Source organism: Urocitellus parryii, chromosome Y (assembly GCF_045843805.1).
Source record: "Urocitellus parryii isolate mUroPar1 chromosome Y, mUroPar1.hap1, whole genome shotgun sequence".
NCBI lineage: Eukaryota > Metazoa > Chordata > Mammalia > Rodentia > Sciuridae > Urocitellus > Urocitellus parryii.
In genome coordinates this window covers 12,379,685-12,451,773 of record NC_135548.1, presented here as the reverse complement: position 1 = coordinate 12,451,773, position 72,089 = coordinate 12,379,685, and the positions used below count along the sequence as shown (strand labels likewise).

The 72,089-nt window shown below is 44.7% G+C and overlaps 2 pseudogenes; both read right to left on the bottom strand.

The window, feature by feature from the left end:
- Nucleotides 1-26,614: 26,614 nt before the first annotated feature.
- On the bottom strand, nucleotides 26,615-29,188 carry LOC144251190 (rho-related GTP-binding protein RhoC-like; annotated as a pseudogene).
- Nucleotides 29,189-35,054: 5,866 nt separating this feature from the next.
- LOC144251177 (protein phosphatase 1J-like) lies at nucleotides 35,055-41,771 on the bottom strand (annotated as a pseudogene).
- Between the last annotated feature and the right edge of the window lie 30,318 nt (nucleotides 41,772-72,089).

The window sequence follows — 72,089 nt, the reverse complement described above, 5'->3', positions numbered from 1 at the left end:
CATTCAACTATTGTCATGTATGTAAGAAATAAAAACAAAATTAAAAATAAAAATAGCATCACTTGTTTCCTGATGGCAAAAAACGATAGTATTTAAAGACACTTTTACTATCAAATGGCCTGCACTTGTCATAAATCTCTACTCACCTATGGGATTTACACTCAGTATCTTCTCATTTTCTAAATTCATTTTTATACTGTTTTTTCATTTCACTTGCACTGATTAAACAAATTACCAAATAGAAGACTTCCTTTAGTACCTATTTTTTAAAACACAAAATTTTAACATTTTCTAAACTGATAAAATAATGTAAATCCAACATATTTAAGAACATGGTAAAGATTACATAATTCTATTTTGGGGGCTCACTGATGATTGAATTCAGGGGCACTCAACCACTGAACCACATCCTCATCCATGTTTTGTATTTTTTTTTTTTTAGAGACAGGGCCTCACTGAGTTGCTTAATGCCTTTCTTTGCCTGAGGCTGGTTTTGAGCTTGTGATCCTCCTGCCTCAGCTTCCTGAGCCACTGGGATTACAGGCATACACCACTATGACAAGTTCAGTTCTATTTTTATGAGTTCAATTTATATTCCAAGAAACCACGAATAAATTAATTAACATTTGATTCAAATTTTCTCGACAAGTTTAACTATATGAAATACCACAAGATTTCAGTGTGTGGCAGTGCACCCTTTAAACTTGGAATTAAAACATACATTTTCTGTATGTATATATTTCAAGTTAAAGACATACACATATCCCAAATCTTTTAAGAATACCAAGCTCCAAAATCTGATGTTTTCATACACACACATACATAAATATGGGGAAGCTCTCTACCAATTACTTACAAGAACTACTCATTATTTTAAAGAAAGACTTTACAATTTTGTTTCTTGGGAATATATTTTAAAATATATTGCCAGATGTCAAATCTGAAGTAAGATTTCAAAATTTCTGGATATATTTTTTTAAAAAATAGTTTAAAGTACATAAGTGTTGTATACTGTTTAAGTCATAAATTCTGGATATAAGTTCTTCCAGTAATTTGCAGTGATTACAGTTGCAGTGTGCTTATCTTTCAAAATAAAATGCAACAATTAGTGAAAAACTAACTTCAGAATTTTTTTTCATATACAATGACTTACTGTTAGATGTCATTCTAGGATAAAATGATATATGATGCTTCTAGGAACACAAAGATGAGCTGACTTTTTAATTCCTCAATACTCCTTAAGTCCATAGCTCTTTTCTCAAAATAAGAGTCTATGAAATTGTGAAGCCAACACAAATACTGAGTATGCTAAAGTTATAAACATATGGTAAACCTTAGTGTAAGATGCTATCATATTATAGATTCAGAAATTAAGAAAACAGAAATATCATTATCTAAGTCTATTCGGAATAAACTGGCATATGTGATTCTATATAATCACTTTTCATTATAATTCCAAGCAACTCTGGATTTAGGGGAAAACTGAATCTTAAAATATGAATAAGAGGGCTGTGGTCATAGCTCAGAGAGCTTACCTAGCACAGGTGAGGCATTAGGTTCCATAATCAGCAACACAGAAAAATAAATAAAGGTATTGTGTCTGGCAACAACTAAAAATAATTTTTAAATGCATGTACACTGATTCAAACACATATGAACAAAAATAATCTGTAAACCAAAACATTTAGCCCTTTCCATGTCTAAGAATGCCACACACTGTTTAATTTCAGTATATTATAGGAAAGGGATAATGTGTTATATTTGTTATATGGTATATGTTGAGTTTTTTTAAACTAAAGTTATATTTTAAAGTGTTTCACTCTTGATGCAAATATAATCTATGAGATTTTTTCCTACAGAACCTTAGAAATAGAAATATAAAGCTCATAAAGAGAAATATAGAAATATAAAGCTCATAAAGCCTTTATATTTCAAAATCATTTTACATTCTTCATTTCATGCACCTCACAGGACAATTTTGAGGTAGTTTATTCTGCATTTCACACAATTAAATAGATTGAGAGAAGGTAGGTAATCAGTCCAAGGAGAGACAGCTGCTCAATGGAATAACCAAGGTTAAAATTCAGACCTAATAAATGAAGTAAAAGATTTTATAATATTCTTCATGAAAATTCTCTTTAGAGTTAATAGAGGGAAGCTTATTAAAGCATAGACTTCTATTGTTAAATCAAAATTTTAAGTACTGCTTATTGAACAACAAAATTATTTTAAAATATTATACAGAAGACATTGAGTTAGATAAATAAAATTATCAGGTTTTGCTTATTATCTATAACTTACTAAATTTGTTCTTATTAAGTAATTCTTTAGACAATGATAACCTTATGAAGAAATCAAGAATTCAGCCACACATTTGGTAGCAGCAAAGTAGTTGAAAGGATCAAGATTAAAACATTTTTAAATAAAAAAAGAAAAAAGAAAGGATAAAAAATCCCACATTCCCACTCTTCAAAGTAGATTTTTTTTATTTAACAATCTTAAAATATTCTCAACTTCAAATTAAGAAAATGTATAGGGAAAACCCCTAAACCCTAGTTCTTTCATACTAATCTATAAAAGTTAATTTTCAATGAGGAAACAAGAGGTGGAAAAACATTAAGTTGGAAAATATTAAGGCTGAAATTGAATATTTTTTTGTCTCCAATGTTCTTCCTGATATTTATCCGATAAATTACTCTGCCATTTTTGGAAGTCATTTTTTAAATAGAAAATTACATGTTTTTTAAAATGTAAAATGACATTTTTGCATTCCCTGGCTCCAATCGTCCTTATCAGCAACATAAAATCACCCGGAAACACTCTAGGAGTGTAACGCAAAAGTTTAGAAATTATCCAAGTAGCACTATAGAAATTATCCAATAGCACTTATTTTTGAATTCCTATTTTCCCTTGACCTTTACTACTACATGAAAACAAAGTATATCTTCACACCTACTGAGATACTTAGGAATTAAATTAACCATAATGAAACGTCATTAAAGGCATACATAACAATAGTTAAATTTAGAACATATCTGCTGTGGGCCCTTTTTTAAAATGTATAAGGCGGCTTCCCAAAGAGTATCCCTTTAATAAAAACACTAAAATTTCTGGAAAACAACAGTAACAATTTAAAGTTAAAAACAGGTGGCAACGTTTCATCCTGACCGTCCTGACGCACTGCATTGTTAATCACCTGTGGATCCTATGGATGCTGCTTATGCAGCCGGTTGGCACAAGGGCAAGAGGGAGATGGGAGACACCGACGACTGCAGAGCGGCTCTAAGCGCTTAAAAAATATCCTGCATCCTACAGCAAACTGATATATGCAGCAAAACAAGGACCCCTTCCGTCCTGTTTCTTTGAGATTATATTTAATTTACCCAGACCCTTTTCCAGTGGAGGGACACAGGACAATCAGAGCGGGGCTGGGCGGTGGGCACGTGTCTGACTCCCCATGAACGTGCTGCAATGCAGCCGCATGTTCTGGACTCCCAAGGCCCCCAGCCCCGAGACTCCTGGGAGGTGCCTGGGCTTCTCTGGGGGAAGGAAAAAGGTGGGGACCGTGTAGACCATCCTCCCAGAATTTCAGCCTCACGGAAACACACTTTGATCCTTCTCCAAAATTAAAACTCTTCTGCAAATATAAGTCTTGATTCAGATATAATCTGCATCCCTGACAAAGCGCCCACGCCCACAAGCGCCCCGTCGTTGGGGAGAGGTCTTGGGAGAGGGGAAGCGCCAACCCCCTGCAGCACAGGGCCATGGGACAGGCCAGCCCGCTGGCGGGTTTGGATCAGGTGGCGCGCCCTGCCTGCCAGGACCCTGCGCCAGGACCCCGCCACATCCTCCATGCCCCTTTCCCCTCCCCACAGCGTGGTGTCCTCCGAGGAGGCGCCAGGACGGGGTCAGAGGACATGGTCTTCCCGAACCTGCAAGCGGTGCCCAACATTACTGACCCCTAAGTCCCACCGCCACTAGCCCACGCGGGTGGGTTTGGAGGGGCCGAGAATCCCTGTCCACCGCCCAGGCCAGGACCCCGCCTCCTCCCCAGGTGCTGTGGCCTCTGAGGAGGGTCCGGAGCTCCGGGAGAGGGCAAGGTCTTCCTGGCCCTACAAGCCGTGCCCACTGTACTGACCCCTCAGTGTTGCCACCACTCCCCAGGTACCTGGTCGTCCGGCCTAGACCTGGCTCCTCAGCCTCGGCTGCCACCTTGGGCCACCAGGGCCCCTCTCACAGTTTTTGTATTCTTCTACCCAGTAAAGGCTGTGCACACAGTGGAGTTTATTGGCCAAGACACAGAGGTCCTCTGGTCAATCATAGCTGTGGAGCTAGAGTGCTGAAGGGAATTGGGGGGAGGGGCACAGCGGGGCACCTGCGCATTTGGCTCCTCACAGTGGAGGCACTGGGATTCCAGGAGCTCGGAATTGTTGGGACACTTGTCTGGATGAAACCTGGGCAGAACCTGGGATGGGAGCTAGGGCAAGGCTGCCTTGCCCCAGCTCACCCATTCTCTCCAGAAGGCGTTCAACAGACTCAGCTGAAGCCAGGGTTTTGGGCTTCCTGAGCGCCCAAATTTCGTTCTGAACTGCCAACTCTCCAGTTCCTTCTCTCAGTGTCCCATGCTCACTCCTTGGCTGTGTGAAGTTCCCGTGCTAAGAAGTTTCTCTTTGTGAATATCCACAACCGTTTGATATAGAAATAGTTCCCATTTCACAGATAAAGAGACTAAAACAAGCTTTGAAGTCCCTTGGCAAATTAGGCAGGTTGCTGGAATTCAAATGCACCCATACAGAATTTCAAGGCTGTGGTTCTCCACCATGCAGGCGGTTTTTGTATTGAAACAGTCTCCTGTGGCTGGTCTCTGTGACTTTTCCTCACAAGCTGTCTGATGGACAATGTTTGAGTGGTGTGTTGGTCTCTCCAAAACTAACTGCCTCCTCCCCTACCAGCTGGCTCTTTCTCCTGTCTTTAAACCTCACCATGCCTACATATCACCTCTAGTGCTACTATTTCTCTGCACAAAATAAAACACTCTTCACTAGTTTCTCATCAATTTCTGGAGTGTCAGAACCTCAGCTAAACTTTCAGGAACCGCAGTGAGGTTGAAGGCTTTCTGGCCATGTCTCTATGCTCTTTCCAGTACATACCCACCTTGACTCCAACCCACTTGCATCAAACACAGCTACATATGCTTCCCCATTTTCTTCATCATATCACCTTGAAATGGGTCTGCCCTACTCCATCTCTACCTGGTGCAATCCTATCCACGCCTCATGCTGCACCCACTTAGTCTTTATTCTGCCTCATAATTTTCATGATCTGTTTTCCTGTTCCCTGATTTCTCCCAGTACCACAGGCCCTGATCAAATTTTACCTAGTTTTATTTTATATGAGTCCCTGTCTGAACTCTTCTCCCTAACAAGAATGTAACCTTGATGAGGACAAGATTTGTCTCACTCATTATTATTGTGGTGCCTAAGAAATTGCCTCATCAACTTAATACACCCATGCAATGAATACATCTTGATACGAGTCCATAAAGGTTCTCAGCAGTTGGTAGTCTTCCCCATCATTTAGACAAGGGCGTCTGAATTAGCCTCATGGGTCATGTTTGCATGTTAAGATCACAGCTTCCCACTCAGTTTTATGATTTTTTTTAATCATCTGCAACCATCCTTTCTTCTCTCAGTCTCAATTCCATCGAGAGGCTATTTTTTCCCCAACCCTTTATTCTTTTCATGTTTTTTCCTTCTCACTTGATTTCATTTCTTGACCCTTTCCTTCTTCCTTCCTGTGATCAACCTCCTTTTAAAGCCCTTCGAGGAGCTTTCACTTCCATCCTCATTTAGCATAAATACTAAGTACCAGTGTCATAGCCATGCTGTGTTGGGCAGATATCCTAAGATTTATTATATAAGAATAGGATATAGATACCATTTTTAAAAGAACATACAAAAAACTCTGTTTTAGCAAATCAACCCAAGAAGAACACATAATGGAGTAAGAGGTTCATAGCACTACCCATGATGCCTGGCATCCTAGGACCCATCTTAGGGTACAGATGACCATTTAGGCCAAATAGTCAAATAGGAGATGGGGTTCTAGTTTCAACTTCCCCTCTAACAATATCTAAGAACTTCAGCCCCTCTCAGGTGTCTGTTTCTCCATAAGTAAAATTCAGAATTGGGGTTAGGTCAATAGTCCCCAAGGTATTTTCCAAAGAACACAAATTTTGCAGAAATTTAACAGATGTCATGCAAAAATGGGGTAGGGATTGTTCCATGTCCAAAATCTTGGGAAAACCTCTTTCAACAAACTTAAAAACTTTCTTTTCTCCTAACTCTTCACAATACTTTTATTAAACTATGCACCTTAAGACTCTTGGCGGACAAGGTAGGAAACAATGTGTTGACTGGTAATTCTCCTTTTAATTATAGAAATTATTTCCAGAAGCCATTTCTGTGCATATTGGAGACAATAAAGATGGATATATCAGAAGATTTTGAACAAGGAATAATCTACAAATTTATTTCCCCTTTCTAAAGCCTTATTGAAACTAACAATTTAGAAAATTTTAATGCATCAAAGATAAGGGAGGAACAAAGGAAGAAAAAACTTTCTAAAACTGAGTAAACCAGTTTGAGAAACATATTTTTGAGTAGAAGAATTTTGCAGGTGACACTGAATTTTAAGTAGGAATCTTGGAGAATAAGGTTATTCTCAAATATAGAAGAATTAACAAAAAATAAGAGGAAAATATATAAAAATACACTTAGAAATGTCATGTTTTCTAAAGAAATCTTAGTCAAATGGATATATAATAGGAGAGATTAATTTAATTGACTTTAAACTTAATTATATGGGCTAATTTAAAATGCAATATCAGTCCATATTTTGATGTGTTAAACTGATTTCTCAATGGTTCTGTTGAAAATCAAAAGGAAACAAAATTAGTTCACACCATTAATTTGGCAATTTGGGGGTAAAATTCACTTTTTTAGCAGAGATACACAAAGCAATGTCGTGAAACATCCTCAAAAACGTGTTCCAACTGGAAAACATGCATGTATATTTATATATGTATGTATTCCAATAGAAGCATATATGTGCATTATATATGTGTGTGAAAATGTGTTTGTACACATACAGATGTCATGGACATGCACTGGGACTTAAGAGGTTAAGCAGCTTATAATTTGAAATGGTGATTTTAAAATACTTTAAAGCATAAAAAGGGACCTATGTCAATAGGAAGGAAAAGACACAGAGTCTAGGGTATGCAAACTGCTATTCTCTTTGGTTGTTGAGTCAATATGTAGGCAAAGCTTTTATGTGGAACATTGTGCAAACATGAAACAAAGTGATTACTCCTTGGTTTGCCTTTGGACTGTACTATTGTCAGGGTTCAGAGAACAGATTCTCCACACCCAGGGTTCTTTTATGAGTCTTAATTATGAACCCCTGAGGAACTCAGTGGAGCCTGGGGTTACTGGAGATGATGTCTTTCTTGGCATATTTATCATCTACAAATCATCTTCTATAAATATACCTCAGCAGGCTCATCATCAGGCCAGCTCAGGAACCTGTGATTTATGAAGGTTACAGGAAACAGTGTGAAGGCTGAAACACTTTATTAAGGGTAGCTTTCTTTTCTGATCCAGCCCTGCACTCTACTTGAATAGAAATGATCCTGAGAATGAGTGTTCTTTTCCATTTAGAATTAAGCCTTTTAAAATTCTCTTTGGATGTTATTCTTACATCACTGAGTTTTGACATTTAAGAATTTCTTAGAAACATCAAAATCACTATGTTAAAGGATAATGTGAGAAACCACTAAATGTAAACTAGAAGCATATTTAAACCTTACTTTTCTTTCATTTTTTTAAAGTACAAACTGTGCAAAGCATTTTTTCTTAATTTTTATTACATATCTATCATTAATCTGTATTTTTCTCTGGATAAAATAACAGAACTGACCAAAATGTTTTGTAGATACCATGATTTCAATCTCTGGAAGTTGAAATAAATAAAATGTGTACCTTCTTTGTATTGCTGAATGTTCTTTATTTTTTAAGAAAAATGTGTTTGTTTTATAGAGTTTGCCCTGAACATATAAACCATATATTCTTTGCACATTTGTTTCAATGAATTAAAATTGTTTTAATGAACCAAAAAAGACACAAAACAAAAATGCCACCCAAGTTTCTCTCACTGGTGATTTGTTCCTGCAAATACTCTTAAAGCCAGCCAGGAAATGATTAACGTTTCCTTTGCAGGGTTTTTCTTTAAACACTTATCCTAGAAAAGAAAGCCTTGAAGAGGGTCATTCTATTAACATGTATTAAGAAGCAAAGGGCCAATTTTAATATTTCAAACCACTATGTTGTTTTCACTCAGCTGTTTTCACTCTAACATTTTAATAAAATATCTTTTTCTTGGCTACACAATCGCCCCAGGAGAGAGGAATAAAAGAATAAAAATGCAGAAGAGCAAGGAGACAAAATGATAGTAAATTGCTTTATTCAACTTTACCTGTGGCTCAAGCAACTCACCCTTAAGAAGACTCCACACTTGAAATGAATTACCCTTTATGGCCTCCTCCCACACATCACTGAACTATTTGAGCACTTGTTTTGCAAACCACCAATTGAGTCTACAAGCAGAGACATAGTAAGGAGTCCAATGATATTTTTGCAGCCCATATTTGAAGCTAGTTCAGCAAATACTTCAAGAGCCTACAGTTTAGGAGGCTAAATAAATAAATAATAAAATATGGGGCGGGGCAGTGGAAATTTATCTTTTCCTTCCCTCTTACATGGAGAATCAGGTCCTTCTCTTGGTTTTCCCAGGTTTCTTCCCACTTGTTCCCCAAGCTTGTTACTAGGGAAAACTTGAAAAAGAAAAAGATACATTAAGACCACAAAACAAAACAAAAGTTTAGATGTCACAACCATGATCCCATTCCCATGCAGAAATCAATGCAAGATTACCAACCTAGGTCTCTGCACTGCAGTCCCTACATAACCTGTACCGAACCTGAACAAATTAGATGTTAAGTGTGTCCTTGCTGAGAAAAACTACTATTTCCAGGCCAAGACCCACAGCAATGGAAGCTGAGATATAGCCCCTTCTGCGCGGCCTGGATCAATTCTGAATCCTGATGCTGAAATGACGTGCTGAAAGACAGAGAAGGATGGTCAAGTCCAGCGTTTACTTCCCACCCTTCAGAGTCGCCTTCCCATTCACCATACGCTCCTCACCCCACCGGACCCCCGCCTCACAGTTTCTCTTACAGTTGGTCGCTGCCAGCCCGAGCGTAGGAACCAAGCACACAAAACATTCCCAGACGCAGAAACTACCCCTTTTGGCACTTGCCTGGGTTTGAGTAGTGGTGACCTGCAGGCATGGCCCTGGCTGGATCTCCATGGCACACTCCTCCAGCATGCTCCCTCTCTCTCCCCCTCGCCCCTCTCTCTTTGCCCGCCCCTCTCTCTCTCCCGCCCGCCCTTAGGGCCCTCCCTCTTCTCCCACCCAGCTGCTCTCCTCACATGCTCTCACACACACCCGCCCTCTGGAGACAGAGCTCCTAGAAGGTTCCCCAAACGCGCGGTGCACAAGGAGCCTCAGGCCAGCTTTTCGGCGCACAGAATGAGTGCTGGCAGCGGGTGCGGGCGCTCACTAGCACGCAGGGGGACATCTTGCGGGCGCGAGCTTGGGGAAGGGCAACTCTCTAGCATGTACCCCGGGGAGATGGAGCGCAGCTCGCCAGCGAGCACAGCCAATACTGAGCTTTACCGTCTCTCAACGTCTCTCGCCTCCCTCCTCGCTGAGAATTCAAATAGCTTTCTGATATCACCAGCCAAAGATATTTTCCCCACCTCTCCTTAGTCACCTTTTGTCCATCAGTACTTATGGGAGATGGGTGGGAGGAGGTAGAGAGAGGAAAGCGGAAAGAGGGAAAAGCATAAGCTTGAGCCTTTCCATCCAACCAGGAGTACTCCTGTAATAAATCCACCAGCCCAACAAATCTGCTTTAGCAGCTGCCACCACCACCACTGGTCTCAGTGCTTTCTTTACTTCTTGGCTATTCGGTTTTGGTGGGGATAGATTTCATAAAGCAAATCTTTGTTCTTAATCCACTTTCATTTTTTTTTTTGTGTGTGTGTTTATTTGTTGAGAGATTTATATCTGTGCACAACTGGGAACATATCTGCCACTTAATGATATAAAAAAGCTAGGGTAGACTTAGGCCTTAGTCCAGCCTTAGACAGTATGCTACATAATTGAAACAAAAACATCAACAGCCAGTGTCACCCTGAGAAAAGCAAGATTGGGACCATTTATATGACACCCTAACTAAACAGTTTTCTGTGCTTTCTATTTTAATTTACATTGTGCTGTGAAAGGATCTACACGTTCATAAGTGCTAAGATCAGAGAAAAAGTGATAGTTGTCTATGTTCAGGCAAGGACCTCCATGGACTTTAACTCCTGGGATCAGGAGAGAGAAGTTAAATCTAAAAGAACTTGGCTTCTACCTTAATGAGTGTTCAGCAAACGAAGAGCTCCAATCTTGGGTTTTCCCCTGTAAAAATCACAAGACTGACAATTATTTCCAGAAGGAAAAATTTTCATCACTGAATGTATTCTCTCTTAATAGCTTCTGTTCAATGAAAGAAACTAATTGTCTCACATAAAACAAAGATTCCCAACCTACGTGGCAAAAGAATAGTGAGAGGCTTAGGCTGAAGGACCCCAAATATAAAGCCATTTTAAATCCTCAAGCGCTGGGAGTAAGCTTACTGAACACGTGCAAATCTCCCCTAGATCACAATCCAGTCATTTCTCATTGCTGTACAAGTTTCTCAATGGGCTGCTAAAATCCCAAGCAATCGTGCAGAGAAGGTGTTATAAATAATACTTGCCCATTAATCCCCCAAAAGGTTTGTAACACACACTTTCTTTGGCTACATGACAGACTGAACTCTACAATCTTTCATCAGGGATTTGATACACAAGTCAAACAGTGGACAATTGTATACAAAGCACCATTGTTAAAATAACTTTTATCACCAGGCATGGTGGTGCATACCTATAATTCCAGCAGTTTAGAAGGCTGAGGCAGGAGAATTGAGAGTTCTAAGCCAGCCTCAGCAACAGTGAGGAACTAAGCAACTAAGTGAGACCATGTCTCTAAAGAAAATACAAAATAGATGTTGGGATGTGGCTCAGTGTTTGAGTGTCCCTGAGTTTATTTCTCAATAGCCTTCCCCCCAAAAGAGAGAGAACAGCTTTTGTCAATAATTTAATAATAACCAAGACTCAAGAAACTACGAATATGGGAAAAAGAAAGCCCTTGTACACTGTGGGTGAGAATGTAAGTTTAAAAATGCCATTTTTGAAAATAGTGTAAACTCTGAACCATTTAAAACACAACTAAATATAACATGGTTAAATTGATTCTGGGTGTAATTTCAAGGTATTAGAATCAGGAAGATAAAGAAACAACTGCATGCCAAATTTTATGTACCAGAATTGTCAGTAGTAAAAAAAAAAAAAAAAAAAAAAGAAGAAGAAATAAAGTTTCTTCAAATGAAGGTTGTACCAGGAGATTACTTGTAACTGCAGGGCATCTAACTACTCCCCTGTTAACCCTTACACCATATTTCAGACCATTTTCTCTTGGCAACAGAGGACACTGAGACTCAAATTAGCTAGACACTCCAAAGTATATAGACATGAGAGCTGTGGATAGCTCAGAAACCTCTGAGCCAAGAGAAAGTATAAAAGTGACACGAGGACACATCATTCTGTCAAGTCTACAATGGGGAATCCCCACTCAAAGACTTTCCAATAAGGTATCTGTATCTATGGAAGACAAAGAGGGGGCAGAAATGAGCATTGTTTTACAAATGAGCCAAGTGATCTTCTCTTTTTTTTCCCTCTCATATAAAGTACAACAGAGAAAAATCCCATAAACAGTGCCATCTAGTGTTGGAGAAAATAGTTACACAATACTGTGTCTGTCTGAAATATAATAGGAGAAACTGTTTATTATACTGTGGAGTAATAAAGTTAGCATTAGGAATGTGAACAAGAAAATGAAAATATAGGATATATTCTGAGATACGAATATAAAGCTAAAGATCAGTTCCAGCATTCTGAATTTGATGTTCTGCTTCTCAGAAATTTCAGGAAGAAAAAACAACTCAATCACCTATATACCAGCAAAGCCTTATGCAAAGAAACAAAAATCACACCTGGATTTGGGATTCTCTCCTGAAAATCACAGCAATCATTAGCATACAGTCTGGGGAAATGCCAGGTTGCCAGAACAAAGCTATACACATGGGTTGGGGCCATGATTGAAGATACCATGAATGGAGAAAACAGAATTTCCAAAATTTCAGCTGCTGGTATATTTCCCACTTGATTTCCCAGAGGAAACTCAGAAATGAACTGCTCCATAGGAGGATTTATTTTGTCAGACACTAGAGACTAACTGTAATGGATCCACAATTTTTTTTCATATGTAAGACCATTTTATTTAAATGACCCATAGACACATTCCAAATGTTTCATTAAACTCCTTTGTCCTCCCTCCCCTTCCCCCCTACCTCATGATCCTGGAGATTGAATCCTGGGCCTTATGCTTACAAGGCAAACACTGTACAAGCTTAGCAATACCTCCAGGCCCATTTGAGGGAAGGAAACAAGGGAATGAAATCAGGGGCACTCCACTGTGAATGACTTTTGTTTTCATTTTTTTTTAGAGAGAGTGAGAGAGGAGAGAGGAGAGAGGAGAGAGAGAATTTTTAATATTTATTTTTTAGTTCTCGGCGGACACAACATCTTTGTTGGTATGTGGTGCTGAGGATCGAACCCGGGCCGCACGCATGCCAGGCGAGCGCGCTACCGCTGAGCCACATCTCCAGCCCTTGTTTTCATTTTTAATGTGAATAGTAGAAACTTTAAAATTATACTTATTGAGTCACTTTTTTTGAGGGGAGGAATATGGGAACATTGCTGACTCAGGGAATTACTAATGAGTTTAAATCTTAAGCTGTTTTTTATAAGAGCAGAGAACAGAAAAGTTAAATAATTTTTAATGTAACTGTGATATAATTTCCATAAATAAAAAATATATACATATTTATTCACAAATTACTTTAACCATATATACAGTGATAAGTGTCAATGCACTTCTCTATGGGCTGAACTCTAGCAGCAGCTGGTCAATCTCCTTGAATGCTGAGAGCCATTAGCCAAGTAGGTATGACGCATGGCAATTTCCTTGTCAGCATACCCCATGTTGCTTAGAAGGACTCTCCATTGTGGAAATGGGCTTGCCTTGGTCATTTGCAGTGACATTGCATGTAAGGTGACCTTGCTCAAGGACCAGGGCAGATCCGGGTTTAGGGCGGATTGGGGTTTAGGGCGGTTCCAGGTTTAAGGTTATTCCTGCTGGGAATAGGGCGTATCCTGCTGCCTGAGTTCCTGTTGAGTTCTCAAGGGATTCAGAGAGTGGAGGTGGAATTTGGCCAGAATGTGGATTTCCCCAGAATGTGTCTGTAGAGTGCCAGTGAGAGTTTCGAGAATAAAGAGTTGCTGTTTGAATCTACAAGGTGTGAGTGGCTCATGATTTTGTGCCCAGCCAGACTGTAGCACTTGAAGCCTCCATCCTGCTGCCCTCGTTTTCTTTTTAAAAAATATTTTGTTTTTTTAGTTGTTGATAGAACTTTATTTTTATTTATTTATATATGATGTTGAGAAACAAACACAGTGCTTCACACATGCTGGGCAATTGCTCTTCAACTGAACCATCACTCAACATCTCATTGTTTTCTTAAGTGAATGAAATTTGACACAATCAACCAGACCTTGTACTTTTTTTTGTAACACATGTGATTTTATTTATTGCCCATTTATTTCATCTGGAATCTAAACTTGGTTTACCTGTTGATTTGTGTGATAAATTTCACAAGGCCTTAGTTGTCACTCCTGCTTTGTATGTAGTTCATTGATGGAAACCATTCTTATTTGCACTAGTACATAGATCTCGGATCTGAGACTAGAGATAATAGATACAAGATTTTGCTGAAACAACTAAAAAATCCATATTCATCTTTCTCTCTGACATATAGGACATATATCAGCATGTGGAAAAATAGGTTTTTGAGATGGTAAGCAATGGCAATTTTTTGTTCACCATCTGTACTCCTCTGGGGCTTCATCGGGTAGTTGGGGGAGGGGAAAAAAGGGTGAAATCTTTGGCTGCGCTCCTAGTTTTTTCCTCTACTTTGCATAATCAATTTCTACAACATAACATTTCCCCTGCTTCATCTTCCCCATCCTTGTAGCTTTGATTCTCACTGACATTGCATTTCCTGTTGCTAAAGCCTGTTATTCTTTATTCCTGGCTTTCCTATACTGTTGGCCTGGAAGAAGGTACAAGGTTAGCCCAGCTGGAGAATGACTTGGTTTCTGGACATTTCCTCACACTAGGTTAGATTGTGTGGCCTCCTATGGAAAACTACTTGAGAACAACACAAGGTGTGATATATTTGAAACTTCTTTATGTGATACTAATCATCACTCACTATTACTGAGGTCTTCTATGTGCCAGGTGCTGGGCTAAGTGGCTTGCCGCAATGCTACTATCTTGGGTGAGGATCACAGCAGCCTTTAAAAGAGGCAAGCCCTGCCATTCCCATTTCATAACGGAGGGAAGCGAGGCTCCCAGAGGTGCAGTAACGGCCCAGGTAGCAAGGTAAAACCCCCTCACCTTGACTCACTGTGCTCTCCCTCTTTTGCCTGGGTAGTGCCCATTCATCTTTGGGAGATGTGTCCCCTCCCCTAGGCTGCCCTGGGAGCCTCAGACGCTGCACTGCGGTCACACACTGGAATCTCTGGGTTCAGTCTCAGTGCTTCTCAAGGCAAATCTGGCATACGTCACCAAGACTCGGGTCAGGTTCTTCAAACTAGACCACTGGACTGACTGGCGGGTCCCAGAAAAGAGGAGATATCAGCAAGCACCACAAGTCACTGCAAGCCAAGAACTTTTATGACAGGTGTGTGTGTGTGTGTGTGTGTGTGTCCGTGTGTGTGTGTGTTTGTTGGTGCACACACACTTGCTTGTGAGGGGTGCTCAGGGCATGGGGGAAGGGGCTGTCTAACCAAGAAAAGAGTAGTTTGCTCAAGTTGTGGGGAGGCCTCTTCCTTAAGGAATGGGGGAAGCAGGTGGGGGGCTTGGCTGTGGGTGGGAACATGGCTGGCACTCTCCCCAGGGCATCCCCCAGCCCAGGCCCCTCCTACCCTGGCCCCCACCCTTGACTCCCACTCTCCCCAGGGCTGAGTATCTTCACGGGAAGCATGGGGTGGACATGGAAGTCCAGGGGCCACAAGAAGCACAAGATGAGCAGCTCCTTATCTGCCTGGATTTGAACCACAAGGAGGTGCTGACCCTGAGGCTCCTGAACAGAGGAAACAAACCTGCTACCCTCAGTCACCTCTTTCCTCTCTGCTGGACACCCCAGTTTGCCTTCTACTATGGTGACCAGAAGCTGCCCTGCCTGCTGGGCCCTGGTGAGTAGCTTTCCAAAGGAAAGAACTCTGGTAGGCAGGGCTTGTCCTTGCAGGGCTGCAGCTTTGGAGCACACGCTGTGGCTGTCCAGTGGTCTCCTCTCAGGATGGGTCCGGCTGCGGAGTGTCGGGGTCAGCATGTTGGTGGGAGGGTCTCTTCCTTCCCTCCCCCATCCCATTCACTCAGCCTTCTTCCTGCAGGTGAATGCTATGAGTTGCATGTGCAATGTAAGACCAGCTTTGTGAGCTACTTCCCAGCCACAGTGCTCTGGGAGCTGCTGGGACCTAGGGAGTTGGGTTCAGAAGGAGCTGGCACTTTCTACATTTCCCGTTTCTTTGCTGCCATCGCCCACAGCCCTCTGGCTGCACAATTGAAGCCCACGACTCCCCTCAAGCGCACCTGGATCACTGGAAACCCTGTGTTGACCAACCAGATAGAGGAAGGAGAAAGACCTGACTTGTAAGCCCTCCGTCCAGACCTGATGGGTCTTGGCATGTCCTTATCACAACAGTGTGGGCCCTTGGGAAAAGCCCAGACCTGGGAACCAGGGGCCCCTTTATTCCCTCCTCTGGGCTCAGAAAAATTTTTCTGCCTAGGAAGCAAATTGCAGGAGAGTAGCAGGAACAAGGACAGTATGAAAACATATTTTAAGAAGTGTTTTCACTGTGTAATGAATTATCAGGCAGCCCATTATAGACAGACACACCTCTCTCTCTCTCTCTCTCTCTCATAGCATTGGGGATCAAAACCATGCATGCTAAGCCCATGTTCTACCCAGCCCCCTCTCTTCTGTTTTTAAATTAAAAAAATTGGTAGTACTGGGAATTGAAATCAGTAACACTTTACCACTGAGTTAGAGTCCCAGTCCTTTTTATTTTGAGACAGGATCTTGCTACCTTGTTGAGACTGGCCTTTAACTTTTGATCCTTCTGTCTCAGCCTCCTGAGGTGCTGGGATTATTGGCATGCACCACCGCACCCAGATCTCTCTCTTTTTTAAAACAACTTTACTGAAATAATTCACATATCATACAGGTCAGTGATTTTTTTTAGTATGTTCACAGATATGTGCAACCATTATTACAGTCAGTTTTAGAACATTTTATTATGCCAAAGAAGAGTGAACCAATACCCTTCAGCTACCACCCTTTTATCACTCACCCACCTGCTCAGTGCTTAGCAGCCACTCACTTTATCTCTGTCTCCATAAATTTCCCTATGCTGGACATGTCATGCAAATGGACTCATGTGTAAACATCTTTTCGACATAGTTAGCTAGTTACAAAATACTGTAGGACTTTCACAGTTAGATAATTGTTCACTTTTATTTAACAATATATAGGTGCCAGGTGCAGTGGCACATGCCTATAATCCCAGTGACTTAGGAGGCTGAGGCAGAAGAATTACAAGTTTGAAGCCAGTCTCAGCAACTTTGTGAGGCCCTACACAACTTACTGAGACCCTGTCTCAAAACCAAAATTAAAAAGGGCTGGCTGGGGATGTGGCTGAGTGGTAAAGTGCCCCTGGGTTCAATTTCTGGTACCCCAAAACAAAAACTATATATATATAAATTAACCTGGAAGCCTGAATACCCCCCAAAATTAACATTGTCTGTCTCAGGATGGTAAAAATGTTATAATATTTTGCCAGATTCTTTTTTAATAATGAAAATGTATTATAAATAATATTTTTAAATATTCCAAGTATTGGGCTTTCCAAAATTGGTCCAGCCATGGACCGAGCAGCCACATGAGCTAGTGAGCTTCATGTCGTTGGGCAGAGGCTGCCGACCACCCTTTGGCAATGGCATCACAGGGGTCCTTGTGCATCCTCCACGGAGGGGCATTCCCAGAGTCTTGAAGGTCACAAGTTCAATGTTTATGACAGCTTTCCCCCCACTTCTGCAGTGCTAAAGGCTATGACTTGAAGCTAAGTATGGAACTGGAGACCTACTACCTACCCCCACGCCTCAGGCAGCTGCTCCCCATCCTTCTTCAGGGAACAAGTATCTTCACTGCCTCAAAGGAGATTGCTGAGATCAAGTAAGTACCTCCCCTCGGTACCCCACTCCCATCTTCTCTCTCCCTGCTGGCCTCTGCCTGTTGCTTTGGATGTCTGTCCAGCCTCCCAGGCTCTATTATTTCACCCTTGCTGAGCATGCCCACTTGCCAGGTGCTGTTCCAAATGGGCCTTACCCATTATGGTGGGGAACAGTGAGCACTGATCATTTCTTTTATTTTATCTTGTACATTCCATATTCTGGTGAGTGCTTTGAAGAACTCAAGTAATGCTAAAGTAAAACCAAAGCAGGACAAGAGGATGAATTGGTGATGTTTTACAGAGAGCAGTCAGTCCTGACCTCTTTGAGGAGGTGACATTTGAACAGAGAATGACTTTTGAATGAGGTTAGGGTGTGAGTCATGGAAGGAAGATCTGGGGGAGAATGTTTCCGCCATAAGATCTACCGCGGATACTCAAGTCAGGTCTGAGGTTGGGTCAAGGACATCGGAGGAAGCAAGACTTGGGGCTCCCTTCTTCAAGGCCTCTGACCCAATCCATTTCTCTGTCCTTCTGGTCTTCTCTGATTCCTGGTGTGTTCCTAGTTGCAAATGGGAGAGGGTAGATGCTCCTGGTCATGGGGGTGCTTGACCTGTCCCTTTCCTGCCCTTCCCACTTCATCCCCCAACCATCACTGCCAGGGCCCAGCTGGAGACAGCCCTGACATGGAGGAACTATGAGGTGAAACTCTGACTGCTGCTGCACCTGGAGGAGCTGCAGATGGAGCACGACATCCGGCACTATGACCTGGAATCGGTGCCCATGACCTGGGACTCCATGGACCAGAACCCCAGGCTGCTCACTCTGGAGGTTGGGGCTCAGATCAGGTGCATGGAGGGCAGACTCAAGTCAGCCAACCTCTATAGGCCATTCCTAAATACAGGGCAAACTAGAAGGATAAAATGGTTCCTGTCACAGAGGGGCCAGCAAGGGGTAGGGTGGGCATCCCTTGCCGAAAATGGTGTCAGAGCAGGACATTGGGGTTTTAATCTAGACTTTGCTACTACTAGCTGTGTGATCTTGGGCAAGATCCTTGCTTTCTCTGAGCCATAGGTTCCTTATCTAAAAAGCATAGAGCTGGACTGGATAATTCTTAGGCCCCTGTCTAGCACACAGATTTTGAATGTGTGTACCTTAGACCATAATTACCCATGAGAATGAATTTCTCCACACAAATGCAGGTGGGAAGAGAGAACAAGGATGATCAGGGCAAGATGACTACAGGAGATGAGTTTTAACAAGATTTTAAAGGCAGAGTAGAACGGAGCTGGTGAGAGGGCAGCTGAGTAGAGTGGGAAGCGACTGCCAGGCCTTAAACTAGCACCCTGGAGTTCTGCACCTGTGAGCAGCTGGGGAAGGTTGTCTCCTTCCTCTCCCCACAACTCCTGTCTGGTGGGAGAGGAAGGGGGACAGGGAAAACGCAGCTCTCTGAGTCTTGGGTTAGAAGGCCAGAGCCTCAGTTTTCGTCCCTCAGAGGTCTGGAGAGCCTGGGGGTTGGGTCCTTCAGTGACCATGCTTGGGACAGAAGTTGGTTAAGTTCACACCCTGTAGGTTCCTGGTGTGACCGAGAGCCACCCCTCAGTGCTGAGGGGGACCACCTGTTTTCCCTTCTGTCCTCTGAGACACACCAGGAGGACTCCATCACCTACAAGGGCTTCATGCACAAGGTGGAACTGGACCGTGTCAAACTGAGCTTTTCCATGAGGTGGGTGTTGTGGGAACCCTTCTTCAGTCTTCTCCCTCAGGCCAGGGGAGACGAGAGGCTTTCTCCTAAGATGAGTGGATCCCAACCACAGGGCAGGGGCTTTTCTTCCAGGGAACTCTGAGCTACTCCAGCAGCTACCTCTCCTAGGGAGCTTTTATGGAAGTCTTGGAAAGAGGGAGTGGAGCAGATTGAGGTGGAGGGAGGTCCTGGCTTTTTACTGTCTGGCCCATCTAACTGGAGCTCCTCTACCTTTCTCCCTATCCAAACCCTCCTGAGCCAATTTGTGGATGGGCTGACTTTCAAGGTGAACTTCACCTTCAACTGCCAGCCCTTGTGGGTCCAGCATTGGGCCCTGGAACTGACAGGGCGCAGGCTGCTGTGGTCCATGCTTTTTTGTGTGGCCTCCCGTGGGGTCCCGCTGCTGCCCTCAGATGTGAAGCTCAAGTGAGACGGAGGGCAGGGGACTCCAGTGCTGGTTGGAGTGTGGGGCTTGAGGATGGAGTCCTAGAGGCCTCTGGGATTCTGGATAAGTTGAAGTTCGGATTCCTATCCTCCCTGCCAGGCTGTATGACCGGAGTCTGTAGTCAAACCCAGAGCAGCTGCAGGCCTTAAAGCACATTGTTATGGACACCACACGTTCAGCCTCCTACATCATCTTTGGGCCTCCAGGCACTGGCAAGACTGTCACATTAGTGGAGGCCATTAAGCAGGTGAGGCTTGAGGATAAACCTAGGACCTATATCCTTGACTCCCCCAGATGGAGCTTTTTTCCCCAAATTCTGATTTCCTTCATCTCCCTGAAAGTTCTTGTTTCTCAGCAGCCATCAAAAGGAGGTGGGGAGGGCTGGGGCTGTAGCTCAGTGGCAGAGCACTTGCCTAGCATGGGTGAGGCACTGGGTTCAATCCTTAGCATCACATAAAAATAAACGGATAAAATAAAGGCATTCTGTCCATCTACAGCTACATTTTTTTTTTTAAAGTGGGGAGCTAGAGTCAGTGTGGCTGTTGAGCACTGTTGAGTAGGTTGGGCACTGTGTGGCTCTTGCAGTGACTTTTTTCATTTCAGTATTCATAGACTTGTGTGTTTTATTGCAGTTGTTGTCCCACGTCAAAGTGCTAATTGGACTAGCAGGGCTCCATGATAGAACTTGTCTTTTATATCACTGCCTCCCTTGGCTGTGGGAGGCAGATGCTGCACTGCCCCAGTGTGAGTCACCAGAGTTTGGGAAACTGCTTCCCACACTCTACCTGTCCGCATCTCAGGTGGTGAAGCACTTGCCCAAAGCTCACATCCTAGCCTGAGCTCCGTCCAACTCGGGTGCTGACCTTCTCTGTCAGTGGCTCTGGGTCCACCTTACCAGCTCCATCTGCTGCCTCCTGGCCCCCAGCAGGGAGATCCGCATGGTACCTGAGGACATTAAGGTAAGGGAAGTGCAGAGGGTCAAGGGATGGCAGATGTCTGGGAGACTCTAAGGGTAAACCAGAAAATTAGGGAGACTTGGTTACTCACCTTTGGGTGGGTGAGAACCCTCCCTGGGCCTCAGTTTTCTTGTCTATAAAGTGGCCCAGTGCCAAAGTGAGGGGGGACATGGGTAGAACCAAGCTGATGCCTCATGTTGCTTCACAATCCATAGCCCTACTGTAACAGGGATGCGAAAAATGGGGAGTATGAGTTCCTGCCAAGAAGGAACTGCAGGAATACTGAGTCTTAATTACCACTCATCATGGCCAGCAGGTGGGGAGTGTGTGTGTAAATAAAAGTGTAGTGGGCTGGGAAGATGGGGAAGGGTTCTCAGTGGGTGAGTGAGGGACCAGATTGGATGAGCATTCAGGTTTGGTAGTTGGGTGCCTGGGGATGACCCTGCCTGGCCTGACACCTCCCAGGTTGGTATCAGCCCAGTTTCCCATCCATCTCTTCACACACATCTTCATTGATGATGCTGGCCACTGCATGGAACCTGAGAGTCTGGTGGCCATAGCAGGGGAGTGGCTCAGGGTGGAGTGCAGGTGTGCCACCCTGCATGGGGAGATCCCATCACGTACCTTTCTCCTCATTCCACCCTTGCCTTCTAGGACTGATGGAAGTTAAGGAAACAGGCAATCCAGGAGGGCAACTGGTGCTGGCTGGAGACCCTCGACAGCTGGGACCTGTGCTGCAGTCCCCACTGACACAGAAGTATGGGCTGGGGTACTCGCTGCTGGAACGGCTGCTCACCTACAATGCCCTGTACAAGAAGGGCCCTGATGGCTATGACCAAGTTCATCACCTCAGTTCATAACCAAGCTACTATGAAACTACAGGTATGCCCACACCCTCATCTCCCTCCACTCCTAGCCCATGCCTCCGCACCCACTGCGCAGGAGGCTCTGGTCTGCATTCCTGGTGCTCTGCGCCTCTGTGATGCAGAAATGACTGTAGACTGGAAGGTCGGAGGTCTCCTTTAGCTAGTGGTTTCATTCTGGACTAGTGAGATTATCTAGATATGGGGTGGTCAGACACCAGGATGTGTCTGATGTCTGTCTCAGATGGCATTTCCAGGCAATCCAAGGAGAAATGAGAAAATGAATGCTTTTTCATAAAAATATTATCAAATTAGCGGGCTAGGCAGGGTTGTTTGTTTTGCAGTGGTGGGGATTGAACCCAGGCTCTCACACATGCTAGGCAAAAATTCTACCACTGAGTTACATAGCCAGCCCTGTTTTGTTTTGTTTTTTTTAAGAGTCTCTTTGTTGCCCAGGCTGGCCTCAGCCAGTCCTCCTTTCTCAGCCTCCTGAATAGCTAGCTGGACCTACAAGCACACAGAGCCACACCCTGTTTATATACTTCTTTTTTTGAATAAGTTTAGACATTAAAAATGCTTGGATGAGGGCTGGGGATGTGGCTCAAGCGATAGCGCGCTTGCCTGGCATGCGTGCGGCCCGGGTTCGATCCTCAGCACCACATACCAACAAAGATGTTGTGTCCGCCGAGAACTAGAAAATAAATATTAAAAAAAAATTCTCTCTCTCTCTCTCTCTCTCTCTCTCTCTCTCTCTCTCTCTCTCTCCTCTCTCACTCTCTCTTTAAAAGAAATGCTTGGATGAGTACCAATAGGACAGTTGCAGAAAGGAAATGTTATTGTGTTTTTACTACTTTTATTTTTGGATTTAACATATTATCTCAAATAAGGGTAATGGGAAGTGATACATTGTTTTCATACTGACCTTCCTTGGCAAAATTGAAAGCTGAGTCCCTAATTTCTTAGTTTTTTTTTTTCTTTCTTTTTTTTTTTTTTGAGGGATGGGGTGTGCCAGGGATTGAACTGGGCACATGACCACTAAGCCACATCTCCAGGCCTATTTTGTATTTTTTAGAGACAGGGTCTTACTGGCTTTGAACTGGTCATCCTCCTGCCTCTGCCTCCAAAGCCACTGGGATTACAGGCATGCACCACCATACCTGGTAAATCTTAGTTTTTAAAAGTAATTTGAAAAAATAATAATAATTTCGCTGGTCACTGGATCCCTATGGACCCACAAGTTCTGCTTTATGTGGTGTGAAATGCCTGGCAGGAGAACTTGCAGGTGAATGTGTCCTGCTATGCAGGAAGCAGAAAGCAAGACGCTCGTGTGTGGGCCTAAAGCCTGTCCCTTCAGGGGACAAAAGTAATCCAGGCCTTGGTCTAGCTCTCCCTCCCTCCTGCCTCTCAGGTCCCATTCCACCATCCTGGACATTCCCAACCAACTCTACTACGATGGAGAGCTGCAGGCCTGTGCAGATGTGGTGGATAGAGAGTGCTTCTGCTGCTAAGAGGGTCTGCCTCAACAGGTGAGGCTGGACAGAGCAGGACTCAGGCCCCCACCCCCATATCTTGATTGTTTACTGAAGGTAGGAAAAGGCTCGACTGGACACCAGGGGTCCCTCCAGTTGTCACCTTGGCCTAAGCTTCCTTATTGCTTGCAAGGGTTTTGGAGTGGGAGGGAAGGGAAGCAGGGAAGTCCAGCTGAGGGTTTCTTCTAACCCTGTGTCCAGGGATTTCCCATCATCTTTCATGGTGTGATGGGCAAAGATGAGCGTGAGTGCAATAGCCCATCCTTCTTCAACCCTGAAGAGGCTGCCATGGTGACCTCCTACCTGAAGCTGCTCCTGGCCCCTTCCTCTAAGAAGGGGAAATCCCGCCTGAGCCAACGAAGCATTGGAGTCATCTCACCATACTGGAAGCAGGTAAGGCCCTCAGTTCCCAGCAAGGATGGGTCCTCCCCCAGGTGATACCTCTCGAACAGCCCTGGCCTCTGCTGGCCCTATATCTCAGAAGAGTGCAGAGGTCAGCCGCCTCCTCCCTCTTTCCTCCCCAGCTCTCTGGCCTCCTTTCTGCCTGGTTCCTCTTGAATTGAGGTGTCTGCATAAGAGAAAGATGCCTTTCCCTTCATTCCAGGTGGAAAAAATCCATTATTGCATCACCAAACTTGACAGGGAGCTTTGGAGACTGGATGACATAAAGGACTTGAAGTTGACACACTACTTCACATTCACTCTCACCTTCTTTGTACCCTTCTTTTTCCCAAATCAGAGACCTCAGCTCCTGTGCCCCTGCTTCAGTCTGGCCCATGTCTCTGTCCCACCTCCACTGCCTTGGACAGAACTGGGTTTTTCCCCATCCTCTTGCTCCTCAAAGCTCCAGCTTATAGTTCTGGCATGGGATCAGGAAGCCTGCATGTTTAACAACTTCCCATGTCACTGTGATTGGGCAGTTTTGAGGTCTTTGCCCTAAGAATGAAGTCCAAATGCCACAGCCTACCCCCGCCTGTCATGTGATATTATCACCTCATCTCCACCCTCAGTAGCTTAACACTTGCTCTGAGATGGTGATTTGAAACTCTTAGTACAGAGAAAAATCACCTGGAGTGCTTTTAATACTGCCAGGGCCAATTAACACTGATATCTCTGGGCAGAGCCAGGGCACTAGTATTTTTTGCAGCTCCTCAGGTGCAAGCCTGAAACCTACTCTTTTGAGATTTGGAGACATCTGCCTTGGAAAATTCTGATCAGGAGGTCTGGGTTAGGGCCCAAGGTTCTATAGTCTTAACAAGTACTTGCTGATTATCTCCAGGAAAGTTTCAGAAACACTGTTTGTAGTTACTGTATTCTTTGCAACACTGTTTGCTTTGTTCTGATGGCTTTACAGGCTCGATCCCAGAGTTAGCTTCACTCTTGAGGCTTGTGCTTCCAGAGAATGCCTCCTGTCCCCTGTAGCAGCACTCACCCACTGATCGACAATTGCCCAGTGTACCCTCCTTGCAGCTCAAGCGCCATGGGGCAGACGTTCCTTAAGTTCCCCTTGAACCCACCTATTCTCAAGCCCTGCCTCTATCTCTTCTAGGTGGGCTCTGTGGAAGAATTCCAAGGCCAAGAACGTAGCGTGGTCTTTATCTCTACTGTGTGAAGCAGAGATTTTTGCAGCTGGGTCTGCACTTTAACCTGGGTTTCCTTAAGAACCCCAAGGTTGGAGGGCTGGTGGGTGTGGCAGTAATTCTTCCTTCCTCTGGCCCTTCCTTCCCATGACCCCACCACTTCTTCCTTCCAGAGGTTAAACGTGGCTGTGACCTGGGCCAAAGCTTTGCTCATCATAGTGGGCAACCCCATTCTCTTGGGCCATGACCCTGACTGGAAAGCGTGAGCATTCCTGCCCTGTAATCCTTCATGGTGGCCACAAGCCCCAGCTTAGGCAGCTGTATCTTCATTACTACCTGCTTATGGCTCAATCCTCAGGATCAGTTAATCTTCATAAAACCTCCATCATATTTGTAAGTGAGCTGACATTTAGAGCTTGAGCAACCAAAGCTCAGATGTGGCAGGACCCAGGCCTGGCCTCCAGCCTATGCTGGTACTCCTCATCCAGGCCTGCACAGCTCTGTGTGCCAACACCTCTGTACCCCACAGATTCCTGGAGTTCTGTAAAGAAAACATAGGGTGTACAGGGTGTCCTTTTCCTGCCAAACTGGACCTACAGAACGGACAGAACTTACTTCAAGATCTGAGCAAGCTCAGCCCCTCTACCTTAGGTATGGTTGGGCCAGGGTGGGCCAGGCAGGGGACAGTGGTGGAAGAGAAGGTAAAGAAGACAAAGCATACCTCCTTTCTTTCTAGGGCCCCATGGTCATGACTACCTCCCCCAGGAGTGGGAGAGTGAAGGGGGCCTGTCCCTGCAAGTGGAGCTCGAGTGGAGGAATGAGCTCTGAAGATACAGCTGCCTGCCTTCTCACACCAAGCGAAGCCTTAGCCCGCTGCACCCAACCCTGAACCAGAACCCAGCTGGGCTGCCCCTCTAAGGGACAGGAAGGCTGGGGGAGGGTGTTTACAACCAAGCCATTCCACCCTTCCACTCCTGGGGAGAATGACACATCAAGCTGCTTGTTAGCATTGTTATGGGGGAAGGGGAAGGAGGAAAAACTCTGAAAACAAAAAATCTTGTTCTATGCAAAAGTTTCTTGATCGTGTCTCCTCATCTTGGCCCCAGCTTCCTGTATCCCCAAGCTGACCTGCAAGAGGGTGAGACTGTCACACCCTGTCCAGGGCCACATCTCTTCACAGCCTCCATGTCCAGGGGAGGAAACTCAGTGGGCAGGGAAGCCACCCACCGGTTTCTAAGTTTAGTCCAGGCTAGAGACCATGCCCATCACCCGCCTCCCAGGCTAAGCCAGGCATGACCTCATCTCTGCTCTAAGACTCCACACTTCCACTTCCTGCCTTTGCCAACAGGGAGCCAGTCTGGCAAGCAACTTGGAAATGAAGAGAGAGATGGGACTCTGGGCTTGTAGCCAAGATAGGAACCAGACAAAGGAAACAGGAAGCTGCCACACACATGTTGGAACCTGTGGCCTTTATTCATGCCCCCCACCAAGTGCAGTCAGAGACAAGGCCCCTGCCCCAAAGAGAAACCCCAATCCACCTACCCTAGAAATGCTCCTTTGAGCCAGAAGTATATAAAGTGCTAGTGTGTGACCATCCTCTGGGGAGGGCCAAAGGGAGCAAGAGCCCTACCCCTGGACCAAGGCAGCAGGGACAGGGACTGCTCAAGAAAGGCAGGCCACAGGCCCAGCTCCCAGAGGACAGGGAGGGAGGGCAGGCCTGCCACCACTCTGGGGGCTAGGGAAACGATGCAGTCCTGGGCATGAGGGAACTGTAAAAAGGAGCCTTCAGCATGGAGTCCTAAGGGTGGAGCTCAAGGGCAGGTGGGTGATCCCTAAGACCCTGTGAAGAAAGGTGGCATCAGGATCCGTGGGGATCTCAGAGAATGGGACAGCCCCTCCGGCGCTTATTCTTGTGGACCTGGAGGCCAGCTCGAGTGGCCATCTCGAAAACCTCTGGCACTCCCTCATAGGTTTTGGTGGAGCACTCAAGGCACTGATATGATTTGCCATATCCCAGCCTTCCTCAGATCGGACGGGTTTCTGAGAAGACAGAAGATAAGGCAGAGGAAGCTGGTGGCTAGGTGCACCTCTCACCACATGACCTATAAGTATAGTAACTATAACAAATACCTCCTCCAGCCTTGAGCCCACAAAGCATCCAGGCCCCGGCTGCCCAAGGCAGGGATCTAAACCTCATATTTACATTCAAAGTTGTCCCCAGACTAGCCCCTCCTCTCCCACCAAATCGCAGACCCTATGGTCCACATATGTTTTGCCTAAATGTGTGTCGGCTACCTCCTTAATGACCTACCTTCTCCATCATCCCTCCAACCCATCCTGTGCCTGCTGTTTCCAGTTTAAAACCTTGCCTTATATAATTATCCTCTCAAGATAGTCTCTATTCCATACCCTGGCAGCTTCCTATAATAAACTCTTCCTCTGGTCAGTGGACCGCTTAGTGAGACCCTGAATAAGCCAGCTCCCTTGCCCTCTAAGCCTTTTTTCAGCCATTGATGATGCCCTTCCTCCCCAGGTACACTGATGGTGCAGTCTGCATACCCTAAGTGAAACATAAGCTGTCTCCCCGTGGACAAGGACTTCCTTATTCATCTTAGTAGCCCCAATTCCAAAGACAGAATAATAAACTGGAATAAATGAAAATGCCAAGTGACCTTGGACAAGTCACTTCATTCTATGATCATCTGATTTGATACTGAGGTTCCTTCAGATTCTTAGCAGGGCACACACATGGGAGAGGAGGAGGTAGATATCACTATGACTGCTTAACACAGGACAGTCGGCTGAAGAGAGAGCTCATTTCTGCCCCAGCCTGCAACCCCTCAGAGGGCACCTTCCTCCCCAGGGTTCCCCATCAGGCAGCCCCACCCACCTGCTTTATCTTGGCCAGCTCTCTCCTGGTATGCTCATCTTGCCCGAGTCCTTCTTATTCCCCACAAGGATGATGGGCATGTTGGGGCAGAAGTGCTTCACCTCCAGGGTCCACTTCTCAGGAATGTTTTCTGCACAGACATGTCCCAACAGGTACCTTGGTTTAAGCATGTGAGCACTGGTCTTCCTTCCCATAGCAGTCTGAGGCTGATGGTCTCCTTCATACCTCAAAACCCCATCCCTTGTAGCATATCCTCCCCAAAGCTCTTCCAAACACTGGAGATGCCACAACAAAGGAGCCAGCAGAGAATGTGTGGCCCTTGTGACTCCATCCCCACAGCCTCTGAGGATGGCTGACTCCAAAGCATCTCCACCCCCTCTCTCCAAAGTCCTCACCCAGGCTGTCAGGGCTGTCAATGGAGAAGCACATGAGGATGACATCTGTGTCCATATAGGAGAGGCGCTGCAGACATTCATAGTCTTCTTGCCCTGCTGTGTCGCACAAAGCCAGTTCCACCTGACAAACGGGCAATGCATAGCTGACCCCAAGGGCCCCAACCTACTACCCAGAGATCCTCTCAAACCACTTGTCCTGCTGTGTGCAAGGCACCATATTAATCACAGTCATAACAAACTCAATTGAGTTTTTCTTTAAAGTTCTAAGATGTAAACTGGGTGTACTGGTGCATACCTATAAACCAGCTATGTGCGAGGCTGAGGCAGAAGAATCGCCAAGTTCAAGGCCATCCTGGGGAACTTAACAAGATGCTGTCTCAATTTGTTTAAAAAAGTAAAAAGGGCTGGGGATGTAGTTCAGTGGCAAAGTGCTGCTGGCTTCAACCCCTAGTAACCCCTCTCCCACAAAAATCACTAAAATGTGTTTGATTTTTGTGATCTCAAATGAATAGCTATCGTGAATACCACTTTAATTCTCACACTCCTTTAGGGTAAGTCATGCCATCATCACCATTTTGTGGTGGTGGGGAGTTTAAACCCAGAAGCAAAGGGACTTGGCCCTGATTACAAAGCGAGTATGTGGTAGAACCAGAGGATATATCCAGGTTTTCTTTGGGGTACTGGGGATTAACTCAGAGCCTCACACATGCTAGGCAAGTACTCTACCAATAAGCCACACTCCAGCCCTTTTTATTTTAGATAGGGTCTGGATAAGTTGCCCACACTGACCTCAAACTTGTGATCAATCTTCCTGCTTCAGTCTCCTGAGTAGCTGGCATGTAACATCACACGTGAATATATCCAGGTTTTCTAAAAGTGCAGTTTCATTTCTCAAATTTTACTTGTTCCCACAGGAAAATAAAAGATGTGAGAGAGTGGTAAGGAAGGACATACTACATGACCAGGAACAGGGTTCCAAGGCAGGATAGGAAAGGGCTCTTGGCCTTACCTGCTTGCTGTCCTCCTCAATGTCTGTAATATAGTTCTCAAACACAGTAGGGAAGCAGACCTCTGAAAACTGATCCTTGCTGAAGACAATGAGGAGGCAGGTCTTTCCACAGGCACCATCCCCCACAATCACCAGCTTCTTTCTGATTGCAGCCATGGCTGGGGCTGGCAAACAAGAGGCAGTAGGGATTTGGGGAAAAAAAAAAAACTAGTAGTACAAAAACTGCTCTGTGACTGCCAAAACCTCTCCACAAACCTGGGCAAAGGAAGAGAAAACAGAAAAGGGGGCTTGCTTCAGCACATTCTTGCCAAGCACCAATCCTGTAAGAAACAGAGTTTAAGATTTTTAATTTCTGGGGCAGGGACAGGTCTTCTCCAATGGGTTAAAATATAGCAGTGGGAGGTGGAAGAACCCACTTGGGAACCAGAAAACGACTTTCAAAGTTATACACTCAACTGAAGGGAAACATTCAGCAAGGTGTTCAGGGATGCCTCCAGAAAAGCCAGCCTTTATCTGCTTTGCATATTGGAGTCATGAGACAGATTTCATTTGTAACAAGATTTGATACATTTAAGGTTTAATAATTGCTAAGGTATAATCTAGAACAGATTGTGCCTTGGCTTGAGTCACGCTTGCCTAGTCAAAAATAAGGAGTCCCTCTACAAAACCAGATACTAGCAGAACCACTTACTGGGAGGCTGATAGGTAAGAGAAGGAATATTTATAAAGCCCCAAGGTACCCACTCTTTGTTGGGTATTTTGACAAAAATTATTTACCTCAGGTTCCAGTGGCTTGTTAGGTGAATGGTGCACTTCCCATTTTGACAACAAGGAAACTCTCTGAGGGTTAGATAATCAGAGTGTCAAGGACAGCACTCAAAGCAGGGCTCTATGCCTCCAGAGTCTCTGCCTTTCTACATGTCACCTCAGAGGTGGAAAGGAGAGCAGGAGGAGGAAACCCCAGACAGAGGACAGAGGCAGCAGCCAGCAGCTTCTCTGACCCACCCCATCCTGTCCCCAAACCCCGGGTCACACAAAGGAGGCTCAGTCCAGGCAGTACCCACAGGTCACATTAGGGCAGCCTGCCTTCCTCCCCTCTTCCTGCTGGGCCTGGCGGCAACACTAGGTTACTCAGCCCCCAGTAGGGGACAATGACTACACTGTAGGGAATCACACATCCACCACAGCAGAGGGACAGAATAATCCACTATGGAATCACCTCCACCCACTCTGGAACAGCCCCTTCCTCCCTCTGTCCTGCTCACTTTTATGCCCTGCCCACCCCTCCCTGTGACTCAGGGCAAGGAGTCAGCTTCCCAGGGTTATCATGTGTCCCTCATCACCAACACACATGAAGGAGCAGTTCATCACACCTGCAGTTCGTCACACCTTCACAGCTCCCCTCACTTCCTCCTTCCCCAGGGAGGGGAGCCAAACTCCACCCAGCTAGATTCCCAGCCCTGCAGTCAGGGAGAAAGAGAGGGTGTGCTCTGGAGCTGAAATGAAATCTAGGCTGTTGGGAAGAGGGAGGGAGCTAGAGCCTGGGCTGGGAGGAGCCCCAAAAGAAATGACAAATGAGGACCAGTCCCTCCACCAACTAGGCAGGGAGCACAAGGTATGGTAGGTAACCTGATCTCTGCCTCAAACCTAGGTTTTCCTCAGTCCCACATCCTGTCATGCTGGGCTGAGCTCTTCTAGTCCCTGCATTCCACCACCTCACATTATATAGCCTGGGTCTGCTTTTTAGGAAGCAGAATACTCCAGCCCCAGGCTGTTTCTCTTCAACAGTGGGATGCTAGGTGGCCCCTCCCTCTCCTCCACTTACACCTTCAGAAAACTGGGATGTGGAGGAAGAGGACATAAGTCACTGAGAATTTATCCAAACCACTCTCCGGATCACAAAGGGGCTCTTGCTGATACCCCAAATGACAGGGAAGATGTGCCCTGCCGACACATCCCTTCCAAACAGGGGTTCATTGAAGTCTACCCAGGTGACTGACACTAGGATTTCTTCCAACTCCCCCACCTACTCCCATTAGTTCAACTCATGCAACTGTGTAAACACTGGCTGGGGTAACTCCAACCCAGGCAGTGAGGATAGAGAACAATCACTGCTGATCTACCAGTCACTTAGGCAAGAGTACGCCACTGTCCTCCCCCAACAAGGCAACTGGCACCAGATGGTGGGAGGCAGAGGCCAGAACTTCAGAACAAGGGCATGAATTAAGTGACCTGGAACCCCTAGCTCAGAAGACTTTCCCTCCAGGCTCTGATTGGGCCAGAAGAGCAAGCAGCCCAGGCCAAGCCAGGACACAAGGCCCAAAGAAAGCCAAGATAGCATGAACAATAGTTCCCTGTGAGAGGAAACCCCAGAGGAACTGCCCCACTGATCCTAAAACGGGCAACCAAACCCCACGCAGAGACTGAAGTGGAGCTGGAATGGAGCTTGGAACTTCTGGCGCCTCCCCTGAGACTAGATATGTGGGATACCTAGCTCATTCTCTTGATTTTCCCGAAGATCCAGTGGGCCTCCTACCTGGCTCACTTCCCCTGAAGTTTGGGAAAGACTCACTCTTCAGTTGACACCTCTTCCTCAACTTTAAAGCCAGAACTGAGAGAACTCTGTGCCCCTGGCTCCCCAGCCGACACCCCTAAAATAAATCTTTAGCCTAGCTAGGGAGTGTGGAGGGTAGATTCCTTCATACACTCGCATGAACGAACACACGAACACACACGGGCTGTATCCTTCCCGGTCTCCCCTACCCCATGCCCCAAGCAGTTTCCAAGGACTGTAGAGGGCAGTGTTCAACCTCCTCAGAACAGTGGCAGCCCCCAAGGGTCACACCGCGCCCTTATTCCCGCCATTCCACCGTTCAAGCCTGGAAGAACTCTCAGCCCATCCCCAGCACCCAAGGCCAGGTCCGCGCTGGGCCGTCCTGCCTGGGGCTAGCCAGGGCGTCTGGGTTGGGTTCCCTCGCGAAGGGAGATCAAGGCCGCTCCCTTGTTCCGCGGGGGAGGCTAGGGGAAACCGGGAGGGAAGGGAAAGGGCTCCGATCAGGGCCTCAGCAGGAGAGAGCCGCTGCCAGGCTGCTCCTGGGGCCCCTCGCTGCAGTCTGAGGAGGAGCCAAGCAGGCTGGACCCCAGCGCAGCCGGGACGCAGCGTCCAAGGGGAGGGAACGGGCCAAAACCCCTCGCTGGACCCGCCCGAGCTCCCAGCGAGTGGAGAGGAGGAAAGTGTTCTCCCGGGAACTGGGACGCCCTTCTCCCCCTGCCCGGACCCCTGTACCTTCTGCTCCGTTGCCTCGAGTTGCGTGGCCATTGCAGGAGGCTGAGACTGACCCTAGGGGCCGGGCCCCGCCTCCTTCAGTCCTTGGCTCGAGGATTGGGGGCGCCTGCCCCGGGCTGGGTGAGAGGCTGGAAGGAGAGTCGCTGCGAGCTGCCAGGACTGCAGAGGAGTGGGCGGTGACTGGAGCTGGTGGGACCCCGGAGGACTCGGCCTCTGCCCCACCTTCCAGCCCCTAGGGGCAGATGAGCATTGAGAAAGTTGAGAAAGTTGAGAGGCGCTCGGGGTGGCATCAGGAAGGGCCGCTGCTGCCCTCCCATGGCCAAACAGCACCTGCTCCTGCCCCACCTGGACGCTCGCGGGAGGCAGGACTGGGAAACCCGGGTGCCCGTGTGGGCGATGGAGTGGGACGTGGGTGTGCAGAAGACCACTCTCTGCCACTAGAATCCTTGCGGAGCAAGCATAGCCTGACTTCATCCCTAGTCTGAAGGCCCTCCAGGACCTTCTGGGACCTGCAGACCCAGACCACCGTTCTGCCTTGTATTCCCTTCCATCCATTGCCTGGAATTCCCCTGAGTCCAATTCCTACCTACTTCTCCAAGGTTACTCTTGTAAGTGCTTCTGGATCCCCAACCAGGAATACAGTTCCCACTCCTGTTGTATTACTGTGCAGTTAGTGACACTAGCCCCTTCTGATGTGTTACATACCATATTTACCTACATGTAGATCTTCCTTGTAAAAATGACTGAGGAGGTGGACAAAGAAGGAGGAAATCTATCAACATTCTATTGACTTGTATATTCTAGGAACTACATAACTCAACCTTTTAAATACTTGTCACAATCCTTTCGGGGGAAGTATACCCATCTTCTTTTACCTGTAAGGAAACTGAGATTTGAAGACGCAGCTTAGCAAATGTTTGAGATTTATGATAGCAAGAATTCATACAGTCAGTCCTGTGTGACTACAATGCTGGTGCTGTCTTCTGATGACTACCGTGCTCCTCCAGTCTTCCCCTCCCCTCGTCTAGCACAGTGTGTGTCCCATGATAGGTTTTCAAGAAATATTTGCTGAATGGATGCATGTTAGAAGTCTTACAGACTTTAAAGATCTGAAGTACAGCCAACACATTTGGTAAATGAGCAAACTGAGTTCAAGAGCAGTTTGGTCCCCAGGCCTCTAAATCCACTCAATAGTTCACTCAGTATGAAGTGAGAGCTATGTGCTGAAGATTGATTTATGCCTTCAAATAATTTATAGTCTAAATGAGGAATACAAACAATCTCAAGATATCTAACGCTTATGGAACCTGACTCTATATACATTAACTATTTCAGTCCTCACAATAACCTGATGGCCTAGTAGTGTTATCTCCATTTTACTGAGAAAACAAATGGGGGCTCAGAGAGATTACAGAGTTGATGTTGGGTCTGGTCCTAGAATTCAAACCAATGGACTCTAGAGACCTTGCTCTTAATTGCCACTCCCTATGGACAACTCTTGCAGCCGGCCATACAGGAGGCATTTGCTGTTGGGGGGTGGAGAGAATGCATTAGCTGTGGGATGCCCAGCCCTGAAGAACAAATGAAGTATTCAAATTAGGTTGATGTGTATATTTTAAATAACAAATTGAAGCTACTGCAGGCCTACAGAGTCATGGGAACTCCCCAGAAGACAGTGATGGTGATGGAAGATGAGGCTGGAGAAGGAAACAGGAAACAGACCATGAAGGTCCTTATATGCCATGCCCAGGAGTTGACTGTGAATTTTGCTCAGGTTCAGCAAGGAGCTGCTAGAGTTAGGAAACTAATATAATGAAAAACCAAGGAGGTGACAGTGGGAGTGAAGATATGTGGGAAAAGGTACACACACACACACACACACACACACACACACACACACATAGACACACACACGGATACATAAATGTATATATTCAACAATACAGTCATGCATAATTTAATGATGGGGATATAAGAAATGCATCATTAGGCAATTTTATTGTTGTGTAAACATCATAGTGTGTACTTACACAAACTGAGAAGGCATAGCCTACTACACACCAAGGCTATATAGTTTATACCATCATAAATGCAGCTCATTGTCATCATATAGCACATGATGGTACTTAGTGATTGATTAGTATGATGAAGAGGAAATTAAATGGTTACCAACTCGAAGATTTCTAATTTGAGCAGCCAACCTGATGCCGTTTGAGAAGATGAAGTAGGAGATGTAACATGCTGTGTGGAAAATAGTGGATTGAGGTGTGTTGAGGTGAAGTGCCAGTGGGCTTTCATGGAAATGTTTGGCAGATGACTGGTATGTATGAATCTAAAGCTCAGGAAAGATTTGGGAAGAGACCCCAACTTGGAAGAAACATTGGCAGATGGATGAAGCTACAGAAGTGTCTGAGAAAACTCAGGGCAAGTGAGTGGATTGAGGAGAGGAGAGGGCAGAAAGAAGAACCTGGAAAAAATTCATTTTTGGGGGGCTGTCCTGATGTCCTTTCCACTACGGCACAGAACTTTTCCTTAACTTTTAGTTTCTAATCAAAGCAAATAAAGACATACACCTTTATCCATCGGGTTTATTTACCAAAAGCTGTAATTCTGGGTCTAGTGGATATCCCTTTTGGGGTTAAACTGCCACTAAAGGGAGACAACTGCAGAATTTGGGCTGAGAGAGGGGGAAGCATGGAGAGGCTATTTGGTGGTGGGAGGGATGGGCTGATCCCCTCAGGAGTAACTGCCCAGCCCTCCTAGGGGGATGACAAAGACTGAGATGTCATTCCCGGAACCCAGCTTGTTGTTAGGGAGATGTCAGCCATGGTCCTGGGGGGTGCCCCGTGCCCCCAGGACCAGAGCTTGGGCAAGAGCTATATACCAGCCAGGAGCACATGTGCAGATTCATGTATATGGGAATATAGACACAGAGGCCCATGTGGGGTCCCCAAGCATTGCTTCCCTTTGCCCTTTCCTTTGCCAGTGTCATCCCCTTACCATCATGTCATGCAACTCCTACCTGCTGGGGTCATTGGGTTCTTATGCCGACAGCACCCTGTCCACAGTGGCAGCTACCTCACAATCATTGGTGACATCCCTTAGGCCATCTGTTCCCAGGACTAGCATATCGTCTGGCAAGTGCTCATACTGTGTCAGGTCATATACTCGAACCTGGTGGGGAAAGAGTGTAGGGAGGATTGAGGTGTGGGGTTTGCTGGACAGGGAGCTTGGGGATAAAAGGACCCTGGATGAAAACCAGCTTGAGACCCACAGAGGAGGGAAGGTATAGTTAAGGAGGCCCCCATACAGCTCACCTCAGGGAAGCAGGAGAGGAAAGGCTAGATGGGCAGGGTGGATCTGCAGACATTAAGGTTGTGGTCTCCCAATCCCTGGTGTCGGAGACCAGCTCCAACAGGGGGTCTCAGGAGACGAACGGATGGTGAGGAGTCGGCGAAAGAGGGGGTGGAGAAACAACACAGACACCAAAGTGAAGGTGTTGATCCCAATCTTTACTTGTGAAGTTGATCATATATACTTTTCATTTTGGCAGGCTTACAGTACTTTGTGGTTACAAAACAGTAATCATTATTCAAAGAAACAAAATATTACGTAGTTACAATTAGAATAGAAGAATGTATTTTGGCTTATGCATAAGCAAGCATTTGTACTTTCAGTTCGAGTTTTGTTTTGAGCTGTTTCTGCTTAGTTAACTTTTAATAATAGTTACAAATGTCCCAAACTATTGGCCTATACCTTGACTATTCTTCCTTGACTTACTGACTGGAACCGGTGCCATGGTTACGGCAAGTGGTTGATTTGTTATTACTTTTAATCAAACAAAAGTAAGAGCACAAACCATTGTGCACAGGAACAAGAACAAGTTGCCCAGTACTAAGCACTAATCTATCTTCTCTAGATTTTAATTTAATTTCTCAAAAACTTCCTTGACAGGAATACAGGGAGTTTTTCATTAGACATTAACAATTTACACTCCACAGCTGAATCATTGCATTTAGAGCAAACAGATCTATGCTTTAGAAGTAGTTGCATTAATTGGGAAAGTCATGATTTTTCCTTCATACTTAATGGTCATATGAGAAATCACAACTATACTTATTAAAGGAATACAAAAACAAATCAGCCCATTCCCAGAAACATACTGCGCTCCTCCAGAGGATGGACGCCTTGCGCCATCCACCTCAGTAGGGCCTTGCCATTGCCTGAGTCAGGGGAGGGGCGCAGCACCCTGGGTTAACCCAATAGTGGCCATCACTCGGGCCTGAGGGAAACATGGAGGGGGACAGCTATTTAGTCCTCTGCCAGGCTCTCTGAAACCACACAGCCCTCCCACACCTACCCTCAGGTAGAACCTCCACCTCCCTAGACAAATTGTGGTGGGTCCTCCTGCCCTCTCCCACCTCTACCATGGATTTTACCTTTTTGCCCTCCCCACAGACCAGAGGAAACCTGAGGTCCTCCAACTGGATCTTTTTGTAGGCTCTGGGGAGGGGGGGAGTAGAAGCATCACCTAGGCATCAAAGCCTCCTCTCTTCTAGGAGCTGGACACCCACACACAAACCCCTTAGAAGGGCCCCATCCCCCAACTCCCAGCCTGGCCCAGCCTTCAGCTTCCACCTTGCTACTGGTGAGGGACTGGTTGGGTTGCCATGGGAACGACCCAGCTCTGAGGGAAGTGTTACCAGCCAGTCATGTTCTGGTCCCAATAGAGCACCCTCTGCCCCAGCTCCTTGGGCTGAGCTCTGCAGGGGAACTCAAGGTGGGTGAATTCACCACCCAGCAGCTCTGGTTTCAGGAAGCCCTGGGGTTGAGAATGGCCAGACAGAGCAAAGGGCCAGGGGGTGTTACACTCACAGCGTACCCTAGTAAATATATAGATAATGTTAATTTTTTTCTTCTTTTTCAGTAATGGGGATTAAACTGAGGGGTGCTTTACCACTGAGCTACATCCCCAGCCCTTTTTAATTTTTATTCTGAGACAGGGTCTTGCTAATTTTTTGCGGCTGTCATTGAACTTATGCTCTTCCTGCCTCGGGCTCCTGAGTTGCAGGAATCACAGGTGTGCCACACTGTATCTGGCTAGATGATATTTATTATAGCAGACCTTTAAGTAAAGGTCCACATGCTACACACTATTCTGATACACAAATTAACTCAGTTACTCTTCAAAACAACCCATGGGACAGGAACTATTACTGCACAGAGAGGTTAAGGAATTGTCAAAGGTCACATAATTAGCAGAGAACAACAAACCAGGATTCAGTATCCAGGCAGTCCATTTCCAGAGCCCAGGGGCCTTTTCTGTTCCCTCCCACCACCTCTGATTTTACTTCCTTCCTCAGCTGGGGCCACAGTGGGTGCTGCAAACCAACTCAGGCTCCTTCTTGAAGCATTTTCCCCTGGGCTCAGCCCTGCACTCAAGAGCCCACACAGTCACCTTCCCAAGAAGCTCCCAGTAGGGAGCATTCTGTGTTTGGTGGTAGTGGTGGTGGTGATGTGTGTGTGTGTGTGTGTGTGTGTGTGTGTGTGAGAGAGAGAGAGAGAGAGAGAGAGAGAGAGAGAGAGAGAGAGAGAGACAGAAAGAGGGTAGGGTTGGGGGGATGTTCTCAGGGACAAGAGTGCAGAGAGGCACAAGAACCAGTAAACGATGTGGGTAGGAAGTTTGGTTTCTACTTACAAGCAGCTGAAGATGCTGGCGCTCAGTCTCCGGGGTAAACTCCCGGAACATTGGAATGATTTCACCATTCCAGACAATGATGGCCCTGCCCAGAGACAGAAAAGGCCTGGCTCTCCTCAGCCCCTTTCATGGATAATTACAGAGGGACCAGGCCTTCTGCTTAGGATTCCTTACCCAGGACTCCATCTTTCCTCTCCTTGTGGATATATCAGGCCTTTCTTTATATCTATGGTCCTCCAAGCTCCTTCAATCTTTAGGATTTCTTTAAATATTTTATTTTTTTACAGTACTGGGGATTGAACCCAGGGCAGCTTTACCACTGAGCTATATCCCCAGCTGTTTTGATTTTATTTTGAGACCCAATTTATTATAGAGTCTCACTAAAGTTCTGAGATTGATCTTGAGCTTATGATCCTCCTGCCTCAGCCTCCTGAGTTTCTGGGATTACAGGCATGTGCCACCATGCCAAGTCCAATATTTGACTTTGAACCCCACCACCTCACTCTTCTATCCCCCCATCCTAGAGAGCATGGCCCCTTGTAGCCATGTTTAAAGCCCTTCTCCTCCATACGGGCTGTCACCCGCATTGACAACATACGCCTTGCCTAGCAGGTACACCACAACCAGTGCACAGCAGCCCCCCTCCACTTGGTGGCCAAGGCACTCCTGCTCCTGAGCCATCTGCTCATCCTGCCAAGTGAGGAAGGGTCAAGAGGGAGGAGAGTAAAAGAGTTTGCAGACACCGAGTCACCCTCCCCACTCCCATCTGCAGAAATCATCTGGCACAGCCAAACCACAACTGGAAAAATAGTGAAACACATGGGGGTAACTATCCCTTCTGCCTCCCCTCAGAACCAAACTCTGCTCTGGCTCTCAATAGTGTTGTGGGTTCTAAGGGTCAGTCTCTGAGGCCACCTGACTCTCACACAGAGTTGGCCAGAGTGTCTGCCTAGCCAGCCTTTGTCCCCGGCCACCCACTCACCATGAGCTGGAAGGCATTCTCAATGGCCCCTACTACCAGGCTTTTATGGGTCACTTCCTTCTGTGAAGACCAGCAGGACTGAGGACCAGTCAAGTGAGTAGAATCAGAGCAACCTGGGGTCCCTGAGGTGCCTGGGAGGCAGAGGGGAGGTGGTGAGTGATCTTGAAGTGTTTCTACTAGGTCCTTTAGTTGCTCCCGGATGTGGCGATGCAGGAGCCGTGAGGCCATTTCTGCAGCTCCACCACCGGCATGTCCATCAAACAGGCCCCAATAATAGAACCAGAGTCCCTGGTGGGGGAAAAGTTGAAGGTGAGTAAATCTGTTTGTGTGTGTGTGTGTGTGTGTGTGTGTGTGTGTGTGTATGTGTGATTGTGTGTGTGTGTGTGTGTGTATAGTATAGTATAGGGAAAAGAACAAGACTGTAGGCATCCAATAAATATTAGAGAGGTTGACATTACAGGCAAATTAGATTTATTCACTTATTCACCCAGTGCACACTATGTGTCAAAAGAAAGGAGACCCTCAAAAAAGCCAAATTCTGAGGACAAAAGATGCAAAAATCAGTATCAGTAATTAATTAAATTATCCATAATACACGAACATCTACATTTGAAGTAGAAAAGTAAACATTCATCTGACATGGCAGGAATCAATGCCACATAAGGGTTCTGTGGCAAACACAGAAAGCTAGTGGGTTAGGAGGCAGTTTTTTCCCAGTTTCAGAAATAAAACCAGATGCCTGTTATCCCTCAGGATGAGTGTCTGTCTCTGGAGGCTAAGAGAAGGGGTGAGGTCTTACTGGGCTTTGGCTAGGCTCCCTAGGGGCCCCTGTAACACCCCTCCATCCTTCCACATACACTTCACAGCAAACCTGGTCCTCATTGTGCCACCTCTTGCCAGTGTTGATGAAACTGCCAGGCCAGAGTGACCACATCAGGTTGGACACCAGACCAGGTCCTGGAATAACCCCCACCTTAGACATATACACATCCTCCCCTGTGGGCTGGCCAAGCTGAGAAAGGTCACAGCCACCTGGTATCCAGGCCAGAGAGAAAAGGATCAGGGAGAGCTGAGGAGGAATACTGTCTTGGTGGCAGGCCCTACTTCACAGAAAGGTAGACAGTAGCACCTGCCTGCCTCAGATCCCCCCTTACTTGGCAAAAGAGGCTCCCTCAGGGGTTCTGCTGGAGGAGGCAAGATGAGGGTAAGAAGCTCTACTTCTCTGCTCACCAAGACCCTACATTCCACCTCCAACCTCAATCAGTTCTCACAGTACTTTGTCCCCAGCGTTCCACAACTCATGGGCACACCCACCCTCACCCTAAAACTACCCAGCAAAAGTTTCTGCCTATTTGGCAGTGAGGAAGTGCTTCAGCCCAGATCCTGAAAGAGGAATTGAAAGTAGAGTAAGAGTATAGGCCCACCTGGACTGGGAAGGAGCCACTTAACCACAAACTTCTCCCTTGTAGGAAGTTAAAAGAGGTGGTGGTGGGGGGGACATGAGACCACCAGCCACCTTTTTCAGCGATCTCAGTGTTCCCATCTCCCTCAGGGTTAGGTTTTCTGGTAGATGCATTAAAAAATCCATGTAGCCTAGGAGCACGCCCTCTGTCCTGATCAAGGGGTCTATTTCCTTTATCTGCTGAACCAATAGGTCTACCCAGAGAACGCAGTCCAAAGGGTACCCTCCCACTGCAGTAGGCTGCGCCTTCCCCCACCCTGGGAGGCCGGCGGCCTTCTGGTGTTGGGCTATTTCTGGGTGTGGAGGGGGAGGGGAACGGTAAGAGGGACAGGGAACTGGGGCTCTAGGGCTGAAAGCTGCTGATAGTCTTTCCAACCCCTATCCCCTGGTTAGAAGGAACTCCGCTCCTTTTTGAACAACCGCCCTCACCCCGCAGTCCCTTAGCCTTTAACCTGCAGAGCTGCGATTAGGACCTGGCCAACTCATCCTTGGCAGAGCCCCCCCACCCCCTCAGCTCTGGGAAAAAACGGGGTTTTGAGGGGAGAGAGTGAGGGTTATCTACGAGTTACAAGGTCCTGAGGAAGGTGATTCAGGCTGCACCCGATTGAAGAGAGGGCCCGGAGCGGGTGGTGCCCGAAGCCCAGAGGATAGCAAAGGTCCCGGGAAACGGGGGTTCATGGCTCCGAGCGCCGCACGGGGGGCGCATCCCTGGAGCGGGGATGCAGAGTTGGGGAGAAGTGGTAGTCCCATCCAGGTTTGGGTGCCCTGGGAGGGCGTTCACTCAGTGTAGCCAGTGCTCCAGGGCAGGCGGCGGCCCCTGTCCGGAGGGCTTTGCACAGCCCAGCCCGCGTGGTCGTCGGCGTGTCACAGCCCCCCGGGACTCAGCTGCAGAAAGGTCGGTCTGGAGAAGCTCGCTGGAGCCTCTAAGGTCTTCGCTGAAGCCCAGCTCTCGCTCCCTGGCCTCGCTGGAGGGCTCTTGGGCGTTTCTGTAGCGGCGGCCAGTGGCGCGGAGGTCATGCTGGGCAGGTCTGGGGATTTGGTGCGCGGAGGTGAAGCACCCCCGGAGCTCACCAGGTGAGCCACGGCAGAGCGCACCAGTATTAGCCTGCTGGTTCTTGGCCCCGCCCTCGACTGTGGCCCCGCCTCTCTCAGGCCCTGACCCTAGGGCTCAGCGTGGGCGGTGCTTACCCCTGTTGGTCCTTTGAGGCCATTGGCTCCCTGCCTGGTTGGGACTGTGCGGGGCAGAACTTCCCCTAGCTCTAGGCCACCCCGGAACCGCCCCACTGGCTCCCGATCTCTTCTCCACCTCATTCTGTATTCGTCCAGCTGCAATTTCTCAGAGGGAGATGGGTTTGTTGTGGGAAAGGTCTGAGAGAAGGAAATTTTACTTCAGTCCTGCTGTAGGAGAGACATCAAATAGACCTTCCCTATTGTGACGAGGGTGGGGGAGGTGGTCTCCCCGCTCCTGGTTCAGGGTGGTCAGGCTGCCTTCAGGGCAACGAAGCTGATGACCTCAGATCCAAACAGCCGCTTCAGGGCCGCTGGGTGTGAAACAGCTGGTGTGACAACACCTCTGGAGCTACTGGAGTGAGAGCAAGAGCAGCGAGGTGGTGCAGAGTGGAGGCAATGGTAACCATGCAGGTCACAGCTGATCACCTTGGATCAGAGAGCCGGGGTAAATTCCTGGGCTCTTGATGGTACTGTTATCTCTGAAGGCCACTTCCACATGTGGGAGAGCGGTTGCCACTCCTACCCCACTTACTTTCTCAGAACCTTCCCCTTACACTCAGATTTAGACTTCTCATCAGTTAATAAGGATAACAAAGTAATATAATAAATAAATACCATTTATAGAAGACCTACTGGACAGTAGGCCTTTTACAAAGCACATTCTATACACCAATTTATCACTCCCATTTTACAAATGAGACGGGACTGGATGTACCTGTCATTTAATATGGCATGCCAGAAGAGATCATAGGCCATTGAGAGATTCATAACCACGTCAGTCTCCTGATACCAAAACCCGGTTCTGACTTGAGAATCAAGTTGATTTCTCTGAATCAGGGAGGGAGAGTTAGGAAGAAGATGACATCAATTAGAGGGATGAGGTTCCTCCTCTGCCTTTCTCCTCTTTGCGCAGAGGCTGGGGAGTCCTGGAATGCTCTGCAAGTTCTCTGCCGCCAGGGGGAGACAGAGGCCAGGTTAAACTCCTGCCTGGGCAGATTAAAAGCCCACTTGCTCCAGGACTGAAACTAGACCAAGTACCAGGTGGGATGCTTATTCTTTCTGCTTTCTGCCTCCTGGGGGAAGGTGGTACTGACCTGACCTGGGAAGGGCTCTATTCCTAAACAGGGTATCAGGGAATAGATCATTTTAGGTCCCAGGTACACCCACCCAAAATACAGTTCAAATGAGGTCAAGGTCTCTGTGCCCTAATGCAAGTTGGGCTAGCCATCACAGGACACTGGAATCAAGTTCATTATAGGGACCCTACCTCTGTGCTCTGTCCACTGAGTGTTTCCTGAAAATAGCATACTCTGTCCCCCAGGCTAAACTGTGCTCCCAGAAGGGGTGGCTTTCCTGGCTTACAATAGTCACTCAGGTGTATCTATTTGCTGTAATTATGCCCAAGATTTGGGCAGAAAGCCAGATCAAATGAAGTCACAAGAGGGAGAAAACATCAAACCCCACAGAGCAGCAAAGACAGGGACAAAGAACACGCTGCTGCTTGTTATGGGTGTTCCCCTCCTGTTTGAGGAAAAATGGGAATCAGCTCTCTGATAAATGACATAACATCACTGCCAGGTCAAAGACTGAAGAAAAATATGACTCCTAGCTATTTTTATTATTCAATGTTTCTGGGACAGTTTACTTATCACTTCTCACTGTCACACAGCTCCTTATTCCCTGCTCTTCCCAGCATCTATGGAGTGGCTGCAAAAATAGGCCACAGAGCTAGGGCCTGGAGACCCCTTGCTTCTGTACCAGATGATCCCCAGGGAAGTTGGCAACGTCTGTGGGCTGTTGCACAGCACTCCAGCCTACTCAGACCCTAAGACTTTCATCTCCCTGAGCCACCCACCCATTCCTGACACTATCGCACCTCCTCCATCCTCAGACTGTCCCAGACCTGGTAATGCAGTCATCGCCCTTACCCATCCCAAGGTGGCAGAAGGTGAGAGGAGAAACTTAGCAGGCTGGCAAGAAGCAAATCTGTGGGATGTTTTCCTTAGTTCAGACTGATAATGTCTAGCCATAAAGGGGGACTGGAGAGTCTCAAGGCAGGCCCCTTTTTCACAGTCCACATGCAGGGGTTCAGGGCCTATTATTTTTATTATTTGGTGTTTCAGGGATAGTTTGCTTACCATTTCTTCCTCCTTGCCTTTTCCCTCCACATTACCCCAACCCCAGAGCCCTGTTACAGTAAGAGGTATGTCCTTCCTATGAAGAGAAAAACTCACAGAATCTCTTTGCCTTTATTTTCCTAGTACTTTTCACATACAAAACATAACCTTACAAAGAATTTTACTATTGCCAGGCATAGTGATGCATGCCTGTAATCCCAGTGGCTTGGAAGGAAAATGGTAAGTTGGAGGCCAGCCCCAGCAATTTAACAAGGCCCTAAGCAACTTAGTGAGACCCTGTCTCAAAGTAAAAAAAAATAAAAAGGACTGGGGATGTATCTCAGTGGTAAAGCACCCCTAGGTCCAATCTCCAGTACCTAAATAAATAAATCTACAGTGGAAATTATATAACGTTTTTTTTTTTCTGATGCAGACACTGGGTCCCAGAATTTGGTTCCCAAGTTGAGACTCACACCCATCATCATAATAGGGACCATTCACCAGCCTATTATAGTCCTCCTGCCTGTCACTAAGGGTACCATTTCTGGGGTAGAAATATTGCCTTCCAGATATCAATCTAGGAGAGGACTTCTGAAAAGAACTTTGTAGCTGGGTCTAATGGTGATTGTTTGTAATCCTGTTGATTCCAGAGACTGAGGCAGGACGATCACAAGTTTGAGGCCAGCCCTCATCTATACACCCTACTGTCATGTATATCTAAAAACAAATCATATATATATGTATATATATATATATATATATATATATATATATATACACACACACATAAAAAATATATACATATATACACTTATAAATATACACATACATATATATCCCCTTCAAAAAAAGACCTCCTTTCAAAATAAAAAGGACCAGGGATGTAACTCCAGTAGAGGGCCCCTTGATCAAGCCCTAGTAGGAGGAGGACAGGGAACAACTTTGTGAAACTGTGGGAATGTTCTATATCTGCTCTGCCCAATGCACTTGTCCCTAGTTTCTTGTGGCTACTGGACTCTTTAAATAGCGTTTGAGTGCTAAGTAAAATTTTAATGAGTTTAGATTTAAATTTAAATAAAATGCGGCTAGCGACTACCCCACAGGACAATGCAGTTCTGGAATCTTCAAAGCTCAAGACACCTTGCAGGTCCGGGCAATGACTCCTCACTTCCAGCGCCCCACCGCCACCTCCACCCCGCCACCGCCCTTCACCTCCGAGCATCACCTCCTTCCCCTGAGCCGCAGAACTAGGCGTCAGGAGGCCTTCAGGTTTGGGAGAACTTCCTCGGGGTTACCTATCTGACCATAGGGGCCAGTAGTTCTTCCCTCCCTCCTCCTGTCTTGAGTCGCCAGGGGCCTCTGCGGGCCGGCTGCAACCGCCAGCCCGCCCATCGCCCTGCGCTGTCCTAAAGGAAGCAGTGGTGCTGGCCCAGGGTGGATGAGTGGGGCAGCACCGGCACCAAGGCTGAAGCGGCCACAGCACACTCCCCAGCCTTCAGACGGGAGGATCAGAGAGGGTCCGACTGATCAGAGCTGGGCCCAGGGCTCTCATCACTGCCGCGTCTGTGATGCGAGTTTGGCCAGAGCCCTGCCATCCTGGGGGCGCAGCAACTTGGTGAGGGACGCAGACAGAGCCCTGGACTGGAGGGCATTCAACCTGGCGGCACCCAACAGTAGTCTGCTTTCTGAGTCTTGGTCGAGGTTCAGAGGCAGCGCGGACCTCAGGCCAGCAGGTTGAACAGTGGTCACCGCTGTAGGGCAGGTAGGTCCCTGTGAGAGTGCTCAGAATTTTGAGGTCTGAATGGACACTGGAGTTGGGTGAGGGTAGGTTGAGGAAGGTTGGAGGTTCTTGTGGTTCACGTCTTCAACTCCTTGTTGGTGCCCACGCTGCTCACTCAGTCTCACTATAGCATGGGTTGGAGCAGGGGGAAAACAGGCTGGGAAACTGAGGTAGAGCATACAAGTTGAAGAAACATTCCCAGAAGCTTTCTGCAGCTTCCTCTAGCCCCAATCCTCTCCCCTCCCCCAGGTCTTTTGAGTCTTGGGGTTCATAAGAGAGACCAGTTGAGTGGGATTGAAGGGTCTGTAAGCTCAGAAACAAGATCACCTGAGACAGGCTGAGCATGTAGCTCAGTAGTAGAGCCCTTGTCTAGCATTCCTGAGGCCCTGGGTTCAATCCACAGCACCCCTCACCTGGGAGAAGCTGCATTTCTAATAGTTGAAATGAGGTTTCCTGATAGGGGCGGAGAGAGGAGAGACCTATTCTGGAAAGAGATACATCCAGATAGGTGGGAGCTTAACTATCTCCAGGATATTGCCATCACTTCCTCTGAACACCTTCATTCCCCTTTGTAGGACCCTTGTTGCTGGGAGCTAGGAGGCAGGGTTCTCTTCTTTCCAGGGCCTCACCATCCTGCGTTTCACTTCTGCCTCCTTAGGAGGCTGAAAAAGGAGGAGTACTTAGGAGAATGTGTTGGGGAGCTGTGGCCTGCAGTTCAGAGACCTGCTGAACCCCCATTCTGGCTCTGTGGGGTGAAAGAGGGTGACAGTGGCAGAACTGAGCCAGCTGTATGTAAGTCCAGGAAGCAAGTGCCATGGGACATTGGTGGTAGAGGCAAAGAGGATTCAGGGCTCGGGAATCCTCCCCAGAGGTCTATCCCAGCAGGAATCAATCTGGCAGATTCTGATTAGAACTCTCCCCTTATCCTCAGCTCTGTCCCAAGATCAGAGAGATGACAGTGCTGATTCTTAGACCCCTCCCACCACTGCTTCACTCCTGTGACATTGAAGCTCCCTGGCCACTGGTCCCAGGCTCATTCTGACTCTGTAAGGGCCATTCCCAATCCAGAAGAAGAGACTCTGCCCCTGCCTAGAACAGCTTCATAACTGGACTCCGGCCAGCCCACCCCCTTGCCTTCTCCCAAGCTTTCCTTTACCCAACCAGACCAGGGCCCGGGCTCCCTCTGGACCTCACAACTCACTGAAATCTTTCCTACTTGTCCAGGTGGATTGAGTCTGAGACCAGCAGATGAGCAGACTGAATCTAAAAGATCCTAACAAAAGGTAAGTGAAGAAACAGTTGAAGATTTGAAGTGTGAGGGGTGGGCAGACATCGGGCATTTTATTCTAATATGGCAGCAGGTTCCTGGCATTTGGTTGATCCCTGATACTCTCAGAATTGTGCTGGCACTTGAGGGAGGTCAGCCATGACCCAAGGGGCTAGGTGAGCAACAGAGGTAGTGACCCGGGTCAATCCCTGAGCTTGAGACTCTGATGCCTCCTGAGACTGATTTTGCCCCCATCTGTGGCTGGGCAGCTCCCAGCCTTTGTGTACCTCTACTTCCCAGATGGAATTCCCTCCATTTCTAGCGACTCTCTGGGACATATTTGGGAGTTTGAACCACTAAGGATGGAGGAAGATAAGGAAAGGGGAAGAGAGTTTGGCTCAGAAGCAAGGTGGTAGGTGGGCATAGGGAAGATTGCTGGGTTCTGCCCCCTGCCTCCCCCATGCTGCCTTACCTTGGCAAATTATCTGACTTCCATTAGCCTTCTTTTTATTTTTAAATTTAAATATTGTTTAAATTAAATGGCCATTACATTCCCCAGGTTTGAAACTCAAAAAATGAAAAAGAGCCGGGTATGGTGGTGTACACCTGTTATCCCAGCAACTCCCTGAGGCAGGAAGATGCAAGTTCGAGGTCATCCTCAGCAACTTAAGGAGGCCTTAAGCAATTTAGCAAGACCCTTTCTCAAATCAAACAAATAATAAATAAATATAAAGGGTGGGGCAGGGGATGTGGCTCAATGGTTAAGTATTCCTTGGTCCAATCCCTGGTACAAAAAAGGAAAAAATAAATAGGGAGTAAAAAAGAAATTGGTAGAAAAGTAAGTCATATTCTTTCTCAGCCAACCATTTTTCCTTCTTAATGACAAACAATGTTATTCCTGTTTTTTCCATAGCTAATTTTTTGACATTTTTGTTTGGTGAGGTTTGGTTTGGTTTGGTGTTTTGAGTGTGTGTGTGCGCACGCGCACACAGTATTAGTTATTGAACTCAGGGCTACTCTATTGCCAGCTACTTCCTTGGCCCTTTTTATATTTAATTATTTTTTTCTGAAATTGTCCTTTATTTTGTTGTACTAAAACTGATACAAAGTAACATTTTAGTACAGAACCTCCCAGGCTGTCAGATCCTGTATCTGCCTGCACACCACCCATCACAGCCCAATCTGCCTGCAATATAGAAAAACAATGTGTAACCAATGCCTCAATAATGGTCTATAGTTTTTCTCAGTTGTCTGAGCTAGAAAACATGTACCTGAAAAAGAAAGTTCAGCATTGAGAACCAAAGTTTGTTTCTCTTTTGAAGCGCTGTGCAAGAAATCATTTCCCTTTTTTAAAAATATCAGTAATGGCTAAACTACAATCTCGTTTCTAGAATTACAAAGAATAAAATCAAGTCAAAGACATCTTGCTATTAAATGAAATGTTAGGAAGAGTATTAAAATATGGATCCTACACCAATGACATCGGAGCCTGGTATAGAACCTACTAACAGGATACTGCAGGACACAACATTTAAGGAATCTTCAGCCAGAATTATCTGGCCTCCGAAGTGCATGCTCTTTTTATTGTATTTTGAGGCAAGCTCTCACTAAGTTGCCCTGGCTGACCTCCAACTTGCAATCCTGCCTCAGCCTCCAGAGTTGCTGAGATTTACAGGTACAGACCACCACATGTGGCTCCAGAGCTAGTTTATGCCTATTCAAGCAGCATAAATAATCCCTCTCTTTTACACATTTTATACACATCGTCCCACATGTTGCTGCTCCCTCTTAACAGTGGATCATCATTGGAGATCACTGCATGCATCATTATATAAAGCATTTTCCATTGTTTTTCCACAGTTGTTTGGAAGAGACTGCCCAGATTCTCTTCAATGCATTTAGCCAGTCCTCACTGGTGGCTGTTTGGGTTGTTTCCAGACTTTTTGCGTTTCCCTTTGCTCATCTATAAAATAGGTAATAACTATCCTACTTTTTGGAACAGTCTTGAAGGATTCAAGAGCATGCCTGGGTTAAGAACTGAAAAAAATGGGAGTTAGCATGATTGTTCCTCCCACACCACAGTCCATTTTTTTTTTTAATTTTTGGGGGATACCAGGGATTGAACTCAGGGACACTCAACCACATCCTCAGCCCTATTTTGTATTTTATTTAGGGACAGGGTCTCACTGAGTTGCTTAGCACCTCACTTTTTGCTGAAACTGGCTCTGAACTCTGGATGCTCTTGCCTCAGACTCACAAGCAGCTGGGATTGCAAGTGTGTCACTGTGCTCAGCTCTAAGACCCCTTTTAAATGTCACTTTCTCCTCAGGTCCTCCCTTCCTGCTCCCCTGTTCTCTGTGGCATCCATCGCTTCCCACAGTGACTTTGTGCCAGGCTTTGAGCTGCCTGGGGACAAGGTGAGCATCTTACCCACCCTTGCCTCCCAGAGGGCATAGCACAGAGAAGCAACTGGGGCTGGGCACTAGGAGAGCCCCTTCTGTATGGAGCTATGCGAGGTGTGCCCTTCTCTCCACAGGATGAGTGAAAGGGCCATGCAGAACTGGAACTCAGGCCACTGGCTGCTGGCACTGTGCCTGACGTGGCTGTGGACCCCCCTGGCCTCTGCTTCCTCGCAGCCTCCAACTGCCACAGGTTAAGGGGAGGCAGCAGGGACTGGGAAGGAGGTTTTCCAGCACACCTGGAAAACCGGATAACACCCCACCCTGTTCCGCACAGCGAGCAGATCTCGGAGGCAAAATAAAATCCATAGATTTCAGGGTTCTGACTCCTCCTTTGTTCATCACCCAGGCAACTGCTCCCTCCTGCTATCCCCACCTGGAGGATGCCTGGGCAGACCCACTGTTCTCTGTCCCTTCCAGGCCAGAAGGTGTTCTGCACGGAGAGAGGCCCTCGGGTGGGGGCTTAAGTCTAGCCTCCTGGCCTAATTCTGGGGTTTTCCTTCTGGGATGGCTGAAGCCTATATAAGTGGATGATCCTCCCCATGCACTGTAAACCCTGGGGCCCTTGCCCTCACCCTGAGAAAGCAGAGAGGTGGGGGCAGGACCTGGTGCCGGACTTCAGCTTTCTTCTGCTCGGACCCAGGGTCTGCCAAAGGGTGATGAGTGCGGTTTCACTGGGGAGGAACAGGAAGATTTCATCTGCTTCTTTCTCCCCTGCCACTGGATTTTTCTGTGTGTGATGCTGGAGATCGAACCCAGGACTTGATGCTGCTGGGCACGTGGCCCATCAGTGAGCTAAAACCAAAGCCCTCAAAATCTCTTAAATAACCTTCCCCCAGCCAGGTGTAGTGGTGCACACCTGTAATCCCAGTGACTTCCGAGGCTGAGGCAACTTGAACCCAGCCTCAGCAACTTAGCAAGACCCCATCTCCCAATAAAATATAAAGGGCTGGGGGTGCGGCTCAGTGGTAGAGGGCTTCTGGGTTCAATCCCTAGTAGTTCCCGCCCAACACACACAAACAAGAAAGGAGGGAAGGAAAGGCCTTCTCCCTAGCAGGTAGAACAAAGCACAGAACAAATGGAGCAGGGAGTTTGACTAGTTATAGAGCATCTTATCTGTAGGCAGAGAAAGGAGACAGCCATTCTGAATATACCTATGCTTAGATGAGAGTGAGACCCACCACAGAGCTTGTGACATTTGTCACCACATTATATGTTTAGGTTTTTAGCCCATAAAGCCTACACTGTGCTTGCAATTTGTACAGTGACCTGGAAGCAAATGGTGGGTAAAGTGTGCCTGATTTATGTTTGCATGGTCCACCTTGGCCACTTTCCCAGCCTGGACTGCTTCAGGAGCAAGGGACCAGAAGCAATGTGACCTGCATATCCTGGAGAGTCTCTGGCACAATGGAATTGATCCACCTTGTCTTCTCTTACCTTCCTCTATTGTTTGCTGTTTAGGTCACATGATAGCTCTTAGGGATCACAGCCTGGACAGGAGAAGCTTGACTGAGCCTTGGACTAAAGAATGGCATCCAGTCATCACCCAGCAAATTTAGAGATTCACTCACCTGGACTCATGCTCCATGTCAAATTCAGCATTACCTCTCTTGATTTTAATCAAGTCGCTAAGCAAATATGGATGGATCTCCAACCGCATATCTTAAAGACTGTGCTCTGCTAGAGACAAAGAAGTTCAAGACACAATTCCTGCCTTTAAGGAATATCCAGTTGGGCTGGGGAATTGAAGACAGATAATTTAGGTCATTGAGAGTCTATGGCACCATGACTTCTGAACCACCTTCTTTGGGCATGGTAGGAGTTTGGGGATGAAATTTTCGAAGCTCTTTGGCTACTCCCTGGTCATAAGGCACAAAGATGAGAATTCACACTCAGCACCTTTCCATCCATCCTGATTCCCTGGTAAACTGTTAACAAGTTGAAGGAAAACTTTCATCCCAATGCCAGGCCAGTAATCTCTCATTTGGATAGGATTGGATTGACTTGGGGAAGGAAAGCAACAATGAAGCATCTGTGGAGTCACGGCATGTTTGAGCTGTTTGTTGGGTATGGAATGCACAGGTCCTTAGAATCAGCCTCATCCAAGCACCTCAGGTTTCTGTTCATTTGCTAATTGTAACAGATAAAAAAGCTGGATGTGGTGGCTGCACACCTATAATCCCAGCAACTCTGGGACTGAGGCAGGAGGATCACAAGTTTGAGGACAGCCTGGAAAATTTAGCAAGTCCTTGTCTAAAAATAAAAAGAGCTGTGGGTGTAACTCAATGGTAGAGTACTTGCCTAGCATATGTGAGAGGTCTGGGTGTGATCCCCAGCATTACCAAGAGAGAGAGAGAGAGAGAGAGAGAGAGAGAGAGAGAGAGAGAGAGAGAGAGAGAAGAAACTGAGCCCCAGAGTGGAGAGGTTGAGATGATTATCCCATGAGCTCACAGCCTGGTCTCTCAAATCTCTAAGACTGCAGCTTTTCACTAGTATGGACATTGAGATTCCAACCTGGACCTTCCTTATTACACCTGACCCTGTAAAGCATCGGCTGGACAGTAGCAACATTTTTTCTTGGAACATGCTAGACACTTTGACCAAGTTTACCGTTCTCCTATCTGCAATAACCCAGAATCTTCACACACCAGGATGTAGAGTCACTTTGTCTCCACTCTGTCCTAAGCCCCCCAAACTCCAAATAAGCTCCATGATAACACAGAGGTCACTCATCCCACTTGCAGTGGGGGTGCTCGGTTGGCATCCCCATTGCCTGCTCTGACCCGTCTCTTTTGTGGTTTTTAGCCTGTGACGCTCTCAGAGGTTCTGGTTCTAGGAGAAAGTCTGGGAGGAGTGTAGGGCTGGACAAAGTCCTGTCACTTCAAATTCACCTGTTGAGGTGGTAGGCTGGAGCCTTTGTCTAGGGCTGAGGATCAGCTGGCACCATATGATAGCTTGGATGCAGCCTCTGTGATGGTGGGGATCACCAGGGCTTTAGGGGTAGGGTGTCATCAGAAACAAACTGGGATGATGCCCCTTTCTGATCCTCAAGTAGGCAAATAAGATGATTTGGGACTAGTTTCAGTTCCTCCCTCTCTGCCTACCTCTTTATACAGTAGAATCAAGACTGATGTCTCCCTCACCCCACCCTAGTGTATTTTTTCTTTTTCCTTTATTTTTTGTTAATGGGGTAAACAATGGTGTCAGATTCTTGCTGGACAGTGCTCTGACAACTATAATCTCTGCATAGAGTGGGCTCTCAGGTGGGGTTGTCAGTGAGCTGATCAGAGCCATTCTTGCCTCCTTCAAGGCTGGGAAAGGACCTGGAGGAGGGAGTAAAGGTTGACATACTATTCCTGGAAAGAGTTGGAGAGTAAATATTTTAGGCTTTGCAGACCACAAAGTGGGACACCTTCTCCATCAGATTGAGGACAGCCTGTTTCACATTCTTTGTTTTTGTTGTTTGTGTCATTTGGTTTTTTTAAAAAAACTTTCAAAACTGCAAAAAACTTTAGCTCAAATACAAAAAGCAACTCTTGGCCTTTTTCAGAAGGTCACTAACCCCAGTGAACCTCTGAAGTCAGGCCACGTTTGCAGCTTGGGATGGCTTCCTAGCCTCCTGGCCTGCCCTGGGTGCCATGGAAACCTGAACTTGAGGGCAGGGGTGGGTTTTGTTTTTCTCTGAATGCTCCTTTAGGGATGGGTAAGTTAATTATTTAGACTACAAGTGAGACAACTTTAGCAGAGTCAGGCAATGAAAGCCTGCTCTTCTGGAGGCCAGGATGTGGGCTCCTCCATTCCCTCCTCACCCTCAAGACTGTGTCTAGGAGGTAGGGACAGAGCTCCAGGCCCCTGCTCATCATAATCCAACCAATGCCAGCCTCTGCACCAGCCAACCTCATTCTCCTACCTTCCCTGGCCTCCCTCATCCCTGCTCAGAGGAGACTGCTTTCCTTTGACACATGCTGGGATCTGGTAGTTTATTTTATTAGCTCCTCAAAGACACATTTCCTCCAAACCTATTCATATATTTATCTGACGGGCTTTGAAGGGTATCCTTTGCATGGCCAGAAAAGCCCCACATGAGAGGATCTGATGGAGAATTGTCCCACTTTCCAATAGTAGCTCCCTGGGATCTTGTTTCCAACTAAGTCAATATTTGTGTGCATTTTGTAGCTGTATAATGAGAGCCTAGAATGTAAATTGGTTTCCATAGATTGTCTTCCTCATCTCCACTTAGTGTGCTGAGCCTCACATCCTCTGAGTTCACAGGCACCCTCTGCCCCTCAGCTGTGAAGGCCTTAGGAATGTTGCTAGTTACAGATCATGTAGTGGATTTCTGTTGTCTCCTAGCAGTTTCCTTAAGGTCTGTGAGTGACATCTTAATTAATGGCCCTAGACAATTGCACAGAGTTGATGCTGTAGCTTCCTAAAATCACAAGCTCACAGCTGGAAGGGATTTCAGGCCAGTTAGTTAACTCGCTCATTTATTAGATAAGGAAAGGGTGGCTTGGAGAGCTTAGATAATTTTCCCAAAGATACGCAGCAGACTGCTGGCTTGTTCTGCCCAGTGACCCACCCAGACAAGTGATATTTTCATTACTGCTCATCACTTTTTACCCCAGAACTGATGAGGGACCTGGAAAGTAGTTAGCAAGAATGAATGTGAAGCTAGGTGCTGTGGTGCACACCTGTAATCCCAGCAGCTCAGGAGGCTGAGGCAGGAAGATCTAAGTTCAAAGCCAGCCTCAACATTTAGCAAGACCCTAAGCAACTTCCTGAGACCCTGTCTTTGAATAAAATATAAAATAGGCTGAGGATGTCTCTCAGTGGTTAAGCACCCCTGGGTTCAATATCCAGAACAAAGGAAGAAAAAGAGGAGGAGGAGGTAGGGGTGAAGAAGAAGAGAAAGAAGGAGGAGGAGAATTATTAACGTGAAAGAGTCTGGACACTTTCATGGCTTGAGTGCAAGAGGACAGAAGTAAAATGGAAACATTTAGAGATATACACACAGAAAGAGGGAAGAAGCAGCCAGGTGCAGTGGGCACACGTGTAATCCCAGTGACTGGGGAAGCTGAATCGGGAGGATCACAAATTTGAGGTCAGCCAAGGCAACTTAGCAAGACTCTGTCTCAAAATAAAAAGTAAAAAGGGGTGTGGATATAACAGTGGTCAAGTGCCCCTGGGTTCAATCCCAGTACTGTATCACTTCACCACAACATCAAAACACCAGAGCACAGGACACAATAAAACAAAACTAATGCCATTACAAAAAGAATTGATTTTTGCCTTTTCTGGAGGAAACAGAATGGAGCCCCTGTCAACCCCTGAAAGCTGTGAAGCCAGCCCTGATGGCTTTTAGGTTCTTACAGTCTGCTATAGGAGTCTGTAAATGAAACTCCTTGGTTACCTTTCCTTGTTAATAAAGTTTTATTGCAACAGAACCATGTTTATTTGCTTATTATTACCTACTTATTATTGGCTGCTTTTGTGCTATAACAGCAGAGTTGATTTTTTTTAAAGAGAGAGGAGAGGGAGGGAGGGAGGGAGGGAGGGAGGGAGAGAGAGAGATTGAGAGAGAGAGAGAGAGAATTTTTAAAAATATTTTAAAGTTTTTTTCGATGGACACAACATCTTTGTACGTGGTGCTGAGGATCGAACCTGGGCCGCACGCTTGCCAGGCGAACGCACTACCACTTGAGCCACATCCCTAGACCCAGAGTTGAATTTTTTAAGAGAGACCATATGTCCCCCCTCCCCACAAAACCTAAATAATTATCTGAGCCTTTATAGAACAATTTTGCCAATCCCTGCTAAAGTGTTTTTTTTTTTTAAGCTTTCTCAATATGCACATTTCACAATTTGGAAAATGAGACTGCATTGTATTCCTGCTTTGGGGGACCTGTTTGTTTGACACTGAGTGTACCTGTGTCCCCTTTATTCCCTTCCATTGTCACTTGTGAAACCTGAAAAGAATTGAAGACATCAAGACTAAGAGAGAGGGGCTGAGGCTGTGGCCCAGTGGTAGAGTGCTTGCCTAGCATGTGTGAGGCACTGGGTTGATTCTCAGCACCATATACAAATAAATGAATTTTAAAAAAGAAAGAAAGAAAGACTAAGAGAGATGCCATAGAGAAGACTTGGAGCAGATAGAGCCTTCCCTAAGGTTTTGTCTCTCCATATATCAGTTCAGTTCATGCTTTCCAAGTTCATGTTGTTTCTACTTTTAAACTTAAAGAATATAACTGCAGGGGCTGGGACTGTAGCTCAGTGGTAGAGAGCCTGCCTCATAAGTGTGAGGCACTGGGTTCGATCCTCAGCACCACATAAAAATAAATAAATAAAGATATTGTGTCCATCTCCATCTAGAAAAATACTTTAAAAAAAGAATAAACTGCATATGTACCTTGGGGTAATGATATAATTGTACATGCCTGTATGCTGCTGGTGTTTGGGGTATCTGTTGATTTTCATATTTCCATATCTACAATCAAGGATGATACTTGTATCATCAAACTATTTTAGCACAGAGATGATTAATCAAGACAGATGGCTAGACCAGGGCACACTGGCTGCACACAGTCCAGCACATAATTGTACATTCCTCCTCCACCTGCTGGGGCTAAGATGGGACTCCATTACAGGGTAGAGAGGACTCATTTCTCTCTTCCCCCAAGGCAAGTAGCTAAACTGGATCCCAATATCCTTAAGTTTGTGGTTTGTCACAAGTGTAGTTCTGCGGTGGACATGCGCACAGCAGCTACTGGACCCAGATGGCTATTCATGTATTTGGAATAGCCTTGTAGAATAGGTAAAAGAAAGCCTAGTCGACTGCCTTTTAAACCATTAATGAGGGTACTAACTCTGGAAGGGGAGTTCAACTTTTGAAAAACGATTATGCATTTTCAAAAGTTGGATTGACCTACATGCTGGGTGATTGGCAATGTACCATCATCACTGCTATTAATGAATGTCTACCATGTATCAAGTACCATGCGAGGTAACCATATATTAAACATGTGAACTAAAGATCTCCAAAGAGCCTGAAGACTGTTTGATGTTTGACATCTAACATACCTTGAGTGGAGAGAATGTTGCAGATCAAGAGCCAAGTTATCTTGGGCTATTTTTAATGTCTTTAATAGCTTTTTATTATTGACCTATGTATCTGACCTAGCATTCTTGTGACTATGAAATAAAACTCTTGGAATGAATACTAAGCTTGGTAAAAATGTGATAACAACTGAATCTTGTAAAAGATTTCCTCAGTTTATGAAAGACAACACCTGAATCTTCTAGAAGAGATTTCTCCATCTGTGTGTAGTCCCCATCTACTTTCTTCTGTGACTATAAAAGCCCATTCAACTTCTTTCACAGGAGAACTATGTCATTTCCAGAGAACTTGAATCTGTTACCAGCCCATGGTTACTCATGTTTGGCTCTGAATAAATCTTTTTCTTATTCCTTAGAGCAGAGTTGTTATTTTTGTTGACAAATGGAACTCCTCCCATCCTAAAATTTTGAGAGAGGGATTAAATATTGGAAAAAGAAAATAGGGTACAAATTATTCTCGAGCAACCCTACATTCTAAATCAAGATGCAAGACTATTTGTTCAGACTTGTAAAGTGGGTGGTCAACAGCTCATTACCCGCCTCCTCACGGAATGACAGAAGGCTAAGAATTGAGGCTAAAAGGTACACTTGAAGAGCTGTCTGCAGAGAGATGTCACTTTCTTCCCCCTCCAGCCAAGGGTATTGATTCTTTCTTACTATAACACTTAAGGTGGGTATTCCAGAGGGAAAAGAGTTTTGACTGGAATCATTGATATATGTGTGGGGGTAAAGGGATTCAGGCATAAAGATAATCTAAAGGCAAGTGGCTGTGGCAGGATTGCTGCTCTGAGAGTGAGTCCAGATGACTGCCTTCAGGGTGAGCACACCCCTGAGAGCTTAGTAGAGCAAATGTTTGCATTTTCCATGGGCCAGATGTAGACTGCCCTAGAGGGCCTGGAAAAGAGAGGTGACCCTAACTAGGGAAAGAATTACAGAAGCCACATGGCCAAATGGTATTAAGTGGCCAATAGGAGGAGTATTTCCCATATCAGTTGCAGAGAATCTCTTACTTATACCTATAAGTAAGAGATCCTCTGCAATAGAACATCATCCAGAAACCCAGGACAATGTCATTCAAGACAATGCCAAACTGTGATAGAAAGAGAAAGATTCATAGATATTAAATAATTTGCTCAATATTAAGCAGCTAATAAATGGTGTATGGTGGTTTTGTATAGGGTCAATTTGGGTAAGCTAGAACTATATTTTCCAGAATCATCTTCTTGTCATGGTTAGGGTTGGCTAAAAAGATATATTTTTAAATTATGTGGAAGGCAGAGAAATTCAGCAGAAGCAGCAATTACTTCCAGAATGTTCCAGGTTGTACTTATTCTGTCCCATGCCACTACCAGAAATGGTAGCAACTTCCAGCCCTTTTGACCCACAGAAATCCCAGTCCATATTTCAGAGGCAAAGACAACAGACTTCCATTGACTTCTCTAGGATCCTGCTCTAGTAGCTGGCCTGCCTGAGCTCAAAAAGTTTGAAAGCCTTTCTCTGATCCTCCAATTTCTCTATTCAAACCTTATTCCCCCAGTGTCTCCAAAAATCATTGCTATTGCTTGATTATGGTTTATTCCCTTCAAAGCTCATGTTGTAATTTGAATTGATGGGAGGTGGGACCTCTAAAAGGAGATTTGGTTGTTAATGCCTTTCTCATGGGAGTGGGTTTTGCCTCTTCTACACACACCCATATGCCCTGCCACACTGAGGCCCTCACAGAAACTGAGCAGCTTCTGGCTGTGCTCTTGGATTTCCAGCCTGTGGATCTAAGACCTCTTACGGCATCTGGTTTACAGGTGTTGACCTGGCAAAATGCTTATTCTTTATGCCTGTTAGGAAAGGTCATCAGACTCAGCTTACTGCCAACTGGTAAAGCCAGCAATATGCCTTCATCTTCCTTCCTCAGGGCTTTATCTACTACAGGAATGAGATGATGCTGAGTGGACCAGGTAGGTATCAAGTAGCAAGTACTTCAGAGGCTTTGGTAAGACATATGGATCCAGATGGTTGGAAATAAGTACCACAGAAATTTGGGTAAAATTTATTGAGGCCCAGAGATTTGAGTTACATTAAAGTATCACATCTAAGGTGAAAGACAAATTGCTACCTCTCGCTTCTCTACACTAAGAAAGGGGTGCAGTGTTTGGTGAGCCTCCTTAGATTTGGAAAGTAACATTCAATTCCTTTGGTCATGCAGCTTTAATATATCAAATAACTCAAATATCTGACAGTTTTGAATAGGACCCAGAATGTGCAAACTTATCTGCTCCTTGAACCAAGCTGTCAGGTTCAATGGTTCTTCAAGTGTCTGGTATTGTATAGGACTATGAATAAGTGTATGGAAACTTCAGCAGATGCTAAAGATGAATCACAGAACAAACCTTTAGGATTTTGGATCGAACTATGTCATTCTCTTCAGATAATACTTTCCCTTTTTGGCTTCATTGGGGAGGGGCTACTAGAAAGTCAATGTTTGACTCTGGATTACCAAGTTACCATGTGACCTGAGATGCCTATCATGAGCTGGATATTATTTACAGCAATATTCTACTATCAAATGGAAGTGGTATGTATATGTGTTAGAACTTGAGCAGGCCTTAAAGGTGAACAAATTGCATGAACATGTGCCCCAGAATCCCTTGGCTCCTAACCTGCTAAACTGCCGCTTCCCTGTCATGTGACCCTATGAGAAATTCTCTCTGACCCAGTTGACCTAAAGGAAAATATTTGCAGTACTACTGTCCCACTCAGAGGGGACCCAGAAAGAGAGCTGGAAAATCCTCCCTTTGTTCAGAAGTTTTGAGCAATACACATAGTTGCTCATTTTTCCTGGAAGGCCAGATAGCCAGCGATAAAAATATATACTTAAAAAAATGTTTTTGTGTGGGTGTGTGTGCTGTGGCTGAAAGTTTGACTTGATACTTATAGTATTAGAGGAAAATACATATTTGGAAAATCAGTAATAAGGAAATCTGGGGAAGAGGTATGTGAATGAACCATGATGAGCTGAGACAAAGTGAAAATATTTGTGTCTTCATGAATGTCCACTGAAGTGAAATCTTAATGGAGGATGATCTTCATAATCAGGGCACTAAGATAGCAAATTTCTTTCCCCAACTGTCTTTATCAGCCATCTCTATCTTTGTCCAGTGTCTCATAGTTCCATTGTATAAGTTCAGGGACAGAAATTGTGCATGGCTTAGTAATATGGGCTTCTATTCATTAAGTCTTATCTGTCTACAAACACTGCTGAGAGGCCAACTTGCCAACAGCTTAGACCAACACTGAACCTTCAATGTGGTGCCATTCCCCAGGGTGAACATCCAGTCACATGGTAGCAGGCTTATTACATTGGAACACTTTTATCATGAAGGGGCAAGCTTCTCCTCACTAGGGGACACTTAATCTGAATATGGATTTTTCCTTCCTTGTCTACATACTGCTAACTAGATCACCAACTTACAGAATATCATATTAATATAATATTTCACTAAACATAGCTTCTGATCAAGGATCCTTTAACAGCAAATAAAATATGGCAAAGTACTCATGATCATAGAATTCAGAGGTCTTATAATGTACCTGGTCACTCTGAAGTAAATCACCTAATAGAATGGTGGAATGGTCACTTGGTGACACAGTTTCAATGCCAGTTGAATACTCACATTGGACAGAGCTGAAGCAATGTACTTCAGGAAACTGTGTATGTCTTGAAGCAATGATCAATATGTAGTGCTTTTTTCCCCCATAATCAGGATTCATGGTCTGAAAATCAAGAGGTTGAAATGAGAATGATTCCTCTCATTGTCATTCTGAGTGATCCATCAGGGAAATTTTTGCATTCTAGCCCCACAACTTTGTTCTTTTCAGGTTTAGAAAAAAATATAACTGCCTAGTTAATGGCATGTAAATAAAACATGTAATATATATATCTTTCTTTTTTTAAGAGAGAGAGAGAGAGAGAATATCTTTTTTTGTAGATGGACCCAACACAATGCCTTTATTTTTATGTGGTGCTGAGAATTGAACCCGGGTCCCGCCCATTCTAGGCGAGCGCTCTACTGCTGAGCCACAATCCCAGCCCAATAATACAGATATCTTTCAGTGATGAAATTTAGTGTGCTGGAAGCAAAGCGAATATAGATTGAATAATGGAGAATGAAGTTAAAAACACCAACTATGACCACACAACTAGCTATAAAAAAGAGAACTGCAATAGTTAGAAATGTTTTCTTTACATTAATATGAATATTATTATGACCATAATCATACAATTATAACATAATTCATTATATTAATACAATATGTTAACATAAATACTAAAATTTATTTTCTTCCCTGAAACTCATGAAATTGATCAGGGCAATTTATTATCTGAAAGCAACGAGAAATATATACAGAAGCTGCCTGAGATTCATCCAGAACCACAAAAATGAGGGCATATGTTGGGATTAAAGACAAAGGTGTGGTAAATAATGAAACTATTTCCTGCTTGAGCCTCCCCACCCAAGTCATTATACTTCAGTGAACTGGAAAAAAATTTTCAGTGAACTGATTACATGTACCTTGAAACATTTAATCTGCTCAAGACCTATGAGGTAAGTGCTATTAACACCAGTTTACAGATGCAGAGAGGAAAAAAAAAGCCTTTGGGCCTTCGATAGCTTTCATACTAACAGGGAGAGAGACCAGGAAAATGCATATGGAAAGTGAGAATTGGTGGGGGAGGATCAGGCAATGTGAGTTGTCTCATTTAATCCTCAGAACAATTCCATAAGATAGCTATTAATATTCTCATTTTATAGACAAGGAATCTAAGACCCAGAGTCTAACTAATTTGCCCAAGATCATAGAGCCCACAAGCAGAAGAACTAGGATTTACCCAGGATTGCCCAGCTCTAGAGTTTGTAGCATTTTATAACATGTGGGCTGTGTCCTGGTCATATACTTGGGGACCCAATTCCCCACAGTCCAAACACTCCACAAGAAATGCTTAGGGAAGATGAGAAGGCCTAGGGATAGGCTGAGTAATAAATGCCACTGCAGAAGCTGACAGTTGGCCAGAGTGAGCTTGGAAGAAGCTGGATACTGTGTAGTTTGAATTCTACACTAAAGACAATGGAGAGCCCCACAAGAACTCAGGAGCAAAAGCCAAAGTAGATTAGCACATCGAAGACAGAGCTGCTAAGTCCAGATGAGGGGTGAAACTGCACAGGAAAGATCAGAAATTTTGACAATAATAAGAAATGATAAGTTATTAAAACAAGAGTTGGCCTGGGGGTGCAGAGATAGGGGAGAGGAAGATGAAGATGTTTTCCATCTCCAGGCTCTTTCTATTCTCTAGTCAATGCTTGTTGTGTGTGTGTGTGTGTGTGTGTGTGTGTGTGTGTGTTTTCTCTTCCCAATTGATGAGTGGCAGCCCTAATTCCATCTACTAGGCAGATGACTGACTGCTTACATACTGAAGGCTCAATATTCCAATATACTGCCTTCCGCAGAGCCTATAATCCCTTCATGTGAGTTATTTTTATTTATTTATTTTTACAGCTGTATTCATAACAAGCAAACATAGTGGTACTCTGTTTTAAGGGCTACCATTTGAATCTGAACCAACTGTGAGGAAAGACTGAAATGCAAAAGTTTTGATGGTATGGCCATTCTGGAGGACTAGATGTCCAGGAATTCCCAAGAAAGAAAAGAGGCCACTCTGCCCGGGAAGGATGGACTGCTGGGGCGGGAAGGGGATTCCTTGAACACAAATAATTTTTGCCCTTTGGCTTCTAGGAATTTTGAGCTTTGTCTTTTCCCTCTCATTCTGACACAGCATCAAGTTTCTCTTTAACTTCTCTTAAGGCACAAGGATGCCCAGAACAAGATTGCTACATGCCAGCCAGAGCCTGGATAGAGCTGGAGAGGCACATGATAGAACATTTCTTCTGATGCATTTTTCCACAAGAAAGGAGTGACAGATGTGGAAAACGAGGCCCATTCAGACTTGCAAGACCTATCAATGACAGGAGCAGTGTGAGAAGCTCAGTATCCAAGTCTCACCCTGCACAGTCCCTAAGCTCTTGTGTAGGACTGAGCCCAAGGCATTCAGGTGATAGGACTAGAAAGTGTTTTTGTTTTTTGTTTTCTCCTCGAGAGTGATATCTGGGAAAGTCTTCAAAGCTGGAAGGTCGAGGATAGTTCCCTTTTTCCCACCTGAGGGGGTTTTTCCTTGCTGTTCTCCACCAGCTCGTGCCCCTTTTCTGTGTTGTCCAACACAAGCCAGGGGACATGCAAACATCGTTTGCTTTTAGTTGCTGATTGTTAAAGATTAAGCTGCTGGTAAGCTGATTGCAAAACAATAATCTTCCAGAAAAAATCTTTTAATTAAGTTTACATAGAAATAATTGGTTGCAATCATAGACATTAGTCAATTAGACGTCCAAGGGGAAGGTGGGGGGCTGGAAAGGTGGAGGTGGGGAGTGGGTGAAGGATATGTACAAGATGGTGGGGAGGGAGGGTTGTCTCTGGGTTAAGCAGGGCGACAGCTCTTCCAAGACAGATTCTGCTTCCCTGTCGCCCCCATCCCCTTCTGGTTGGACAGTGACTCCCAGGAATTCTATTTTACTTAGAGGTAGGCAGATGCCTAGGATCAATGAAGCAGCACCAACCAAGGACCGTCGGGACTGGACCGCATCGGGCTAGGCTCTGTCAGTGACCCTCGGGGAGCTGCGGAGCCCGCAGATCTGGGATCCGCGGCGTCTCCCAGAGGATGTCCACTGATGCACCTCTGGGCTACAATGGGGCACAGGAGGCTAGTGGACGACCCAGAGCCACCCGGCACGTCCTGAGCGAGCTGGCTTTGCAGGAGGGCAGATCCGGGCGCATCTGGGCGGGTGACCACCTTCTGAGAGGAGGCCGAGGCTTCTCCTTTCCCACCCGGTAGGCTGCTCTGGCCGGACAGGTCCTGCCCGCTCCCATTGCTGGGTGGTCCACCGCCCCAGTCCTCCAGAAGTGGCACGCGGTGGCGCTTGGTGCAGGAGCGGGTGCGAGGCGGAGACATTGCGGACCCAAGGGCGGATCCACCACCTCCAGGGCCATCCAGCCTCCGCGCATAGTCAGGGGCACGCATATTGGTTCGGTGTTCTGGACCTCCAGCCTTCGAACAATCAGCGGCCCCTAGCGGTGGGATCGGGTGGTGCTCCCGGCGCCCAACCTCGCGGGGGCGACGAGGGAGCTGCGCATCCTACCTCCAGCCCTTCCCGGCCTGTTCGCTGGACTCAGCCCGCGCCACCTTCGCCTGCTCCACTGTCCGGAGTCCAACCCGGCTGAAGGTATTAACTAGAGTTCCTCTTGATGTTGGGCTCTGTGGCACCCCGACAGTCTCCGAGCAGAAAACCTGGGGCTCTGTAGGTGAAAATGAAGATACAAAGGTGCCAGAATATTGCCTGTCCAGATTGAAGCTCAGTGCAAAGCTGCCTCCTTTTTCTATTCTTTTCTTTTCTTTTTTTTAAACTGAACTTCATCGAAGTACAGATTGCATGCAATAAAATGCACCCATTTTAAATGAATATTTAGATGAGTTTTGACACATTTACATACCACTGACATGATTCCACGTACATCTCCTTAAAAGTTGTCATGTATGCTCAGTAACACACACACACACACACACACACACACACACACACAAAGTTATCTGTGTGGTATCCCAAACTACTCTCAGCCCCCACTCCAACCCATCCATGCATCTGGGTTCCAGGCAATCAATGGACTGCTTTCTGAACACTATAGATACATATTTCTATTTAACTGTGCCTAATTTCGTTCACTTAGCATAATGTTGTTGAGAATCATCCCTTTTGCTGCAAGTCATTAATTTACTCCTTTTTATTGCTAATATTGCATTGTCTGGTTGTATAGCAAGTTTATACTTTTCCTTGTCTATAGATATTTGGGCTTTCCCACAGTCTTGGCTATTTAAATTAAGATGTTATGAATATTCAAGTGAGTCTGTGGGGAATAAAATTTCATTTTTTTGAATGGTAATCTAGGGATGGGATTGCTAGGTCATATCAGAAAATGCATTCAATTTTATAAGAAACTGTACAACTATTTTTCTGAAGTGGTTGGAGAATTTTACCCTCCCACTTGTAGTATATGAAGTTTTGATCATTTTCACACATTCACCAACATTTGTATTTTAGTTATTCTAATAGGTGTCTTGTGGTATCTTACTATTTTTTTTTAATTTCAAGTCTCTATGTGGGGTTTCTTTTTATCTGCTTATTTTAACAATTCACATATCTCTTTTAGTGCAATGTCTGTTCAAATATTCATTTGCTTTTGTAAGGTCATTTGCTTTATATTATTGAATGGAAAAGTTCTTTGTATCTTTAGGATATAAGTAAGTCTATGTTTTTATGTATTTTCTTAAGTTTGTGACTTGTCTTTTTTTTTCTTTCTTTTTTCTTGGTACTGGATACAGAGGGCTCTCTACCATGGAACCACATTTCTAGCTTCTTTTTATTTTTTATTTTTTTTGGTACCAGGGAATGAACCTAGAGGGGCTTAACTCCTGAGCCACATCCCCAGCTCTGTTTATATTTTATTTAGAGACAGGGTCTCACTGAGTTGCTTAGGGTCTCACTAAGTTGCTGAGGCTGCCTTTGTAATCTCGATCCTTCTGCCTTAGTCTCCCCAGTAGCTAGAATTGGGGTTCATCACCACTATTTTTTAGTCTGAGAGTATGTCTCACTAACTTGCCAAGTTTAGCCTCAGATTTGCAAGTCTTCTGCTGCAGCCTCAGTAGCTCAACTCTGCATTACAAAGAGTAAAGTTTTAATTCTGGTGAAGCCCATTGATGATAATTTACCCTTATGGTTTGTGATGTTTGGATTTTAGCAGAGAAATCTTTTTTTAATGGCTTTATTTATTTGTTTATTTATCTATTTATGTATTTATTTTTATGTGGTGCTGGGAATTGAACCCAGTGCCTCACACGTGCTAGGTAAGTGCCCTACCACTGAGCTAGAGCCACAGCCCTTAGCTAAGAAATCTTTTGCCTTAAATGAAGTTGTGCAGATTTTTCTTCTTTTTCTTATAATTTTTATAGTTTTACCTCATATATTTAAGTCTATGATTTATTTCTAGGTAAATTTAATATATGATGTGAGGTACAGGTTGAGGACCATTTTTTTTTTCTACGTGGATGCCCCATTGCTACAGCATCATTTCATTTTTTGAATAACCTTAGCACCTTGGCAGCTAGATATTAAGATGGCATCTAATGAACACCTATATTCAGGCCCCTGTGTAATCTCCCACAACCTTAGTTGTATTGCAATCAAGAGGGTATAATTTTGCAGAAATGGAGGAGTAAGATTTACAATGCTAAATCATAAAAACATTAGCTTCTACCTTGCCCTCTTAGATCACTTTCTCTGGGGGAAATCAGTTGGATACTCAAACTACTCTATGGAGAGTTTTTTTCTTTTTTTTCTTCTTTTTTTTTTTTTTTTTTTTTTTTTTTTTAGCAGGGAAACGAAGCCTCCTGTAGCCCACATCTACCTGCCAGACAGGTAGGTGAGCCATTTTGGGAGTAGCTCCTCGAACTGGACTTAAGAATTCAAATGCTTAGTCTCAACCAACATCTTGACTGCAACCTCAGGTGAGCCTGAACCAGAACCACACATCTAAACTGCCTCTGAATTCTTAACATACACAAACAATACTTCCGGAATCTTATAATTTTCTGGTCCTTGGATTTATGTCTATCCTTACATCAATATCACACTGTATTTATTTAGGTGACTTTATGGTGAGTACTCACACCCTCTAATCTTGTTTTCTTTTAACATTGTTTTGACTATTCTAGGCTTTTTGTCTTTTATACCAGTTTTAGAATTAGCTCATTAATTTCCTAAAAAAAAAAAAACAACTTTTTGAGATCTTAACGTGGCTTGCATTAAATTAAATTTTAATGTAGAGAAGGAATTGAAACTTCTGGTCTATGAACATGGAATGTCTCTGCATTTACTTAGGTTTTCTTAAAATTTTTTAAGCAATATTTTGTAATTTTGAATATTCAGGTTTAGGTCTTTCAAATATATTTTGGCAAATTTATCTCTACATATTTTATGTTTTTTAATAATAAAATGGCTGATACAGTGTTTTAAATTTCTGCTTTTAGTTAATTTGTGGCAGTAGTAATGATTAACAATTGATATTTCTATATTGACTTTTTATCCTGTGACCTTTTTAAACACGCTTTTTACTTCTAGTAGCTTTAAAAAAGATTCATTTGGATTTCCACATAAATGAGCATGTTGTTTGTGAATAAAGATAATTTTACTTCTTACTTTCTATTATGGAAGATTTTTATTTATTTGTCCTGCCTCACTTCATGGATTGGACCCTCTGATACAATAATTACTAGAAGTTGTAACTACAGACATATTGCTCTTATTCCTGATATTGGAGGAAACATTCAGCCTTTACTGTTCAATATGACATTAATTGTAGGTTTTCTTAAGTATTCTTTATCAGATTGAAGAAGTTCCTTTCTATTCTGAGTTTGCTGAGAAATTTTATCATGAATAGGTGTTGATTTTTATCATGGGATTTTCTACATCTCTTGAGATGATCATATGATTTTCTTTTTTTCTGGTAAGTAATATGGTAAATTAATAATGTTTATTCTTGAATGTTAAACTAATCGTGCAGCATTCCTAGAATAGATCCCATTTGAGCATAATGTAGTTCCTTAATATATTGTTGAATTTGATTTGCTAAAATTTGCTAATATTTTGCTAAGGATTTCTAAAAATCTGTGTTCATGAATGATATTGTTCTGAAGTTTTCTTTACTTATAATATCTTTGTCTTTATTTTGAAAACAGGGTAATGCTGGCCTCATAGAATGAACTGAAAAGTATTCACTCTTCTACTTTTTAGGTAGAGTTTATATTATTTTGTTGCTCCAATTGTAATGGTTATTACTCACTAATGAAGACATCTGGCTTAGAGTTTTCTTTGTGGTTTGATTACTAACCACAAATTAAAATTCTTCAATAATTATAATGAATATTCTAGCTATTTCTTCTTGATTAGTCATCAGTCTTTCAAAATTATTATTTTTCCATTTCATTGAGGCATTGAATTTGTTGGCATCAACTTATTTAGAATATGCCCTTATTATTTCTTGAATATCTGTACAAACTGTAGTGATGCTCCCTCTTCCATTCCTGATGTTCATAAATGAATCTTTTATCTTTTTTTCACATTCATTCTAGCTACAAGTTTTTCTAATATTGTCTTCTCAGAGAATTAGCTTTTCAGTAATTGATTTCCCTAATTTCTGTCTTTTCTAACTAGTTTATTTTGTTCACCTTTATTTTTGCTTTTTTTTAAACCTTATATTGGATGTATTTTGTCTTTTGTTTTCTAGTTTCTTAAGGTAAAATTTTAGAATACCAATTTGAGATTTTTATTCTTTTTTTACTGTAAATATATATAATGCTCTTACTTTCCTTTATAGCTTAGCTGCTTCCTATAGATTTTGATATGTTATAATTTATTATTATCCAATTAAAATATTTTCTAATTTCTCTCTTAATGGATTCCTTGGCTCATATGTCATCAAGAAGCATGTTGCTTCATTTCCAAATACTTAGGGATTTTCCACTTAGATTTCTGTTATTGAGTTTAATTACATTGTAGACAAAGAATACTCTACATGGTTTTAATTACTTCATATATGTAGGGACTTATTTTCCAATAAGTCTGTGGTAAATGTTTCCAATATGGTCTGTTTGGTAAATGTTTAGTATTCACTTGAAAAATATGAAAAATTTTCTATTGTGTAAAAATTCAGTTAAATAAGTTGGTTTGTAGGATTGCTCAAGTCTTTTATGTCTTAACTGCTTTTGTATGTAAGCGGGGGGGGGTCCATTTCAACAACTACTGAGAAAGGATTGTTGATATCTCCAATTATATTTGTAGGTTTGCCTATTTTTCCCTTTTTTATCCTATGAGGTTATATTTTCTGTTTTAGTCTACTTTGTGTGATAATAATATAGCTATATCAGTTTCTTTGTAATTGAGTCTTCAGATTTGAAGCATATTTCTTGTAAAGAACATATAGCTGGATCTTGCCTCCCCCCCGCCTCAATTTGATCTGACAGTTTCTTCCTTTTAATTAGAATATTTACAGCATTTTCATTTAAGGTAATTATTGATATGGTTAAATTTAAGTCTAACATATTATTCTTTTATGAAAATATTTATTTACTTTTTTAAGAGAGAGAGAGAGAGAGAGAGAGAGAGAGAGAGAGAGAGAGAGAGAGAATTTTAATATTTATACACACTTCTTATTTTTCAGCAGACACGACATCTTTGTTTGTATGTGGTGCTGAGGATCGAACCCGGGCCGCACGCATGCCAGGTGAGCATGCTACCACTTGAGCCACATTCCCAGCTCCCTAAAACATTTATGTTTTAGTTGTAGCTGGACAGAATACCTTTATTTTAGTTTTTATATGGTGCTGAGAATCGAATCCAGGTTTTCCATATATATTTTATAATTTTTTGAGAGAGAGAGAGAGAGAGAGAAATTTTTAATATTTATTTTTTAGTTTTCAGCAGACACTACATCTTTGTTTGTATGTGGTGCTGATGATCGAACCCGGGCTGCACGCATGCCAGGCGAGCGCGCTACCACTTGAGCCACATCCTCAGCTCCTCCATATATATTTTTTTGTGTTTGTTTTTTCTTGCAGTGCAGAGGTTGAATGCAGGGCCTCATGCATGCTAGACAAAGCACTCTACCATTGTGTATCCTCACAGACACAACATATATTTCTTTAACTTATTGTAGTTTACTTTTTATAATCGCATACCCCTTTAAGTATCTGTGAGATCCTTACAAGAGTTCAGTCGGGTTTCTCTCCTCTAGGTATTTGTGTTCCCCTCTGTATCTGCTGTTTCTGGAGCCCTTTATTCCTTGGTATACGTGCAGATTTCCATTAACACGATTTCTTTTCTGTTTAACAAGTTTTTTTAAAAAATGTTTTTTGTAATTCTGCTCAAAATGAGTTCTCTTAAATTTCATTTGTCTGAAAAAGCCTTTTATTTTGCCTGCATTTCTGAAACATATATTCAGAATTGAAAATGTAGGTAAAAAATTCTTGACAGGTTTTCTTTGTCTAATTTCTTTCTGTACTTTAAAGGTGTTGTAATATTGTGTTCTGACTTACATGGTTTTTATGATGTATTGCTGTCATACTTATCTTGTTATTTTAATCCCTCTGTAGTGTATTTTTATCTCTGGTTGCTTTTTATATTTTTTCTTTGTTACTAGTTTTCAGTGTTTGGTTATTATTTGTCTTAGTATGGAATTTTTTTTTTTTCACCAGGGATTGAACCCAGGAGTCACTTAACCATGGAGCTACATCTCCAGCCCTTTTTATCTTTTTATTTTGAAAAAAGGTCTTGCTGAGTGGCTTAGGGCCTCACTCAATTGCTGAGGCTGGCTTTGAACTTGTTATTCTCTTGCCTCAGCTTCCTGAGCCACTGGGATTTCAAGCATGCACCACCATATCTGGATGTATAGGATTTTTAAGATTTGCTTGGGATTTTTTTGAGCTTCTTGGATCATTAGGGTTATAGTTTTTGTCAAATTTGGAAAATTATCAACTATTTTCTCCCTCTTCCTTCCTATACTTCTGGGATTTTATTGGTACACCTTGCATATATTACACATGTCCAGTCATACATAAAACTAGACCACTTGTTATTGTTCCTCAGGTCAATGAGGTGCATTACTATCATTTTTTTCAGTCTTTTTTGTCTCTTTGCTTCTGATTTTTTTTTCTGTATTGTCTAACCTGTTGCTCTTCCTATCCAATGTACTTGTCAACTCAGCTATTATAGTTTTCATCCCTAAAAGTTCCATTTGAATTTTTTATACTTTTCTTTCTCTTCTCTCATCTTTATGTTCTTCTTGACCTAATTAAGCAAAGGAAACATATTTATGCTAGCTATTATAATATTTGTGACTGCTATATACATTATTTTTGTCATTTGAGGGTCTATATTTTTCCTGCAGTTTTGGAGATCAATCCGAAGGGCACTGCATCACTGTTACATCCCCATCCCTTTATATTTAGGGGTAGGGCCTTGTTGAAGTGTCAAGGTGGGCCTCAAACTTGTGATTCTCCTGCTTTGGGCCCTGGAGTCACTGGGATGACAAGCATGTACCACCATGCCAATTTATGGGGATCTATTTTTATGGACCGATTTGATTTTCATCTTTGAGCAAAATCAACCAATCAACCAATCTTGATTGGTTGCTGTCATAGTGAATTTTCTGCCTTGTTTTGGACTTTGCTGGCTTGCTTCATTTTGTTGTACTCCTTTAAAAACTGTTGGTTTGTTACTGGTAGATAGTTAAGTTACTTGCGGGTTAGTTTCATCCTTAGAAGAGTATTTTATTGGGGTCCTTGAGAAGCCTTTATTCCAGGACTTATTTAGCCATACTTTTAAAATTAGGCCTGTGCACGGCTGTCTGGAAAGAAGTTGAATGACACACAGCCTGGTGTCACCTTTGCATATTGTTGGTTCTCTAGCTCCTAGGAAGGGGTGGTCCTACTGATCTCGGAGTCCTCAATTTTGTGAGATTGCTGAGCTTTCTTTGGGTTTCTTCTCCACTGTACCCTGAAACACTGTCCAGAAAGTCAGTGGATGCAATCACAGGTCTTACTCCATTTGTTTCTTTTCTTTCTGGGCTATCTATTGCTCTGTGGTTACCCCACTGGGGCAGATTCAGTCCCCATCCCAAGTGGATTTGGATGTCAAAGTGAATGACACCACACATGGACCTAGAGGGTATGAAAACATTTATTGCTCACACAATAAGACTTTCTGAGGATGAGCACAGCAGGCTAATGCTAAAGCTCTTGGGATAACTTGAGCAAGAGGAGGAGTGAATGATCTTGGTATTTAATGTGGTTGGAACCAGGGTAAAGATTCCTTCACATAAACCATGTTTGGTTTTTCCAGTGGAGATCAAACCCAGGGCCTCCCACATACTAAGAAAGCTCTTTTCCATTGAGCTACGTCCCCAGACTGAGCCATGTTTTGATTTGCCCCTGCTGGTCCCAAGGAAGGAAGCATGTGTCCTTTTGGGTTTGCTTAGATGGATCAAAAAAGGAGAGAGAATGAATGGGGATTAAAGGTTGTTAGCAGTCAAACATCAAAAGATGCAGTCAAACTCTTTTTGCAGTTGACCTGCACTGTTACCCAGGGTCTTAAAATAGTTATTTTATATATTTAGTTTCTTTTTCTAGGTTTTTTTAGCATTGTCAATTGTCATAGCAGTTAATCCTTCACAAAGGAAGCAGAAGTTTTCTGTGTTGCAATAAAACCTGGGTTTGCAGTGATGTGCTTATCCAGGCCAGGAGACTGGGGAGTACCTTATTTTGAATGGTTGACATTATAGAGCCTGGAGTAGGTGCTGGGCAGATCAGAGGCCCAGGTGAGGTAGGCCTTCTCATGGGAGGTCCCCAATCTACCTCTGGCAGGGAAGGCAAAGAGAGCTCATTGATTTCCTGAAACTCCTCATAGAAAAGGCTTTATACAAGTCTAGGTATGTGTTCAACATTTGCAAAATATT